Here is a 70,994-nt window from a genome sequence, read left to right as displayed (position 1 = left end):
TTTCGGGATGTGGATTTGCCTCCTGTGTATGTGACACGACTGCAAACGTGAAAGATGTAAGTTTAACATTTTATTTTGATTTAGCCTTCCTTCCTTCCTATCTTTTCAATTAGAGATGTGCCATATCAGACCTTTGGATAATACTGAAGCGATCGCGTAATGTTTGGCCAATATAGAATCCGTGGTGGTTATTTTGCCATGACCGGCAACTCGCCACCTAGTTGACGTAACTTTGTAATGGTAACCGGCTGCTAAGTGGTCTCAACGTGACGGCTTGCATGTTGCGACCGCGCAGTGGCCTAAATGTGCACATTTGTAACCGCTTGTAAATGTCTACAAGCAATCAAGGCAAATCCGAGACATTCACGACAAAACAATGCCCGCAGGAGAGTTGCCGGTTACGGCAAAATAACCATTGCCTAAACAATCACAAACTAACGCTACAACATAGTCTCTGTAGTAACGTTATGCTACTTTTTCTTACGGTAAAACGTTATGCCACTTTTCCACACATGAAAATAGTTCTCAAATGTGTAAAAGACATGTCTGTTTGGCTCAAATTGGTATGGTTGTACCACACTGCTTCTGCACGCCATGGCCGAATCGTTTCCATTCACAAAATTAGCACATGGCTACCAGAGCTAAAATCACAGCCCCTTTTAGAGAGAAGGGTAAGGCCTAGGCGTGGCCTCGTTCCTCTATTTACATAAAAGTGACACGCCCCTAAAACAGGCTGTTTTGAACCGAGCGTTTTTTGGCTGATTTAGGGACAGCAAAAATATTTTTTTGTCAATTTTGACAAACGTATGTCACAGACATTTTTTTTCCGTATGTCTTTTACACATTTGAGAACTATTTTAGTATGTGGAAAAGTTGAATAATATGAGACCTTTAAAGAATTAAACTACCATTGCAGCCTTCCTGTGAATTTTACAGCATGGGTTCTTGAAACTTTTTTTTTGTGGGTTTAATCATGACAGACATGCCTGCCAAATTTCATGAAGCTAAAAGAAATGGGTCGGTCAAGTTTGTCTTTGATGGAACCCATGGAAAGGGCCAAAATGACTACGAAACGTCCGCTTGAAACCAAAATGTCATATTTCCTCTGTCTTTTAGCTTCTTGAAACTTTTTTTGTGGGTCTACTCATGTTAGACATGCCTGCCATATTTTAGGAAGATAAGTGAAACCAGGTAGATCAACCGTGTCTTTGAAGAATCCTTAGAAATGGCCAAAATGACCCTTAAATGGCCGCTTCCAACCGATATGGTGGACTTCCTGACTTTTCAGGCGTGACTTCAGACTTTTTTTGTGGGTCTATTTACGATGGACATGCCTGCCCAAAAAAGCAAACTCTCAATCGATTCAGGAAACATGATGACATCACAAAGTTGTCCGTTTTTGCTGGAGCTGTTAGTTTTATGGCTTTATGCTAACGTTGCCAAGCATAGCTTCCCCACGCAGAGGCGGACAAACGCTCGACTGTACTGGCAGCCATTAGACACACTAACTTGCGTCCGAGCGGTCGCCGATCCCGGCAGGGAGGGGATGACGGACAAAAAGAGGAGATGGCGAGGAAAGAAGAGAAAGAGAAGCTGCGGTGCGTTAAAAGACAAATGCAGTGCATCGCCAAGAACCAAAACACTGAAGGTTCTTGTCTGATGGGTCTCGCCATTCAGGGCACAAAGAGCGGTCTCTGACTGGAAACTAGAGACCACTGGAAGCGTTTGATAGGAAAAGTGCCAAATCTGCACGGATACTTCCTCTCCACCACTCATCACTCATTATCCGAATAGAAAAGCATCTATTGAGCGCTAAGTTCTTGTCACAAATTATAGTCTCCTCCAAAAGTTTTGGAACAACAAGGTCAAAACCTTTGTTTTTGTTGCATTTGGGTTTTCTGTTAAAAAGATGAATATGAGACAAAGTTTCACAATTCTAGCTTTTTTTTCATGGTACTCAGGACAGAGAACCTTTTGTTTGAAGACACACACTTTTCAATGAGCAAAAGTATTGGAGCACGTGACTGATTGGTGCCCGTAGTTGCTCAGGTGTTGCTTCATAGCTTAATTGCTTCAACATTACATACTGCTTGTTTCCTGCTTTGGGGGTTGACATGTGAAAACTCCATTTGCTGTTACGCAAACGTGAAGACCAGAGAGCTGTCTATGGGAGAAAAGCAAACCATTTTGAAAAGGGGAAATCAATCAGCGTTGGGCATAGTCAATACAATGAAGGTGTACTAAGATGAGTGTGACTGATGAAACCAAGCTGAAACTCTAACAAAGTCATGGAAAGGCCAAAGTATGGCGAATCCAAAACATACAAGCTCATCTGTGAAGCACGGTGGCGGTCTTGTCATGGCTTGGCCTTGCACGGCTGCTTCTCTAGTCTTTATTGATGACGTAACTCATGACGGTAGCAGCAGAAAGAATTCTCAAGTCTACAAAACTAGTTTGTCTGTCTGCCATCCAAAGCCTGGTACACACATCAAGACAATCGGGCTGTTTTCGTCCCGATGGTGCCCCTTCCTGACGTCAAACGCCCGACAATCTTGTGTCTTATAAGATTATCTTTATGTGTGAGTTGTATTAAGAGTGGATTTGTCCTGATAATTGGGTCAAAAACCAGTCGGGGCCGACAATCTTAAATAATGAACATGTTCAATATTTACAATGAAAATCTTAGGGGAAGTCGAGGTTCGTGACTGACTGTAACGTGAATGGAAGCTCTCTGACATGACGAACGAGCGCCCGTACATAAAACTAATTAATATCACCTATCTGAAGTTCATCCCTTTTATGAATACCAAGTGGTTACAACAAGGATCAGGCTTTGCGTGATGACTACAGGTATCACTTCTGCCAGAAATCTTTTTCCAAAGCAAGTATTTCCTTGCAGACATGAACACTTTGTACTGCTCCCGTCCCCTCTTCGGAAACATTCTGCAATCATCGGCGCATACCCTGAAGTGCCTGGTCGTCTTTGTGTTTGCGAACTCCACTGATCTGAATATATGACTGGATAGCCGATAGCCCAATGCACACACGTGCAAGCCGTTGAAGCCACAGGGCGGCCATCTTGCTACTCCCACCTCGCGAGCAGACTACTGTATAAACTATATGGTATACGTACAGATTAGACATTCACAGCTCATAGGCAGTAGTGGGTTAAGGGCTGGGGTGGGGGGTTTCTGGCGGGGTGGTCACTATTTTTTAACAAGTAAAATAATAATAATAATAAAAAATTTACAAGTGTCGATATGTGCTGCATTGAAGACCTTTTTTCTTTTATCGCTCAGTTTCTTAGACGCCAATGTTAGATTTGGACGAGGCATCTTTTGTTGAATTACAGTTATAATTCTTTAATTTAAAAATATGCAAGTTTCCCCCTGTAAACATCATTAGGCATATAATTTATACATGGATTTTAAGGCAAGTTGTAAAATGCCTGAAGTCCTCTTGTTTATGTTTAACAAATTTAAAACATCATAAATCAAGCTGTTTCTTATTATTAAGTACTGTCTCAAATGTTCTCCAATTTCGATACTATAAATGTATAGGATCATATGCCGAGAAACGTTTCTTGGGAGGAGCAATATGGCGGTCTAGCGGCTATCCAGTCATATTCAGATCAGTGGTGAAGTCACGTGTGATCATGCGAGAGCTTTCCCTCGGCGGACTGGATTCTTGACCAGTGGTGGAAAATAATCTTTATGTGTGGGGTCTGACAAAAGATTTAAAAAAATATTTTAAAATTTGAAAAATCCCTATGTATGTACCGGGCTTAAATTACTTGAGACCATCTTAATAAGTGAGGAAAAAAAATGATCCAAAGCACACAGTGAAAACGCAACAGCGGAGTTCCTCAGGGGGAAAAAAGTGGAAGAGCTTAGACTGGCCAAGTTAATCAGTGGACCTTAACTCAATAGAGCATGCGTTTTAACTCCAGAAGAGGAGACTGACGGGAGAAACCCCCAGAAACAAACAAGAACTGAAAGAGGCTTCAGTAAAGGCCTGGAAAAAAAATTCTAATGAAGAATGCATCAGTCTGGTCAAGTCAATGAGTCGCAAGCTTGATGCAGCTATTGGAAGTGTGGGTTCGATCACCAGATATTAAACTGAGTTTTTTCACACATCTAGAAGAAATAAAAGCTAGAATTCTCAACTTTTGCCTCATATTTTGATCTGAAACCCAAATGTCTTCCGCATACAACAAAAACAAAGGAATTGACCTTTTTGTTCCAATACATTTGGAAGGGGCTGTATGTGAACGGACAAACGTGTTTACATGAGTTGTGTTATTGTGTGAACGGGCAGACCAATTTATCAACTAGTTGTGTTATTGTGTGAATGGACAGACATTACATTAGTTGTGTGAATGGACAAGGGAGAAAAAAAACAGCTTTGGCCTCTCAAAGGCCGCCCGGCAACTGATGACATAACCGTCTTTCATTACATCACCTTTTTGGGGGGCCGAGACCCTGAAAAGCTTCACACTCACAATGACACTATTCAAGAGTCCGCACACGCACACGCGTCCAATCATATTGGGAGCGACCTCTCGGGCAGGATGGATTCCATCGCCATGGCAACGACGCCACTCGCCGCACTTGCCCGCTTGGCGATGCCGCTCGTCCGACGCCCCAATCCAAACTTTTTTCCTTTTCGGCCCCACCGGAGGACAAAAGTGACATTTCCTCCCTCCTTCGCTCCCTCCCTTCGCATCCATCGCTTTCTCTCACTCCCTTTTTTCTCCTCTTTTCCTCTCTCCCTCCTTTCCTTCTTGTGTCTCCTCTCCTCCATCCTCACAGGAATGCTTTGTTTGGCTCACACATGAAAGACACAAAAGACGCCATTGACAAAAAGCATCCCTGTGTGTGTGCGTGCGTGCGTGCATGTGTGTGCATATGTGTGTGTGTACGTGTGGGCAGGCAATTACACGTGAACTTGTGTGTGTGTGCATGTGAGAGTGTAGGCAAACTTGTGATTTTGTGTTTGTGAGACTGAAAGCAAACTTGTATGTGTGTGAGCATGCGCGCACGCGCATTCGTGCGTGTGTATAAAGAAAACGAGAGTTGCGCGACAAAAGGCCCTCGTTAGTATTCTGCAAGGAGGAGTGACCGACCTCCATCGGCCAGCTGCGCTACAGAAACACGTGTGGTTCACTATAATGTGTGAGAGTGTTCAAGTAGTGTTTTGTGTGAGTTTCATTAGTGTGAGAGAGAAAATAATCAGTAGCACGTGTGAAAGCATTTCAGAAGTGTGCGTGAGAGTGTTTGAGTGGTTGTGGGAGAGCATTTCAGTTGTTTGAGTGTGTCAGTTATGTGTGGGAGAGTGTTATACTTGCACTGTGTGTGGGTTTCAGTGGTATGTGTGAACGTGTTTTAGTTAGAAGTGTTAGGGAAAAAATCTGTAGTAAGAGATCATTTTAGTAGTGTGAGGGAAAAATAGTGTTTCATTATGATATGTGAGTGTATGTATGTAAGAGTTTCATTAGAATGAGAGAAAATATTGAGTGGCAAGTGTGAGAGCATTTCAGTAGCCTGTGTCTGATTGTTTTAGTTGCATGTGTGTGTGCGTTTCAGTGGTATGTGTGAAAATGTTTTCGTAGGGTGTGTGACAGCGCTTTACTTATGTATGAGTTTGTTTCAGTAGTGTACTGTACGTGTGAGTAAAAAATTCTGTGTATATGTGAGCGCGCTTAAGTAGTGTGAGAGGAAAAATATCAATATTGTGGGTATGAGAGCATTCAGTCCATTAAATGAGAGCATTTTAATATTTTTTTAGAGCATTTCAGTAAGTAATCATAAGAGTGTTTCAGTTGAGTGTGTGAGAGCATTTCAAGATTTTTGAGAGCAATTCAGTAATTGTGATTTCAGTTGAGAATGTGAGACAACTTTTTAAAAATTTAAGTTGTGTGTTCCAGGAAATTATATATATATATATATATATATATATATATATATACATATATAAGAGCATTGCAGTATGTGTGAGAACATTTCAGATATGAGAGTAGTTCAGTATGATGTGTGAGAGATTTCAGTAGTATGTTAGCAAACAAAACATTTCAGTAGCATGTGTGAGAGTGTTTCAGTATATGAAATAAGAATTTCAGCTCAATAAATGAGAGAATTTCAGTATGGCGTGTGACAGTATTTCAGTATACAGTGTGTGAGAGCCATCTGTAATGTGTGAGATATATTTTGTAGTGTGTGTGAGAGTAATAATTCATTCAGCCATTTCACTTGCATGAGAGCATTTCAGTAAATTCACTAAAATGCCTCATGTGACATTTCGTCGCATTAAAAAGTCGATGACATCGCAAAATCGCAAGCAGTGCAAATTGTCCCGATGCTCCCTGAACTCACCATATTACATATTGTGGAGAAGTACATTATGGGAACTCGAATTTACAGTGACGTCTCACTGACAACACTTTATCAAAACACAAGTAAATAGCAAAAAATAAACATTATTTAAATATGTATTACTAATTATAAAAATATTATTTATTTAACTATTATACTTAACTTAAGGTCAAATTTTGCATTTCAAACTGTTTTTAGACATTTGATTGATTTGAAAGAAAAATTAGAAACACGAAACAAAAACGATCAAATTAAAAATGTTGAATCAACTGAAATTTGAAGAGAAAATAATAGAAAAATAAATAAACATTTATCTAGTGATGATTTCAGTAAGTTTAGTAAATAAAGTGTTTGATTTTTTTAATAATAACAATATCATCATCATGGGTTTTGAAGTATTGTAATATATTACATTTAAATGTTAACTGATAGTAATTTAAAAAATATACTAAATCACAAATATACTAAAATACTAATATAAAAATAAAAAATAAAATACTACATGACTTGATACAGTAAATAAACAAATAAAAAAATTGATTAACTATCATTATCAATACATATATCAATACTTAAATTATTTTTATTGATTTATTTTTCATTAATTTATTATTTTTTATTATTAATAATAATAATAAACAAAGAATATAAACATTTAACATGTAATTATTATCACTGCTTCTAATGAGTAGTAAGCGATCAGTTAAATATATTTTGAGATGTTTGAGAATAATTGATTTGAATACACAAATGCACTTTTTTGTATTAATAACAATAAATGATACTTCTTTTATGTAGCGCTTTTCTGCCTTACAAGGCCCTCAAAGCGCTTTACATTTTGACTACTCATTTACATACTGATGACTCAGCATCAGGGGCAACTGGGTGTGCAGTTTCTTGTTCAACACGGTCACAATGGCCTGGGCTCGAACCCACAACCCTTTGGTCTTGCGAGATGACCACTCTACCACTTGAGCCATGCCACCCCAATAACATATTATGAGGAATAAATGACCAATAAAGCAATTTAGTCAAATTGGGTACAAATATTTCATTAAATTTTTTCCAAATATTTTATTTATATTATATTATTTAGGGAGAGATCCCCTCAAAATAATGTACAGGTACCACAAAAAACACAGCATAAGTTCTTCTTAAGGTGGACTTACCTTTATAAGGCGGGCCTGTGTTGAAAGGTTGGCTTGCGAGAGGACTTTGTGTGGCATCAGCCGTTGTTGCGCATGGTGCTGGTTCAGTTCGGGACCGTGCGGACGGTCCCTCTGTCCCCTCAAACTCTCGCGGTGGTGACCCCCTCTGGTCCATATAAGAGGCCGCTCTCTCTCCCTCCCGTGCGCCTCGTTGTTTTCCCCCTCCCGGCATTCCTGTCGCGTCCCGCTCACATCCGAGCCGTCACCTCTGGAGCGAGGCCCCGAGTTCTAAACTCTTGCCGCCAAGAAGCGGGAGCGGGGTCGTGCACGTGAAGTGGCAACCGCAAGTGCACGCTGCCCCCGCCCCACAGCTGTCGCCCCCCCCCTCACAGCCGCCCCTGTAAAAAGAAAACAAGACACAAATGCTCTTTTTCTACACCCATTCATGAATGTAACGGAGAGAGTTGGCCGGTACAGAGCGTCCTGTTTGGACTGAAAGGCGACCGATCGTGAGCCGAATGTCAGCCCTTAGTCTCCTCGGGATAAGGTGACCTGGCATGATTTGAGGGCACGCTCTCCCCAGGCCAATCCATCCGTGCGCTGGCCCACTTGACAGCAAAAAAGCGATTGGAAAAGGAGGCCTCAAGCTGGTTAATTCTTAAAAAGTGCCAATTTGTAGAAATCAATTGAACAAGTAGAAATAATCCATAAAGTACAAAAAAAATCAGCACACTCGGTCATAAACTCCTCTCATCAATAATTCATGACAACAACCACATGGCACAATAAAAATAAACTGGACTACTAGAAATAATCCACAAAATAAAAAAGGTTCACGACATACAGTACACATGCAATGTACATATATTGTTAGGTAATAAAATCTGAAGCACACTCAGTCAGACTCCTCTCATCACTTTTTCACGACAACTGGCAACTTGCATAAGAGAGAAAAATGGACAGCTAAAAATAATCCACAAAATAAAAAAAATAAAATAAATCCCACTCTGTCACACATTTTTTGTCACTTTTTCATGTCAACCGCCATCTTGCACGATAGACAAAATTGGACATCTAAAATAATCCGCAAATTAGGCCACAATAAATGCACATGCAGTGCACATAACATCTTGCAAGGTAAGCGGTTCCTCTTGACAGTTATTCAAGACAACCGCCACCATACATGATAGATACCTGGACAACTTGAAATAATCCACAGAACAAAAAAACAAATCCAAAGCACACTCATCACACACTCCTCTCATCACTAATTTATGACAATCATCACCTTGCACTGTGCGAGTTCGTCTTAAGAAGCACCACTTTGTAAAAAATAAAATCAACCAAGCCACTAGAATGAATCCACAAAGTCAAGATGACACGTACAAATTCAATATACATGTCATATTGTAAGGTTGTCCGTTTCAATCGCCTACTATTCATTACAACCTCTACCATGTATTAGAAAAAAACTTGACAACTATAAATAATCCACAAAGTAAAATGGAAAAAATGTCTATGACACATGCACACGCAGTGTGCGTCATATTGTAAGGTCAGTGCTTGCGCTTGCCAGTTATCCATGACAAGAAAAAAAGGAACTTGAAATAATCCACAAAGTTAGAAGAAAAAAAAAGTTCATGGCACATACGCATGCAATGTATCTATTATATTGTTAGGTCGATGGTTCCTCTCACCAATTATTCAAGATGACCGCTACCTTGCGTAATAAAAATAAAATTGAAAACTACAAATAATATCTAGGATAACAGCCACCTTCTATAAGAGAAATCAACACAGCAAACAGCGATAATCCACAAAGTAAAAAAAACAAACTGAAAACACACTGGTTCACACAATGTAGTGTGCGGTAGAGTCTGTGTGTCATATAATTAATGCTATGGTTTCTCTTGCCAGTTAGTCATGATGACAGCCACCTCACACAATACAAATAAACACAACAAGAAATAATCCACATAAAAAAAGAGGCCATGAAACACTGTCACAGAATGTACAGCCTGTTTTGTGTAAGTAATGCAACAGCTACTCACCAGTTATATATTACTAAAACTGCCACATTGCATAATAAAAATAAACTAGACAACTGCAAATAATTCTCAACGTGTGTGTGTGCGTGGGGGGGGGGGGGGGGGTAGTCCAAAGCACACTCGGCCATAAAATGTATGCGTCACATAATTAATTCTTGACAGTTATTCATTGACAGTTATTCATGATAACCGCCACCCTGCATGACAAAAACGAAATAGACCGTAAAAATCAATCTATAAAGTAAAAAAAAGAGTCTACAACACGATTGGTCACAAACAGTGCGCCATACTGGATAATGAATGCAATGGTGCCTCTCTCCAGTTATTCATAGTGTGTATGTGTGCGTCTGTGTGTTGTACTTTTTGTATATTGATCAGCTGAGCCTGTTGCTTTGTCCTCTGCTTCACTTCCACTTTTGCACTCCATCTTCTTCTTCCTCTTCTTCTTCTTCGAACACCGCCGACGAGTTCACGGAGAGTTCGGACACACTCCACAATGACCCTTCTGTGGTGACATCACGCAAATAAAAAAATATTATACAAATGTCAAAGAAAAAGAAAAACCAAACAAACACAAGATATGCCGATTAGTCATCATCTACTGTCTGGTAAATGTTTACATAAACTGTTTACATACTTCAATCAAGCAGCTTCATGCTTCTACAGTGTATATCCGGATATACTGGTGTAGCTCGTCAGGGGTTCCATTTAGTGAGTCAGAAAACAATTAAATCAATGTTTGTAGTTTATTTGTTTATTTAATTCCATTCAGCCCTATCAACTATCTCAAGTGTTGCCTTCAGACGGAAGTCACAGGTTTCCTCATAGCGGAGCCTGCGACCTGTCTATTTATCAATCAATCTGTATACAATCCACAGGTACGATAACTATGCACAGATGAATATACGAACGAGACCAATTTCACCACCAGGTGGCGGCAGTCCTCCACCATTAAAAGAACTGTGCGTTTGCGTTTCAGTGCAGGACACATGCTGTCATTTCTCGTGCAAAAACAAGAAAAGAAGGGGAAAAAAGGTCGCTATGAAACTTTTTTTTTTTGGGGGGGGGGCATTTTCATGAGAAAGCAAAGCTGAAAGCTGCATGCGCTTTCAATTTATTCAAACGTTTAATATTCATTTTTGTTCACGTTGTGTAATGTTGGGTTTGTCTTTGAACGTTTTATATTCTAAGTACAGTGTGTCAATGTTTTGGATTTATTGCCTGCATTAGTTCACATTTATGCAGATTAATCAATATATGGATAATATCAAAACTGATCTTGATATTAATCGATACCAGTGGAATGAAATGGTCACTTTACTTCCAGTTCATCAAACCCAGTTTCCTTTATATTTTCTGAACAAATGTTTAAACTGAAAAAAAAAAGATGAAGTAGTTTTAAATATTTTTAAAACATTTGTTGTAGTATTTTTTTTTAAAATAAGTACAACAAAGAAACATTTTGCTTAATTTTTGCACAATGTTTTGTAATTTCTAAACAAACAAAAAATATATCAATAATTTGTTTTAGTTCTGCATTTACCTATAAACTTTTCCCAAATTTTGTCCTGACTTTAGAAAACCCAGTAAAGTGAGTTCAGATTTTTTTCCCCTAAATATATTAAAAGTTATCGAGTCCGGGCTTCGGCCTTCCTGGGTGGAGTTTGCATGTTCTCCCCGTGCTTGCGTGGGTTTTCACCGGGTACTCCGGTTTCCTCCCACATTCCAAAAACATGCATGGCAGGTTAATTGAACTCTCCAAATTGTCCCTAGGTGTGAATGTGAGTGTGGTTGTTCGTCTCTGTGTGCCCTGCGATTGGCTGGCAACCAGTTCAGGGTGTACCCCGCCTACTGCCCGAAGCCAGCTGGGATAGGCTCCAGCACCCCCGCGACCCTAGTGAGGAAAAGCGGCCAAGAAAATGGATGGATGGATGGATATTAAAAGTTTGAAGATAATTGCCGAAAACGTGCAAAGTTGAAGTTTTCCTGTTTTGGGGGGGCGTGGCTAAAAATGTGCTGCGTGATACATATTGGAGTTAGGCTGAGTTGAGCACCTTTGTTCGCATCAGCGATGAACCGGTGTTAGGGCTGGACGATTATAAAATAATACTAATCACGATTATGTTCAATTACATTGAAATCACGAATAATCAATATGATTATTCATTCATGCTCATATTCAAATCCTGAATGAAAATCTTCCTTCTCTCATTATCATACTTTCGTATTATCGAAGTTACATTTTCATTTTCACAAGTATCGGGCCAACCTGGGACCTCGAGCATTATATTTCGTGGCACATCATGTAAAAATGTGTGTTGGTAAAAAAATCTAAATTACTTGAATCCTTGGAAACTCAACTTCGAATATAACGTGAAAGCACAACCATAAAATAAATTAGTAACAAAGTAAAATTAGAAGATACTAAAATCATGGATTGAATAGCAATAAAAATAAATTTCCTCTTTGCATGTCAACTGGATTTTACATTGACTTAAGGATGTTAAATGCTAATGTTAAACATATCTTTTTAAAATCAAGCATGTCTTTTATTTAAATATACAATATGTTTAATTATTTTTGTTGTGTGCTTAGTTTTACAGTAAACACGAACTGGCGTGTCATTAAACTGCTCAAACCATGCTCAAGGACAGCGGAATCAAATACACGTCATACGCTTGTTATGCTAGTAGCATGGTGCATTCAGGGTACTTTCATAATGTCGGCAACTTGAATCATTTTTCATTTATTGTAGCGTTTTTAAGATCAGCCCAGCTCTAATCGGCACAATTGCCAAGCAGAATTAGCTAGCTAGCTTCTTTGGCTAGCCCGTTTGCTCAGCAACTTAGAGCGTTACATTGTCCGGCTGTGAGTGCACGAACACCACACAGAGACGGAAGAGCGAGGGGGGATTCGTTTTTTGTTTTGTTTTATAAAGTGTGACTTGACAAGGAGCATTTAAACAGGGGCTTTGCACTGCTGTGGCTGCTTTGGAGCGCTTTGTTGTTGCTACGTGGAAAAGCACCGCGACAATCTGGTGGCATACATACTGTGTTCATCCAGAGGTGTGATGAAAATCACTTTGAACATTCATTCAGTTAGCAATTTCATGACACATCCGTCATTTGATTGTTCATCATCATTACGTTTTTTCTTCAAAGTTGCAATATGGAACTTTTTCCCCCAAAAATAACTTTACAGTAAGCTTTTTATTTGACCATTTATGAGTGAAATGCCTTCTAATTAGTAGATTAACACTTTAGCTGTTCACAATGGGTAATCCCTCTGGCCAATAGTTTTCAGACTGGATTCGGGTTAGCATTTCCCACGCCCTGTCTGCGGATGTGACGTCATGTGCGTGGTGTATATGTGAAAAAACGGTATGTGCAATTTTATTTTTTGTCAGCAGGTGGCAGTAGCGATTCGAAATGGAATATTCCACGTTCCAAGTATTTTATCATCAGCAATACCTTCCCGCTACACCCGTAAACTTTGATGCTGCATCTACCTTCATTGTTTATAAATGGTACGCGTTATCTGACCACAAAACACTTTGAAGTCGTGAAAATGCATTTAAATCCAGCAATTTGATGACATGTTTCATTTTTAAATAACATCTCTGATACAAATGACTTGGGATAGTAGCGATATTAAATCCTGCACACCACAAGCTTTCCTCTTTGGCAGCGAGCAAACAAAAGTATGTGGCCCTCCCAACACAGCTGCAACCAATAACACCACCACTACAGTACATGTTTCCTCAGTACAGTAGTAGTAGTAGTATATTTTTCCATAACTTTGTAACATTGTGACAGCATACACACACACACACATGGGGTGAGGGGGGTCAGCCTAATTGTGTTGCAGGGGCACACCTTCAGGGTTTGTGCAAAGCATTCAGGCGAAACCCTTTGTGTGACTACAAAAGAGCACTTATGTAACATTTGGGAAAACCACAACAGAGCTCTGTGGAGAGCAGTCAGAGGGAGCACACACACATCTATAGGTGGTGAAGGCGTAAATAATATTCTTTTGCGTGTTCCAAAAAATTGGAGATGAGACTTCTTTGTGGAAAGGCCCTTGCAAGGATTTATTACAGAGATCTCCGGTCACACAGTTGAATATCACGTAAAGAGTGCCATCCAAGAGTGCGTGCCCCACCCTTGAGAGACAGCTCTTTATTACAATCCGAGGTTGAAACAAAAACGCCTCTTCTCCTCCCTTTTGAATAAGAAAAACAGATTGGTTCTCACAATATGTTATGTTGATCTGCACCTGTTCATTTTTTAGACATAACAGATTCTCAGTGTGCATTTTCTCAAAACAGAATATGTTCTCAGTAAACAGATTGAACTTGACAGTAGTAGTATAGCTCTCTCAGGCAAGACACTGGAAAGGGAATTGAGACCAAAACAAGATAACAGATAGGCCAAGGTCGAGTTATATTGAGTTTAACATTATTTCACCTGCTCTACACATCTATAACTAAATTCAACGTGGTTAAAATATGAAATGAAGAATTTAAAATGTTAATAATGTTACAGTGGTTTATGTGATAATTTGAATCAAACTCAAACCATGGTGTTGCCTTCAGGGAGCCTCTGGCATAGTAACCATATGACTGTTACAAATGTCATTAAGTGCTTAAAATGCCTAGTCTGTCTGTCCATCTCAGCTAATCCAGTTTGGATGTTGCCTTCAGGGACAATCCGAAATCGCAATAATCGTCATCAAACCCTCTTGTTAAAAATGATCTTGAATGAATCCAGTTGGATAATTATCAAAGCAACTGAAAAACAGTTGCAATGTCTTTTTTTTAATCGCCTATCCGTCCAAATCAAACCTAGTTTTGCCTTCAGAGACCGTCTTAAATCTCAGATTTCTTCCTATACAAAAAGGGGATCGTTTCATGAGTAGTACATCATTCGACGTTTCCCCTACTGAAATCCTCTTAATGACGATGGGCTTTGAACGCAGCATCGACATTGGCACCGGTCCCGGCTCGCTTGGGTCATGACGACCCATCAACGGTGGTATGTTTAAAAATCGTTACAAATAGGCTTGAGCTAAATAAATTTACATTTTGAAAACAAAACAAAACAAAACGAAAAATAAAAAAATAAAACCTAAGAAAAATACAGTTACACGTTAAGAAGACAGGCATACCAGTGTTTCCATATGTTTGACTGGTAGCAAATTGCACTCCATCCAATATTCGTGAGTGACTCCAACATTTCCTTTTGAGACTTTTTTAGTCTACCAATAAAACTATATATTAAAGTTCTTAGTAAGTACAGCTGGCAAAGTGTTCACTTGCGCAGAGACAAACGTCTCAGTTGCACTAGTCCATCGTGGCCTTCTTAAAAGCACTCGCAGAGCATCATTATAGGCCACCTGAAGCCTATACACACTAGCTTTTTTATAATTATGCCAAAGGTGAGCTGTATGCAAAGGTGTACAAAATGATTTAAACAGGAACAACTTCACATAATCAGAACATGCTCAGCAAGTTTGGTGTTGCCTTCATTCACAATCAGAAATCGCCATATTCTTACTAAAATAACTCTCTATTATTGTTTAAAATGTCCTCAAATTAATCCAAGATTATTTTCTAAATCAACACGACGTCACTGAAAAAAAATAAGTAGGCTACACCAGAGGATTTGCCCGACATTTTTCCTTCTGACTGATTCAAATTACGAGGGGCCTTTGAACGCAGCGTCCCCGGCGCGCCTGCGTCATGACAACGACCCACCACCAGTGACGTGTTTGGGGGCTGTGGCTGCCCAGTGGAAGTGGGCGAGTGGAGTTGTCTCGGGTTGGCTGCGAGAGCGAAATCCAGAAAGGAGAGGAGGGTTCGCCCCCCTCCAACCAAAAAAAATAAAAAATAAATCCCTCCGCATCATCACAGACGCTCACACCAGGCGAAGCCGATCGACGCATCGGAAAGACCACCATCAGGATCAGCACCTCCCGTATCTGCCTCAACATGGATGACAAATTGTGAGTTCTTCCTTAATCCACGCAGCATCATCCGCCACACGTGTAACCCTCCGCACCCGCTTGTCATTCCAATGTGATAAACCGACGAAGTGGCGTCCCTGAACGCGTCACGCCGCGGACGTCCGGGTTTGATTCTGTCACATCTGAGCCGAATTATCCGTCAGCCAAGTTTGAAATTTGCCTAAAAATCGGTAAAGTACGGTCAAGTTCATCTGCTAAAAACGCGCTTGAGGAGAACATGTGGTCTTCCCTGACGTCATTTGTGGATTTCTGGAAACGGAGAGTCATAAAAGTACCTGAGAAAATGCTGAGACGTTCCATCACCGCTAAGGCTCATTTCTCAGCATCGGGGTTTGAGATGGTTTTTAATTAATGCTGAATAATGATGGATATCATTCATTGTTCTTTTCCAAATGTACTTAACATTTACCGAGACATTTTTGAAGATTAAAGGCATTAAAGAGTAACTAGAAAAATTCCCGCGGAAATTTGAATGGGACTGCTGACTCTTGCAAGGTGGAAACACGCATGTACTGTAATGTATGTAGTACTTGTAGCAATAGTAGTAGTGGTATAGTAGTAGCACTTGTAGCACTTGAAAAAAGCAGTATTTAAATAGCAGTCCATTACATTTAATAGAAAAAAAAATAAAATAAAAAAATAATAATAATGTGTTATTTTTGAAAATGTATTTTAAAAAATGGAAATGATCTTAACAGTTTAAAATTTAAGCGATTGAAATCGGTCAAGAAATGTGGAAGTTAGCCATAATCCACATAAACTAAAAGTATCTTACTGTCCCTTTAAGAAACATGCACATTGACGCACACGCATTAGACTAACACGTTGGAGAGACGTCACGCACCAAGCCTCTCACGACTTAACGGTTCAAGATGCTTAAGGTGAAAATAACGGTACTAAATGACACCTTAGCCAAATAAAAGTTGGTTTGTCTGAAAGAAGACACTCGTGACTACAAAATGTGAGAATTTGATGTCTAGTGAGCAAAGATTGTGGCCATGGTGACGAGTTGAAGTGAAACTTTTGCAAATAGAAGTAGACTTTTCTTTCTTCCCGCCACTCTAAAGTTAATTGGTCAACAGAGTGCGGTAGAAGCCTAATTCACTCACTGTCTTTGAACCCGAACAGGGGGGAGAGCTTTCATTCCTTAAAAAAGATTTAGACACTGAGCTAAAGATGGGAAAAATTCCTACAAAATGAGCTAAAATTCGTATCGGTCGGATAGCGTATGCGTGCGCAGCGTGTCTTGGAAAAAGGTGCTTGATCTGTAATTTGTTCCCCCTTTCTCCATTCATTTCCTATGGGAGTTTTTTGGGAGTTTTTGGGGAATTGCGTCGCTATGGTAACTCCTATAAAATTCCTAGAAAAGTAATGCCGCACCGAGTCAGATCGAGCCGCATCGTTTGATACCTCATTTGTCCCGGTGCGATCTAAGGTACGGGCCGCATTTTTGCGGAAAAATCTTGGCATTTTCTAGGGTGGAGAGTAATATGTGCTGCTCCCATAATGACGTCACAGACACGAAACAAATCTCCAGATTGCTTTCCCCTGTTAAGTTTTTGTTTTGGTTATTATTTTTTTATTTTCTTAATCACCAGCTGGTATTAGGCTAAGAATAGAACATGATATGCTAGGTTAGTTGTTTTAATGTGTTGTGATGTTGTGTTGTAATAAGCATAATAGCAGCACGAAAAGATTAAAGTTAAGATTGTGACATGCTGCTATGCATCCCTGATATATGTAAACAAACATTGGACTCGTTGTTGTGAGGAATAGTGACTGTGTAGTGTAACAGAGTGTAAAAGAAACAAAACGTGTTTAAAGGTGGTCTTTGGTGTCACCGGACAATAAAGTGAAAGTGAAAGCAAAAAGCTTAGTCCAAGATTAATAGTCATGCTTTGATGTCCATGTCACGTAAGCGAGTCTTCAATACAGTGCAGGCATAATATATGCCACTGCTATGTCTCATGAAAGTGGCGTACTTTGATTTTGATGTCATGGAAATGACATTTGCTAGTAAACGTGTATTATATGCTGCTTTCAGCCATGCATGACTAAACTAAAAAACATGACAATATATTGATTCACGAGCTGATATCTCTTCTTAAATGTCACCATCGTATGAGGATGTGATTTTGGAAAAGTGCATCATATGCTGTTGCAATTGCTCTCTGATCTATATAAAAACAAATCATATAAAAAGTGTGGATAGTCATGCAAATATGATATGCTGTTAATATGCCTCACTGAACAATAAAAGACAAAAAAATAAGTTTATGTATGGATAATAACTTTGATGTTGCCATCATGGAAACAAGATTTTTTTTTTTTGTATAGACGGTGCACGATGTGCTGCTTGCAATGCCTCACTTATTAAGAAAATGGTAACACGTTGACCTAGTTGACACTGTGAATGATACTTTCAGGCTGCTGCGATAAGACAATACATTTTTTCATGATAGTGCAGGATATGCTGCTTGAAGCTATGCTAACTACAAGAAACAAAAGACACGTAGGACTGCTGGGAGTGGTGATTGAGAGTTGTTAGATTACCTGTTTTTGTAATCTTTTGCGTGTTGAAATAAATCAGAGTTGAGATCTCGTGAAGAGGGTCCTTGCAAGGTTTTTTAATCAGAAAGTTTCTGATGACACCAAGGAATTTCACCAAGCCGTGTTTTTGTCCAAATGTGTGTCGTCTCTCTCAGACACGGGACTTTTATTAGAAAAAACAATGTTTCCCAGGAAAACGCCTCTCCCCTCCCAGTATGCTTGCTCGTCCTTGAACTTTCAAAAACTGGATTTCTAACGAACAGAAACTAGACTTCTTAGATAAATAAAATAAACTTATTAACTTTCTCATTTCTGGGAAAAGAGAACAGATAACAAAGGGGACAAAAGCATTACTCATCAAGCTATATTAAGTTCCATCCATCCATCCATCCATCCATTTTCTTTACCGCTTGTCCTCACAAGGGTCGCGGGGGTTGCTGGAGCCTATCCCAGCTGGCTTCGGGCAGTAGGCGGGGTACACCCTGAACTGGTTGCCATTCAATTGCAGGGCAGCTATATTAAGTTAACATAGTTATATCTACATCTACACAACTATAACTAAATTCAAAACAGGTAAAATATAAAATGAAATAGTAAAATGTTAACCGAGTCAGATGACACATTGTGGGAGTAAGATTTCATTCAGGCGTTGCATTATTTGCTGCGATTAATTTCCCTTTTTTTTTAATCAGTAGCAAATTACACTTTTTTCCCCCCTGCAGCGACGATGAGTATCAAGCGGCGGCCGACTGGCTGATGTCCAAGACGTCATCCCGGCCCACCGTGGGCATCGTGTGCGGTTCGGGTTTGGGCGGCCTGGGCGAAATGCTGAAGGAGCGCCAGGTGTTTAAGTACGCTGACATCCCCAACTTCCCGCAAAGCACAGGTACGGCGCCACATGCTTGTAAATGCGTGTAGCGTGTGTGTGCAGGTTTGGCTGGCTGACTAATAACACGTGTTGTGTTTCAGTGCATGGGCACGCCAGCCAGCTGGTTTTTGGAACGTTGAAGGGAAAGGCATGCGTTTGCATGCAAGGCAGGTTCCACTTGTATGAGGGATACCCCGTACAGAAGGTCAGATGATGCATGTTACTCATATATTTACACATATATTTTGGGGGATTAAAAACATGGGAGGGGTTATTGAAAAAAAATGTTTTTTGCTTCTTTTTTTTTAGACAAAAAAAAAGTTAATGTTTTTCAAGAAAAAGGCACTGCCCCCAAATAACAAATAAAATCAGGATAATCCCAGATTAAATGTTTTACTATTGAGAGCCCCCCCCCCCATATTTTATTTTTCACCAAAGTAAAAAAGAAGGAAGACTAAAAAAAATGTGTAAATTTCTGGATATCATGAGATGTAATTCTTACCCCACCCTCCTCCCTATGTTTTTTTTTGGTAAATTATATATATATATTTTTCTTAGAAAGTAAAAATTAAGTCAGAAATTCAAATTTTTACTGCATTTTTTTAGATTCAATTAGTATATATATTTTTTTTAGGGGAAATGTATTTTTGTTGAACTTAATGTGCATATTTTCAAGTTTTAAAATGAGGGAAAAAATGTTTTAGAAATAAAGGTAGCATTTGTATTTTATATTAAATGTCTTTTTCCCCAAGAAAAGTTTTATTTAAATGAAGTCGACGTCAAGAAAAAACAATGTATTTATTTTTTTCCAAATAGTATGCATTGAAGAAAAACAAAATACTTTTTCTGAGCATTTTTTTTCTTGCAACTTTTTGAGGCTTTTTTTCAATCTTTGCGTTACAAGCATAATTTTTTTTTCAGTTAAAAAAAAAGCCTTAATATATAAGAATACAGTTGCATGATAAACGTTTCCAATAAGAAAAAAAGTCTTGTTTTGTTGAGGGTAGAAAAAAAAACTGTAAAGTGGAACTATATGATGTGTTTTGGGAGCCAGCATCAATGGCAAGCATACTGTACGTGGCACATCATAGTGACATGAAGCGTCGTACGGCCTCCCCCCTCCTGTAGGTGGCGCTGCCTATGCGGGTCTTCAAGCTGATCGGCGTGGAGATGGTGATCCTGACTAACGCAGCCGGCGGCCTCAACCAGGACTACAAGGTGGGCGACGTCATGATTATCAAAGACCACATCAACATGCCGGGATTCGCCGGAGTCAACCCGTTGGTGGGACCAAACTGCGACAGGTGACACACCACGCAACAGCATCCAGGTGTCCATTTCACAAATCAGGTTCAACAAACTGAGACTAAGTCTGAACTGTGAGTTGACCTACCCTGAGATAGGAAACTCTTCATTTTTGGTTCCAGGACAGCTGATTTGAGACCGTTTGATCAACGCAGAGTAGTTTCACCTGGAGTTAAGCGCGTAAACCACCACCATAAAAAGACGGGTCACCATGGCAACGGCCGCCCTCTATTTTTTGTTTGTTTGTTTTTTACGCCTCTCGAAATGTCCATATTTATTTTTAGTTTTTGAATCTCGTTTTTTTTTTTTTTTAAACATTTATATATATATATATATATCATAAAAAACGCTCTGCTCTCACATTTATTTATTTCATGCTGTAGACGCGCTCTCGGGATGCAATATTATTCAAATAAGGGGGCGGTCCTAAGTGTGTCTTGGGTTGGACTCTGCCGTAGCAAACTGCCTTTCATTGGCCGAGTGAGCGGGTCAACGAACAAGGAAGTCTCGCCGGCTTGCATTGGAGAACTCCAGCAATGGACGACTACCTTAACCACTGTCACCACGATTTAGTCATCCATTGCTGGAGCTCTCCATGCAAGCCGGCGAGACTTCCTTGTTCGCCGACCCGCTGAACACCCAAGCAAACCAGGCAAAGCCAGACGTACCTTGATCGAGTAGCCGAGTGAATGCCGAATGCTCACGTGCGGTAGTGTAGACAAATACTGCTGGAGGTGCTCCGTACATTCGCGAGTGCATTTGGATTTTTCCACGACAATTTTCTTCAACATGGGCCCAAAGAAAGACAACAGTGTCAGAAAAGAAAAACATAGTGTTATGAACCATAGTGGATTTAGGAAGGAGATTATCTCGCTGTTGTAACTACTTCTGTAAATACTGGCACAAGGACCCCTCTTAGCTGTTCAACAATGTGCCTGACGTTAAACAACGCACGCAAGGACCGCTTAGTAGTCTAACAATATGCCCAATGTATAATACACAAACTCAGCACAGAACTAAAGCTAGCATTAACATAGCATTTATCATCCATTGATGCCATCACACAGGTAAGGTAAGGTATTTTTATTGTTTAAATACAATACATGTAAAAAACATAAATAGAAATTAAAACAGGAATTTTCTGTTTTTGGAGCTTGGGAACGGATTAATTGCATTTACATTATTTCCTATGGGGAAAAATGTTTCGGAGGTTGAACAATTTGGACTTTGAACACTTCGCAGGAACGAATTATGTTCAAACTCCGAGGTACCACTATATATATATATATATATATATATATATATATATATATATATAAAATGTTTTATTTCCATTTGTTTATTTTTTTTGTATTTAATTTTTGAATGATATTTTTTATATCCGTTTTTATTGTCCCTTTTATTTATTTATTTATTTTTAATTTTGGCAGTTGTGGTCCTCCATACTTGCTGTCGACTGAAGATGACATCACAGTTGCTCAGGTCTCAGCTAACAACCTATCGCAGCGTGGCTTCAGAAAACAGGTGAGCTTTGATGACGAGACTTGAGCTCTGAGCAACTGTGATGTCATCTACAGTCGACAGCAGGTGGCAAAATGGCCGCTCCCTGAGATGGATAAAAACGGCTGGATTTTGCTTCATAACTCCACAAATGTAATATTAATCAGAATGTCATGTTTAGACTAGTGAGGTCACATATAACATATTATTGTCAAGAACTATTTAAGGTTGACTTCCACTTTAATGTGTTATATACACATATTTATATATATACAGCAGGTTTTCACCTATTGTGTGTGTGTGTGGAACGTATCTCTCTGATAAACGGGGTGACTGCATGTGTCCAGGTTTGGCGTGCGCTTCCCCTGTATGTCTGACGCATACGACCGCGGGCTGCGCAAGCTGGCGCACGAGGTGGCGGCTGAGCTGGACTTTTGTGACTTTGTGCGCGAGGGGGTCTACTGCGTCCTGGGGGGGCCGTCCTTCGAGACCATCGCCGAGTGCCGCATGTTACACCAGCTTGGGGCCGACGCCGTGGGTGAGTCTGGGCCACAGATACTTTGCAAGATGGTTCTATTTTGTAATGTTCAACTGTGAACTTTTTTTAATAAAAAAAAAAGGGACGGTATATTTTTACGTTTGATGTTATAAAATACCTTGTACTGTATTTAAAAAAAATGGCTTGAAACAATCCATTTTTGTTACAATCTTAGATAGAGAGCATGCATTCATTTTAATCTAACACAAAATGCATTAGACGGGAAGTCAATCCCAAAATGTTCGTTACAATATGTTGCATGCAGCCACACTATTTTAATTAATATTGCGTGGAATATGAGTTAGGCAGCAAAATCCACTCACTTTTATCCATCTGAGGGGGGCGGCCATTTTGCCACTTGCTGTCAACTAAAATTGACATCACGAAGCTGAGCTGTGATTGGTTGTCACCTTTGCCCTGATCAACTGTGATGTCATTTTAAAACAGATTTTTTTTTTACGCCCCCTAAAATAGACTTAAAAACAGGTAGATTTTGCTGCTTTATTCATAATCCTGGTTTAAATTCCTCTTTGACAAAATGAGCCACAATACCCAAAATCGGATAATTAAAAATCATATTTGTTCTATTATTACTTAAAAGTAAGAACTAATAACTTAAGTCGTGGCTTTATTGCCACAATTGTGAAATTAAAAATTATTAAAAAGTAACCCTACTAGTCTAAAGTTTCTAAAAAACAAACAAACTACACACTATGAATGACGCAGAAAAAGGAGGCGGCCATTCTGCCACAAATCACATGACCAAACCGAGATAACAGGTGAGCCGTGATTGGTGGTTACCTGCAGTGGTGTCGTCCAGGGTATACGCGGGTACCCTGATGCATACCATTGAGCCATGGCCTACCCTAATTGGCTGGTAGCCCCTGCCTACACTGATTAGATTGGCTAACTTTTGGCATAAGAGGCAGAGTAGGGCGGGTTATGTCAAGGAAAAGCAATCCTTCAAATACTCCCCCAAGCTACAGCGGTGACTCAAAAATTTAGCTCAGGTGAACTGATTTGCCCCCATGCACGGGATACTTGATTGTGATGTGGGTTCGATTCCCGGGGTGGATGCTGCCGGTTACACACTAACGACATGCTCTAGTTAAGTTTTTTATAGTATCTAGGCTGGTACTTGATTTTTAAGTAAGCCTACCGGTAAAGTCTGACTGCACTGTTTTTCACTATTTTTGTTCATTGTTCACTAAATATTGTAATTTGTTGTACTTTGTTTGCTTCATGATAAATACATTTTACATTGAAGGCTGCTTGTATTACCAAACTGTTCTTAACAAGTCATGATCTTTTTATTATTGCGAGCAAGTACAAATGGCGTACTTTTAATTCTTTTTAAGTTTAAGTTTTTCTGGACTACTTCAAAAATAATAATAATAATGGTGAAAATTGAGAGTATACCCACTTCTCCAGGGACCAATACACCACTGTTTACCTGAGCCCTGAGCAACTGTGATGTCATTTTCAGTTGACAAGTGGCAAAATGGCCGCCTCATGACATGCATAAAAACTGGTGTATTTTTCTGCTTAAGTCAAATTCCACAAATGCAATATTAATCAGAATGCCATGTTCAGACTAGTCGGGGCGCATAGAACAAATTATTGTAAAATTTTGACCTGGCTTCCCCTTTAACTTAACAAAATGATCTAATCCAGTTTGGTGTTGCATTCAGGGACAGTCTGAAATCACAACGCTCCTGCACTTGCTCGTGACTTCTATTGACATTGCGATTTTTAACTACATTGTTGCAATATGCCTGCCGGAAAAAGAGCTGAAGAGACTGAGGAGATAAAATCTTCTCTTGCAAAACTCAAAGAAATGGTCACCGAAATACTTGAAATGAAAAAGAGCATCGAGCCACTTCTGCAGGAAATTCAGCAAATGAAGAAAGAGACACAAGAAAAAGATTGACGCATTGTCGCCTTGGAACAAAAAGGGGATGATTTGGAACAGAATCCTCGTATCAACGATGTGACATTTACAGGTATCCGGATTAAACCGGCCTTCCGGCAAGAGCTGCGACCGGCACTAGTGCAGTTGGTTCTGACCAAACTTCAGCAAACGACTTTACGACTGTGGAACAGCAAGTAACAACTCGACTTAGAGATTTGGGATTAATTGTGGATCCAGCACACATTCAGATGTGCTTTTCGCTTCCAACTGGGGGGACACGACCACCGGCAGTTCTGATCAGGTTTGTTGACAGGAAGAAAAAGATTGCTCTTTTGAGAGATAGCTACAAGCTTAAAGGTAAACATGTCTACGTCAACGAAAATCTCACAAAACGAACGACAATTAAGAAAGAATGGATTTATCGAGAACACGTAGACAAAAGACTATCGGATCTTCATCCAAACAAAAGAAGACTCATCTTCTCAGAAGAAAATACGGAAAAGAGTGGAAGAATTGGCGGAGTTTGAGAGACAACAACTGCAATCAGTAACTCACATCATTAATTTGTGGATTATGTCTTACCCAAATGAAATTATTGTAACATAAGACTAATTAACCCAAAACTGGAGCTGTTATGATTTGAATAATGTACATATAGCATTTGATTACTTGCTGGCACTGCCAAGGTTAACTCTTGTTTATACACCTGAATTGATAACATGTATTGCTGTTCCTGTAAGAATGTAAACATTGGGCTCTATTTCTGTTTGGATATGTGATGTAACATGCAAGGCTGTCGTGATAAGGTTTTATTGTGGCTGCAATGTGTCTGCTGTAAATATTTACAATGGGTTGGTAGACATTATTCCGGGATGGAGCCGGCGGGTGGCCTGGGTGGGTGCTAAGAAGTGTCAAGATCAAAGCATCATCGGATGCTGGCAACAGTGGTGGGCCGCTGGCTGAACTGACCAGAATGGAGTGAACATTGGTGCGGCCGCAATGGGCACAATACAAGCCCATCTACTCTTGTGGAAGCCACAACATGCGTGAAAGCTGATCCAAGGTCAGCAAAGACGCTACTTGTGAACGAGCATGCGATCGCCTTGGCCGCTCGCCCGGTTGGGTGGGCCTGTTGGTGGGGTCCGGCCGGGAACCGATTTAGCAATTCCAAATGACTGGTATTAGCTGCAACTTGGACACGGACATTACTGAGCGAGGCGTAAGTCTGGGATTGATAACGATATCAATCAATGACTATCATAATCAATGTATTTGGCCGATGCGTAAAGTAAGAATCAATGGAGACGGGGTTACTAATAAGCCATGGCTTCTACCTGTCAGCCCTTCTTTCGGATGTCAATGTTGCAAATGATATGATGCGATCGATGTAATAATGTGTCCGAAAGGAAAAAATGAATAAAACAAAACAAAAAACCCTAAATTAGTAAAAAATGGTCTCTCTTTTTGCCCATCTCCGAGACTGGTGATGCATTCAGGAACAATCGGAAATTAGTTTTTTTTCTCTAAGCCACTGACTTGTATCCGTTTGTGCATGTTGTTGCAGGTATGAGCACGGCGCACGAGGTGATCACGGCGCGTCACGCCGGCATGCGCTGCCTAGCCATGTCGCTCATCACCAACCGGGCGGTCATGGACTACGAGAGCCAGGCCAAAGCCAACCACGAGGAGGTCCTGGAGACGGGCCGGCAGCGGGCGGCGCAGCTCGAGCGTCTGGTCAGCACGCTGGTCGGCCGACTGGAGCTGTGCCACAACAAGTCGTCGTGAGGATTTTTCCGATACAAAAAAACTAACATGTTTTGCGGATATGTTCATCCTGGCAAATCCTTATTTATATTAAGCGCCCCAAATTGGCTCTGTAGCATAACCTGGGATTCGTCACACCTGCAAACAGTCTGCGATTTTGATTCAAGGCTGCCAATTTGCGACCAAATTTGAACCACGTATAACTAAACAAGTGGAAAAGTAAATTGCAAAAGATTTGCCTTTGTGGGTGGACAGCACGTCGGCAAAGCTTGTTGTTTCTAGTGTAATATTAGCTTGCTAGCTAGCATACAGGGTTAATACATAATCGCACGCTCCTGCTCTTAGTCAGTATTGATGAAACATTCAACACTCCAGAGTCACGCTCTACTTCCTGCTGTGTAATGTTTCACTGGTGGTGGTGTGGGGGGGGGGGGGGGGGTCACTACAATTAAACTTGAAATGCCCTTATACTATTTATGCACTTGTTGACCTAACTCCAGCACCGATACACTCAGAAAAAGGGATTTTTGTTAGAGAAATGTAAAGTGTGACAGAATATTTATCTAAAGTATATTTAACTGGAGTGTTTATATGCTAATATTGCTATATAAAGAAGATATGATGATGAGTAGTGTGTGGATGGACCAAAACTTTGGGAACAAAAAAAAGTCTTATCAATGTCTTATGCAGACTCAGTTGATGTCCCCTGAACTATTTTTTGCCATAAAATGACTTGTTCCATTACAATCTTGAGTGTCCTGTGTCATTTAAGAATAAAGTTTTTATCCCATTTTGGATAAATGATGGATAAAATGATTGGATCATTTTGCCACTTAACTCATTCACTGCCATTGACGCCTAATTTTTAAGTCTTTTGGTTTTTTTATTTGTGAGTTAACGAGTGAAGTCACGTAATTAATTACAATTAATTGTAATTACCTGACGCCCCTAATTTTTAATCTTTTTTTTTTTAAAGATAATTAAAAATTAGGAGCATCAGGCGATTATAATTTGTAATCGTAATTAATTGAATGGTTTCACTAGTTAACTCACGATTAATCACAAATGTTATATCTGTTCTAAATGTACAATAAAAAAATTCTAGGTTTTCATACTCTTGTTAACAAAAGTGGAAGAAAATGTTAAGCTAATAGAAATAGTTCAAATATATTTTTTTACGTTTATAGCCGTCAATGGCAGTGAATGAATTAAAAAGATTTTTTTTTTTAATTTGGGGTATCAGGCGTTTAAAATTTTAATCGTAATTAATCGCATGACTTTAATAGTTAACTCCCAATTAATCACAATTTTTATATCTGTTCTAAATGTACAATAATTTTTTGTTTTTGATACTCTAAACAAAAGTGGAAGAAAATTTTAAACTAATAGAAATAGTTTAAATGAATTTTTGACGTTTATAGCCATCAATGGCAGTTAGTTAATTAAAAGAAATATCAGGCGTTTAAAATTCTAATCGTAATTAATCGCATGACTAATAGTTAACTCACGATTAATCACAAATGTTATATCAGTTCTAAATGTACAATAAAAAAAAATCTAGGTTTTTATGCTCTTGTTAACAAAAGTGGAAAAAAAATGTAAACTAATAGAAATAGTTCAAATGAATTTTTGACATCTATAGCCGTCTATGGCAGTGAATGAGTTAATGTTGACTGAAAATGACATCACAGTTTCTCAGGGCTCGGGTAACGACCAATCGTGGCACAGCTTGTGAATGTCATGTGACAAAAAAAAAAAAAAACAGGTGAGCGGGTTGATTTTGCTGCTAAATTCATATTGCACAAATGTAATATTAATCAGAAGGCCGTGTTTAGATGACTTTGGGTGCTTACAACATACTGTAAAGAAAAAAATTGGGTTGAACTCCTCTTTTAGCTTTAGGATACTAGACGCTATTTCCAGAAGGCTCGTCCTTCATCTTATCTCCCATTGGCCTGTTTTCCCTCTTTTTTTCCCCAACCCAAACAGCTCCTTCCCCCTTCCTCGTCCAACCAGATGGGAAAACTGTTTTTCCGTGACATCAGGCGAAACAGTGGCTGCCCGTACAAGGTCGTGACAAGTTTTATGAGCTCAACGTTTGCCTGGTGGCCACAAAAGAACATTTTTCAGTTTTTTTTTACTACATCTCATTTTATATACTGTACAGCTGGTGTCAGGCCAAAACCTTACAAGTCAAAATTGTGCTCTTTTTTTTTTTTAAGATACAATTGGTGTGGGTCTAATTCTTACGAATTATTGAGTAAATAATTAAAAATGATGCAATGTTAATGGTTGAACAAACATGAGGTTTTTGGGATCTCTTGAAAGGTGGAAATTTGGGAGATGTTGGCCTGATGCCAGGAATAGTCATTTATATATTGAGACCCACCTGTTAATTTTGCATGTTACACTGAACATTTTAAAGAAAAGTCTTCAATGCATTCAAAAACATACTTAAAAACTTGAGTGACATGGATGATTTTTTTTTAAAGTTCTTATACTATATATTTTAAATCATGTATTATAATTTTGTTTAAACTGATCAGTTTTAAAGATAGGGTGTTATTTAAAAAATTTTTTTATCCTTTCTTCTTTTTATAGATCATAATTTCCATCCGTTTTCTATGCGAAATGCAGATTATGGTATATGGATTATTTTTAAGAAAATGAAAACAAACCAAAAAAAAAGTTTTTATTGCCTTACCCTTTCTTTCTAATTTAAAAAATATATAAAAACCTGAAAACTAATTTTGGATTTATTTTTGAAAACAGGATTTTCCATCAATCCAAGAATGCTGGCTTGCATTAATTTAGGGGTTTTCTCACACGTGCGCACCCAAGTATGCAGAGAAAATATGCAGACAGACAGGCCTTGTTAGCAAGAGGAAGTAATTGAAGCGGACTGTGTTGACTGTTGAGCAGCCACGCCAGCATAAAAGTGCCAGACTGTCAGTGAAGGCAACACCAACTACACCGCATCCACATTTACACTAACTATAGGGCACACATATACAACTATGCACTACACGTAAACGTACAGTATATAAACGTTATATTTGTTTGCTACATGCAGTGCAACTGTAAATTATTCACAACGCTTAACCATATGTTCTTCTTAGAGTTCCACACAGTAGCCAATAACGAAAACGTTTTTTCGTTATTATGGGATGTTATGTGTCGAATTTTGATGGGGAAAAAATGAATCAGGATGCACTAGAGGTTACAAAACTGCCTCATGGTTCAGATATTCTGGGTTTGAATGTGGGCTCCTACCTTCCTGTGTGGAGTTTGCATGTTGTATGTCTACTACCTGTTGAAGCTGCGGCAGTCAAACATTAGACTGCCATCTGGTGGCAACTTCTAGAACACACTGAATGTTTCAGAAAACTGTGTACCGTCAAGTTACTGCATTTGTGAAATAGAGCCTTTGTGATGCTTTTTTGTTGTTGTTCACCACTTCCCCCCCCCCAGACTGATAGGAGTATTCACTCTTTGAGGACTCACTGATACTGAGTACCAATACCTGTAGTACTTTTGATAAATGAAATTTCATTTAACACGATGACAAAACATTGTGAACAAAACCTTACTGCCGATGTGTCGAAAGGCCACAGTATAGCGCTACCTATTGCTGAGGAGGACTTGGAAGTCAAAATAAATAAAATAAATAATAAAAATAAGATTGGTATTGGCCTGGTACTCACCCATTCCTATTTGAAACCCTAATCCCTGATTGAACCTTGTAAATAGTAATACTTTTATCACTACTCTAAAAGTATTTTCTAATGATGAGGCATACCCTAAATGCCAGCAAAGCACCATGTTGCCACGACAACACACCAACGTGATCTTTTGAACAAGAATAATTTAATCAAAGGAGACGTCACAGAGGAAATTCCCCATGAACAAGTCAAAACTTGAGTCATGCGGCTTCCTGTAAAGTTGAGCTTCCGGCAACAGCAGACTGATGAGTCATTTACGTTCCTGTCACAACTGTACGCTTACAGGAAAGGCAGTCAAATTCAATTTGAGGGATTTAAAACAGCATTACTTCTTCTTGCATAGTCAAAAACAAAACTGTACAATGTAGCACCAAGCCGGCGAAGTGCGTTAGCCGTACGTGTGGATGACGCGGTGTCGTTTGAGGTGGTGCATGAGGATGAAGGTCTTGCCGCAATCGGCGCAGTTGTACGGCCGCTCGCCGCTGTGCGTGCGCTGGTGCACGCGCAGGCTGCTCTGCTGCGTGAAGCGCTTTCCGCACTGCAGGCAGCCGTACGGCTTCTCGCCGGTGTGAGTGCGGTGGTGGATGCTGAGGTGCGACGAGCACTGGAAGCCTTTCCCGCACACGGCGCACCAGAAGGCCCGCTTGCGCTTGTGGCTCTGCTGGTGCAGCTTGAACTGGTGCAGGCGCGAGAAGGTCTTGCCGCACTGCGCGCAGGTGAAGCCCCGCGGGAAGGGACGGTGGGTAGCAACGAAAGTGACCTGCGAGGCGGTCGCTGCCGGCACGTCCGACGGTTCGCCGACTTGGGGGCGCCTCTGCGGGTAGACCTGCTCCTTGCGCGGGTCCGACTGCGGTCTTGGTGGAAAGGCGTCCGAGTGCGGGTCTTTGAGGTACTCGCCGTCAAAAACGCCGTTACAGGACGCCACCGATTTGCGCGGCTGCTCCGGGAAGGCGTCCGAGTACTCATCCACAACACTGGAAAAGTCCGGGAAAGCAGAGTCGATGTCGTCGCCGTCGATGATGGACGACCACAGCTGGTGGTCCCGCTCGTCCAGAGACAAGTCGGTCAGTTGGTTCTGCTTGACGGCGCCCAGCTGGCAACCGCCCCGACCAAAACCACCCGACGTCGTCTCCTCTTTCTCCGTCTTGACAAGCATGTGGAGGCCGCTTACCTCACTGCCGTGCTCGCCTGACGAGAACGAGTCGCCAAAGTCTGACGCAATCTTCTGCCGGTCGTCCTCGAACCTCTCGGATACGTTCGCGTACTGCAAAGATGAACCTGCCACTGCCCAGTACAGGGGGGAAAAAAAAAGTTAGCATTTAGCATGTTAGCATTTAGCTCGAGTCTCACATCCAAAAGTGTGTTCCGTACTGACCAGGGCCGACGGGATTGCTGATCCAGAGAACCTCATCCGGACCCTCTTCTTTGATGGTGAACGAAGCGTTGGCGTCTTCCACCTCAGGACACTTAACAGGACAAGATGGACCATTACAGTGAACTTCAAAACCCTAACTCTAGGTTGACACCAAACACAAAACACCATGTCGCACCGCGTGTCTCACGTGCTCTTTTTTGTTCAAAGGGGAACTACACGGGGGTTGCTTTGAGAGGAGAAGAGGAGGGGCCCTTTCTCAGATGAGTAGAGAGGGGAGGGATGAGCAGTTACACACGCTCCACAGACGGAGAGATTCAGCCACTGTGCTAACTCCAGCATAGATGCCATTCTGCTATGTTGACACTAGTGTGAATTAACAAGACAGTGTGAAAGGGTTTTGTGTAACTCACTTTCATTTCTCTTGTAGGATGGGCAGCGCTTCCTCCGTCATGTCCTCTGTCTACCAAATTTTCTGGACACAAGAAAAGCAATTTATTTGGCATGTTATGGTAAACATTTTTTTTGTAAATGCTAATATGCTGCCTTAGAAGTAGCAGGCTTCATATGTTGTCTGGCATGTTAACTTATACAGTGCTACGACCTGAATTACTACACAGTCGTAGTTCTTGGTGGCCCTCCGTAGGTTTTCAAAGAACGTCATTTAACGTCTTTGGCAGTAAAAGAGTTAATTAGAGAGACTTTAAAACCCTATCCAAAGTTTGGATTCCAAAACTTGGGTCTGAAAACCCTACTTTGACACTGTAACTTGAAATCATTACCCTGGCTCAAGATTTTTGCTTGAAACGTTAACCCAAATCTCAATTAAAAACGCAAACCTAGACTTCAAACCCTATTTTGAAACCACAATCCAGGTTTAAAAGCCTAATTTGAAACCACGCATAAACCAGGCTTAAAACCTTACTCTGAACCCCAACCCTGCATAATTGATAAAACCAACCCTTGTTTGGAAAACCTAAACTACTCTTGAATCTTTTTTATTATTATTAAATAAGGCTCAAAACTAGTGATGGTACGAACAACACTGGTGCGCCAGCACTGTGCCGAGTGCGCAAGTGTGAAACCCCGTATCGGCGCGTGTATCGCTTTAATAAAAAATCACGTGACCGAAACAGGAAGTGTGTCGTTTGGATGTGCCGCGCCAAATTGTATTTATAGGTAGACAAACTGTATCAACATGTTGCGTGTTTGTTGGATGGAGTTTAACTGTTTGCTGTTGCTGTAAATTTACCTGTACCTGTGCCTGTTGGATTTTTGTTTGCTTCCACTCGTGGATCGTTCTAGAAAATTTTCACAAGTCTGGAATCATTTTGATCAAAGAAAGTATCCACACCTTTATCAACTGGCACTTAAATATTTATGCACGCCAGCTTCCTCTGTTCCCTGTGAACGAGTGTTCTCTAAGGCAGGGGAACTGGTGTCCAGGAGGAGAAATCGCCTTGGAGCAATCACACTTCAAAAACTTTTGTTTTTCAATAAAAATGTATGACAGAATCAGTTTTTAGTGTGTTATTACATATGGTTTAAAACTTTTAACAAAATCCCATAAAGAAGTTAAACATTTGAACTTTTATTATTTATTTTATTTATTATATTAATATTATTTTATGACATACAAATTTGCTATATTTTACAAGCCAACTCATATGAGCATCTAATAAACAACTTAACTCAGCAAGCAAATGGACCAACTGAAATTATACAAAGATGGGATCATATTTTAAGTAAAAGACTAGCAAGTGAATAAATAAAATTTATTTTATAAATATAAATTCATAAGCTAATATTAAGGTTTACAGCATGCACGTTTTGCCATCTTATTTTCATTTTGTTTATCTGCAATGATTTTAGATCTACAGCAGAGGTCACTATTGAGTGACCAACACAGTGTCAATACAGTTTGTGTAATGTGTCAATACACTCCTTGAGGTATCATCCTCCCATCACTACTCAAAACCCTCATTTAAAACCCAAACCCTTGCTTTACAGCCCTGTCTTTAATGCCTTGTTTTGTTTATACAGCAACCCAATCTCGAAACCCCTAATTTGAAAACGTAAACCTGACTTGAAACCCTAACCCCATCTTGAAAACCCCATTTGATACCTTAACCGTGTCTTGTGGTATTCTTGTAGTGCTTCCGTGAATACAATTTCGTTCACATCAAGGAGTCGTCGTCCTCATTCTGGTGCTCCTTACCGAAAACTCGCTGCATCTGCGCGTTTTTATTCTCCACGGCGAGCAGCTTCCTCTTCAACATCTCGTTCTCGCTCTGCTTCCGCGAGATTTCCAAGTGCAGGAAGGCACTATTGTCATCGACCAGCTTGCTGATTTCGGCCACCGCCGCCTTCACCAAAACCTCCATGATGGACGAAAGCTGCGTTTGAAAAGCGACGCACGCCATGTTTCCTTACACGCTACAAGCACACTCACATGAGAAAAAAAAGACAATAAATGTGTGCTTTTAAAGCTAGACGTTGTTTAAATGGCACGAGGATGCTGTGGAAAATGTTCCATCCCGAATAACACGTTCACTTCCGCAAGGGGGAGGGGCTTAGCGTAACCAAGCCACTAAACGCCCATGACGTTTATAAAAACGTAATGACGTTTTTCCTTGTGTGTTACGTAAACAGGAGTTGACGTTTAAAAAGAAGAAATAGTTTATGGTTTTATGTTGACGTAGTGACGAATTTGACCACACATAACAATAAATATTAAAGAGTAAAAGATGAATGGATGGATGGATGGGGAAAATGATCATAAGCGTATTTAAAATGCCTACCATACCAAAGTGCATTATTTAATACATAGGAAGAAAAAAATAAAGTTGAGGACAAGCAGTACAGAAAATAGTTGCTCACATTTAATTTATTATTTTTAAAATACCGTAGAAACATCAATCTTTTGATTCATTTTTAATATCACCCAGTGCACTGGATTGACTTTACTAAGTAGAAGTAGAAAGTAGAAAAGTAAGCAGTTCACAAATCAACTTTCAAACTTAATAGGCTACTCACATCCACTCATTTTCACTAAATTGGTAAATAATCAATTAAAATGTTAACTACTTAAAATATAGGTGATGAAGCATTTTATTATTGTAAATGTGTATCAGCAAAATCCAGAATAAACTTAAATCATATATATTCATAGCTGCTGATTATAATGGCAGTTTAACTTCTTTTTTTTAAATCATAATTTTTGTTTGACTGTTCAGACCACACAATGACACACTTGACCAATCCAATTTGCTTTTAATCATGTACATAAACAAACAAACAAAATCTCATGAGCACACAGTTAAAGGTAATACAATGTGACATCAATAAAACAAAACGTAATCAAAACTCCAGCTTGTGGTTCTCGTATGAAACGGCAGTCATTTGTATGGAAGCGTCAACATTAGCGTTCCCTAACCAACTTAATGGTCATTCAAACTCATTTTTAAGAAAACTGTAAAAACACAAACAGCTTTGGTCTTGAACTCTTCAAACAAACATGAATTAAACAACACAACAATAACATATTTACATGTTTTTTAACACCATTAAGAGCTAAGAAAAAGTCATTACAATCACGTTTAATACTTTTCCTCAAACTATTTGCTTAAAAAAAAACAAATTCTGGCTCAATTACACACAATTAAATGAAATACAACCACTTCTCTATAACATTTTGCACGAATGACCGCAGAAAGGCCACCATTTGAATTGCTTTAAACCTTGTGACGTTTCTCGTAGGGACACATAATTCAACATGTAAAAAGTGCACACAATATAATGTATATATATGTTGAACGCTAAATTCTTGAGGTAGCTCGAAGGTAGCGTGAAAGTAATTTCCGACCGAAGTTTTGTCCTTGTTGGTTTTAACTGCATTCGAGTCAATTTTAAGTGGATTTTTTTCGACTCATTCTGTTGTTTTCTATTGTGCAAGGCTACCATTTGAATAACATCAAAAGCGCACTAGGGCTCGCTCACAACACACTTTTTCTGGGTTTAGGCGACTGATTTCAATTTCAGTCGACAGCAAAGGGCGGTATAAGGCCAAAATGGCAGCCCCCGGAAATCATTGAAAACAGAGGTATAGGTGGTGATGTCTGTATGTTGAGTCATTTTAAATTGGCATTTTATACGAGCTGTACACTGACAACTTTTTGTGTCAGTGTCATTTCTTCAGTGTTGTCCAATGGAAAGAATTAAATATCTGTAATCACTTTTGTGAGATACGGTACATGAGAGGTGCAGGCCTGGTGAGTGACGTGGGCGTCAACAAGTGTTGAGTGACGGGATGCGAGTTGTAGGCCTGGTGAGTGACGTGAGCGTCAACAAGTGTTGAGTGACGGGATGTGAGTTGTAGCGATCGGCAGCTCATTTGCTCCCAAAAACGTATAGATATGTTCTATTTTAAATGTTTTAAGTGTTAAGACGTATTTTTACGTTTTTAAAAACATGTTTTTTCAATGCTAGAGCATACAGAAGGCTTTGATGCAGCCTCTGAACTGCAGAGAAAGGTTGAATAAATGGTAGTAATTACAAAAACGGGCCAGCAGTTGGCAGCAGAGAGATCAACTAGGGCCATGTTGAAAAAAGCTAATTTACCCACAGTTTTAAACAGATTTGTGAATAATGATGAAACTTAGCTACATTCTAATGCTAATTGCTGCAAAATGAAAAAAGATCGTGAGCAAAGGGGGTTGCTTCAGTGAAAATGGCTGCGAGTGAATGAGTTAAGTGTTTGTTCAATGAAGCGATTGAAAGTGCAGCGCCAGTCACGCAACGATTTTCACGGGCAAAATTGAAAGAAATGAGCTCAAAGACGCACAAAAAGTTGGAAAACGTTGATTCTACTGGTGGACTGTCATGTGCAGCTGCAGTTTGTCGGCGTGGTCGAAGCCCCGACCGCAGACGTCGCACTTGAACATCGCTTCCCTTTTGCACTGGTGCCTCTCAAAAAGAACGAACGAATCGAAACTCTGCCCACAGGACGAACAGATGTAGCAGTTCTGAGACGAGTCCGAGGACGGCAGCTGACCGAAGTCCAGGATGGTCCCGTCCTCGTGCGTCGCCATCCCCGCCTGTGAGAACGGATCCAGCATATCCAGCTCACCGTTGGCGGCGTAATCTCGCCACTCGCTGGTGTCTAAATAGGCGTCGCTCTCGCCCACCTCCGCGTATGGGCGACCGCTCAGCGGGTCGGCCAAAGTCGCCGGTCTGAGCGGGGGATCGGTCGCCGGTTCCTGCGGGTGAGTGTCTGGCATGGGGCACATGAGGGGATGTGGCCCCTGTGCTTCCTCGGTCTTGTCTGGAAACAAGAAGAAATGCAACACAATTAAATGAACCATTTTTTTCTCTTTTTGTGGATTATTTCTATTCTGCAAAGTAGCAGTTTGTCAAGAATAACTGACAAAAGGTGATCACATTTGTCATGACATGATTTTTTTGTGTGCTTGCATGTGATGTGGACTTTTTAGGGCCCGACAGATATACACTACATTTTGTTAAGACTGATGCGGAATTTGATATTTGGGAGAATAAAATTGTGATAACGGATTAATTGGCCGATTAATGAAGAAAATAATTATAATAAATAAAATAAAATTTTTGGTCAAACAAATGTTCATACCACTTTTTTTTAGACTGATACCAATACTCAACTCTTGATAGTCACCAATACCAGTTATGATACCATCTGTACATAAAATTCCCCCCCAAAAACATGACATTTCATTTTAAAGACCTATAAATCCCAATATAGTAATGAAATTAATGGCACTTCTATTCCTTTAATTTCTCATTTCTAGTTCCTGATTGTAAAACGGCCACTAGAGTGTCACGACTCGTACCGATACCTTAAAATAAGGCTCGTATTGGCACCGATACAGATACCTGGTATCGGTGCTCGCCCATTCCTAATATTTTTATAATAATACTTTATAATTTCCTAAAATTAAGAAATGTTTGATCAGACTTTTTTTCTAGACCAATACCAGTATGAGTATTTAACTCTTGAGTAGTCACCGATACCACTAGTACAGGGGTGGCCAAGTTCGGTCCTCGAGAGCCACTATCCAGCCTGTTTTCCATGTCTCCCTCCTTCAGCGCAGCTGAATCTAATGATCAGCTCATCAGCAAGCTTTGCAGAATGATAACGATCCTGATCATGAATCAGGTGTGTTAGTGGGGAGAAACATGGAAAACAGGCTGGATAGTGGTTCTCGAGGACCGAACTTGGCCACCCCTGCACTAGTATTTTTGATACATGAATCCCCCCCCCAAAAAAAATTAAACAATGACAGATAATTTTAAATTAACACCTATATATATATATATATATATATATATAATTCAGCATTATTCCTTAAAATTGCATGACATAACAGTTAATGGCAATTTTCTATTATTTTCATTTCTAGTACATGATGATAAAACGGCCACAAGAGGGTGATATTGGTATTGGTCACAAGTATGATACTTTTAAATAAGGCCTGGTATCAGCCCGATGCCGATACCTGGTATCCGTACTTGCCCATCCCTATTTAAAATGTTTGTTTGAATGTCATTATATTTGTCCTATGTTGTAATGTGTTAATGTAAAAAAATAATAATAATAATAATCAGCACAAAAAAAAAAATTTCTTTAGATTTTTTACTGATTTGAAAAGCTACAATATATGCCACTTAAATTGGCCATCTGAATAATTGGTTAGCCGGCTTTTGACTGTGGCTTATGTGTAGTTTTGGAGTTTCCTGATTTTAGCCACTCTTGTTTATTTCTATTGTGCAAGGTATCTGCTTGTGATGAGTCGTACCGTTCCTGTGCGTCTTCATGTGGCACTTGAGGCTGGACTTCTGGTTGAAGCATCGTCCGCAGATGTGGCACCCGTAGGGCTTCTCGCCCGTGTGGATGCGCAAGTGTCGCTCCAGGTGGCCGGCGCGCACAAACATCTTCCCGCAGTATGAGCAGAAGAAGCATTTCTTGGGCCGGGAGCCCTGATAAAAGGAGCCGGTGCCGTTTCGGGGGCGGCCGCACGGCTCCCACAGCGGCCCCCGGGGGCCGACGGCGGCGCGGGGGTACGCCAACTGCAATGACATCATGTTGTTGTTTTCTCCGTAATGCTTTCCGGGGAAGGCGAAGGTGCTGCAAGAGGCTTCGGCGTGAGGCGGGATAAGCTGAGCTCCCGCCGGGACCGCCGCGCCGTTCTGCGGCGACCGATCGTTTGTCCCGTCACGTAAACTGGGCGACTCCTGCTTGTCCGCTGCTTCCCTTTCGGGCTGCGTCACGCTCTCCTCGACGGGCTCAGACTTGACCGTCGGCGTGCGGGATAGTTCGGGACGGTTGGCGGAAAAACGCTCAGTTGCTGCCGTGATGTTGCCCTCTGCTGGAACACGGGTGTCGGTGCTCGGGTGCTCCGCTGGGGGGTGTTGGATGTCGGCTGGTACCGACTGAAGACCTGGAAGGACAGGTCGCTGACTTGAGACTTAAAGGAGAACTCAAGGCAAAAGAATTGACAAGTAAATGAGAAGTAATTAGTAAAGTAACTAAGTTACTTTTCAAGGTAACTGTGGCATCACTGCTTGTGACTTACATCTCTGGTGGATCTTGGTGTGTTCCTTGAGGCTGCATTTCTGGTTGAAGCGTCTCCCGCAAACGTCGCAGCGGAACGGCTTTTCTCCCGTGTGGATCCTCTTGTGCCGCTCCAGGTTCCCGGAATGCTCAAAACATTTCCCGCAGAAGGGGCAGGCGAAACCCCGCTTGAACAGCAGCCGGTTGACCATCCGCCGTCGCATGCTGCTGTACAAGTGGCGGTGGGCCCCACGGCCGGCAGCTCCCGCCTGCCGGTTGTCCGCCGGAACATCAGTCAGGTTTTCACGCGGTCTTTCCGTCGGTGGTCCTGGTTGGTCGCATACCGCCTGTTCCGCGGGTTCGCGCTTCACCGCCACGTCGAGAAAGTCGCTTTGGAGCTTTTCGGGCCTCCTAGCCTCAGCGACACCTGTGGACGGACAAGGAGAAGCCCCTTTCACACAAACATCCTGAAAATGTGCGCCACCGCTCCAAAATATGGGCCGCCGCTTCTTTGAACCAGCAAAAAAAAAAAAAGAAAACTCCTTCAGGCTCCAGGAACCAATTACTTCTTTAACGTTTGCATTCGGACCTCTTTCATATCACAACCAGTGCCCCAAACATACAATTAAAAAAAATACACTCTGTAGAACGTCTAGAAGGGTGTAGAAAAAAAGTATATTTTTGAAAAAATGTAATATAGTAGATAATAAATTAACTTTTTGACTGCCAGACGTTTTCAGAAAAGGGATACCGTGTGTGCCAGCCGATTTAAGCATTTTGACTGATCTTTCAAGGTCCACAGAAAATTTTGTGTTTGGACTATGGAAACACATACTACCAAATGAAAGATTGGTAGTATCTCATCTCATCTTTCATCAGAAAAAAAAGTTTGTTTCTACCTTATTCCGTTTTTCAGTAATCAACAATAGAAAATGGTTAGTTTCACCCAAATGCTCTGTTTTGAAACAAAATACGGAGAAAACAAGCTTTTTGTGAAACGATGTTATTTCATGCACTCTAGTGAATTGTACACTTCTTTTTGTCCATGAATGATGCCACAAACACCTCAACAGTGCTTTACTTCTGTAAAACACTACCACCAACAATGAAAAAGTGTTTTTTGATAGCAAAATACGTTTATTTACATTCAACAGTGTAACAATTTGACAAAACAATTTGGCAAACTATTTACAAATGTGTGCAACTGTGGTACTATTTACAATTGTGTGGATGTTTCAACGACAGTTTTTCTTTTTGTGTAACACTCCCCTGCGTGCAAGTGGACGCAGCAGGATTTGCAAAACAGATTAGTTTCTCTGCAATTGCCCCTTCGCGTGCAGACGCTACACTTTCTTGCCGGCTTTTTTTTCCGGGGAGTAGCAAGTATATACTGCAGTGTGTGTTTGGCCATGTTGCCATCAAGTCTACTCTCAGGATCATGATACGGTGACGTTACGGTGGTGTTACGTCTGGCTTCCTCATGTCCTTCAGTTCCTATACCGGGTGGTAAGAGATGTTCTGATCCATCTTATCCACTCCATTCATGGTGGCATCGTAGTCCATAACCAGTGTCTTCTCCGTGATCAGACTGTACCCACTCCTCCGATGAATATGCATTGGACTCGTCGTCCGATTGAACGTCCGCCTGAGCAGAAGTGCTCGGTTGTGCTCCGCGTTTTCCGGCGTTAGCATCGCTAGCCGGTGAGGCTTTACGACGTGATCATAGCCGCCGCGTCAACACTTCCAACTTCGGCGTCAACCTCGGAGTCACCATCATCATCATCGTCGTCATCAATGTGCTCTTGAGCATTGGTCGATGCTTTTCGTCTTTGAAAAAAATGCTCAAGCGTGAGCTGCTTGCAACCGGTCGCCATTTTCGCTTTCTCAGCCATTCTCCCCTCAACACTCACGTCTTCTACTGACGCCTACCCAATCTTGTCCAAAGAGAGTCATCGCTGCCATCTAGTGCCGCAAAATAGGCATTATACTAACTAGATCTGCTTGATACTTTCAGCATAGCTGGCCAAGGCTTTCCTCCACCCGTTTCCCAAAAACAAACAAAAAAAAAAAACATAGTGAACGTCTTTTAACGTCTTTGGCAGTCCTCAGTAGGATTTTACTAAACGTTATTTAACGTTTTTGGCAGTCAGAGAGTTAATTGCAGAATATTGGGGGGTTAATAGTGGAGATTAATCTGTCCTAGGACGCTTTAACCCCTGGGTTAAAGTGTCGGGAGAGTCAATCTGTCCTGTCATACCATAAAGAAGTCCACTCCCCCTTTGTAATTCTTTGTGTGGCATGGTAGCTGCCACCTTCCTCAAAGTTGCTTAATGCCAGTAAAAGCGATTCAGACCCCGTCAGGTCATGACAAAAGTACCATTCAATTAACTGTAAATCGATGTTAAACCTTTTTGATTAAGAGGAAAACATGTAACACCCATAAAATCCAAAATATTGGGGTGATTGTTTTTGATATTTTTAGAGAGTGATCTGGGCATAAGTAGAGGTGTGCACATAAATTATGGTGGCGATTAGTTGCAGTTTTCTAACATAGGAGGGAAAAGCTTAATACCTATAAAATCCAAAACGCTGTTGCGATTGTTTTGATATTTTCAGAGGTTTTAGTGGGCATAAGTACAGATGTGCATGTACATTTTGGTGGCGAATGGTCATAGTTTTCTAACATTGTGGTTGTTGGGGGATTACATTGAGCGTTTTTAGACTGTCCCGTCTTTGACATCTACCAAAAAGGTTCATGTTTACAAAAACTCGTGTGTACGCTTCATTTGACTGCCATTGGCTAAATATATTCATATTCATTCCTGCCCACATCCATCAAACTGCTTAACAACCGTCATTAACTCAGTGCAATAAGATATATATATATGGTGCAATGTTGTGTACATACCCATGTGTGTGTATATATATATATATATATATATATATATATATATATATATATATATATAAGTGTGTATGTGTGTGTGTATGCAATGTACTTCTCTACACATGTACTGTATACTCCTGTGAAGACTTCTGGGAAGTCTTCTACTTATTGCTGCACTTCTTATTTATTTAATTTCATCTCTTTCTATTCTGTTGTTTTCTCTCACTGTAAACTGCAGCTGGACGGAGTCCAGGAAAAAGTTCCCCACGGGGAAAATAAAAGTATATCGTATCGTATCGTATCGTATCGTATCGTATACAACCATTTGGGAAAAAACAAGTGAAACGTTAAATGGTCTGTGTGGAAAGACGAAGAACAACAACAGCATCATGAAACGAAGCCACGCCGAGTGGGGTGCACTCCAACCCGGGTCCAAGCCTACCACCTCGGGGTTGGGGCTGCTGTTGTTGCTGCTGCGCTTCCCGCAGGCTGTCCGCCGCGCGGTGGGCGGCTCTCAGCTCGGCGTGCAGCACCTCCACGCTGCTCCTCAGCCGCCGAATCTCGTGTTCCCGCTGGGTCACCTCCAGGCGTAGGACCACCACGCCATCCTCCACCACTTTGGTTATCTGCGCCGCGGCGGCGTTGCACAGGGCGGTGATGATGGAGCCGATCTGACTGTGGAGAGCCGCGCCGCTCGACATGATGAAGGCGAAAGGGGCCAGGGAAACAATAGTTGGGGTCTGGGGGGAAGGTTACACTTTGGGTGGGGTGGTTGAGTTAGTTCGGCGTGGGCATTTTGCGTGATCCTGTTTTGTGTTGGCTAACTAGCTATTTGGTTGTAGTGTAAACACAAATGTAACTTGGGCCGGAAATCGTGGTGAACGTAGTACCGTAAAGCAGCTGAAAACGGCGTAACATGGATGCTGAAAATAACTGCGTCGACCGGAAATCATGCAGCGAGTAGTCGGCAACGCGAACTCGTTTTATTCTACTACTACTAGTACTACTACTACTACTACTACTACCACCAATAATAATAATAATAATAATAATAATAGGAAACTTTACTTTACTGTACAATAAAAAAGTAGACTGTAAAACCTCTTAACCTGAGGAAGATGGGGTTTTTTTCATACTAGAATAAAGTTTTAAATTGCACATCCATTACAGTACGTGGTCTCATTTATTGTTTTATTGATGCACGTCAAATCTTTTCTGTTACAGACTTTAAAAAAACTAAGACAGACCCGTTGGTTGTAAGTTGATTTATATTTTTTTGTTTTTATCCATTTCAATAATGATGTGAACTAGACTAAGTGCAACTTCTACAGAAATTGCATGGAAATGCTGAAAGCTGAATGCTAATAGCTGAATGTTAAGATGAATGCTTTTGAAGTAAATTGAAAGATAAATTATGTGAAAATGGCAGCACGGTGGCTGACTGGTTAGCACGTCCGCCTCCCAGTGCAGAGGACGTGAGATCGAGTCCGGGCTTCGGCCTTCCTGGGTGGAGTTTGCATGTTCTCCCCGTGCTTGCGTGGGTTTTCACCGGGTACTCCGGTTTCCTCCCACATTCCAAAGACATGCATGGCAGGTTAATTGAACACTCCAAAATTGTCCCTAGGTGTGATTGTGAGAGTGGTTGTTCGTCTCTGTGTGCCCTGCGATTGGCTGGCAACCAGTTCAGGGTGTACCCCGCCTACTGCCCGAAGCCAGCTGGGATAGGCTCCAGCACCCCCTGCAACCCTTGTGAGGAAAAGCGGCTAAGAAAATGGATGGATGGATGGATTATGTGAAAATGACAAAGTATTAATTGTAGTTGAAAGTTGTATGAATAAAAAGAACACTTGAACCCGGGAGGTGGGAATTTTTGAAGCAAGTTCAAATTTATATGGAAAAGTGTTATCTGAAAGTACCCTCCATTCATTTAGATGAAAAAGTGGAACTTATGATATCCAATTGAAAAATGCAAAAACAAATTCAGTCAATAGGGCCACCTAAGCGTCCAATGATTTAGATGGAAAAGTGGAACTATGATAGTAAGTTGGTTAGCATGTAATCAGTTAGCATCATTTCCACTGATGCATTTGTAATGTATGAAATCCCACCTCTGTGTCAGAGGTGGGATTTGAACCCACAGCCTCCTAGTTACTGGACAATGCATTCTACCCACTGAGCAGTAACAGACAGCTGGTGATGATGATGAGTTATGTATGGAAGTGGCCGTGGAAAGTGGGACTTAGAAAACGTCCAATGTCAGCCCTATTGAAAATGAATGGCGAAAGGTTGATATTCAACGTTAAATTGTGCGTATACTGTAAGTAATGTGGAATCAGACGATAAATACCCCGGAAGGCGTGAATTTTTTAAGGAAATTTAAATTTGAACGGTGTAAATCGGAAATATAATGTGGGTGTTGTTTTTCTGCAAAAACGTGAGGAGAATAAAAATCACAATAACATATGTGGAAATGCTTCCAGTATTGTCTTGCTTGTTTTTACAAACAAGACATCAATATATGTGATTGTTTATTAGTCTCATTGCTTTTGGCCCCTAAAAAATTGGGTGGCAAATTTACCAACTGTTGTCATTCCTACACTGTTCACCTGACTTGGAAGTAAATACCTTCAAATTCCAGCTAAAAAAATCTGCAGTTAAAACACATCTTGCTTTATTTCTAATATTTTATGTGTGGGTAAAAAAAGATTAGAATTGTGTCCATGTCCCAATATTTATGGGCTTGACTGTAGAAGTGTGGGTTTTTTTTCTCTCCAAAAACTGTCAAACTAAACTTTAAATATGACATAACTAAATGATATTTTTTTTAAAGGGGAATAAGTCAATCTAAAACATTTCTTTACAGCAATATGTTCAATGTAGCCCCACTAGTCCAAACACAGTATTCTGATTAATATTGTGTTTGTGGAATGTGAGTGAGTTAAGCAGCAAAATCTATTCATCTCAGGAGGCGGCCATTTTGCCATTTGCTGCTGTAGCCTGTTGACTGAAAATGACATCACAGTTGCTCAGGGCTCAGATAACAAGTGCAACCAATCATGGCTCAGCTTCAGAAAACAGGTGAACCGCGATTGGTCATTATCTTGATCCCGAGCAACTGTGATGTCATTTCCAGTCAACAGCAAGCGACGAAATGGCCGCCCCCTGAGATGGTAGGGTTCTAAATAAACATCCGCCAGCCCACCAAATACAGGTTGGAATTTATTTTCATTCATTCAACAGGCACGAGCATGGTCTGTGTTTAGGAGCTTAACTCATTCACTGCCATTGACGGCTATAGACGTCAAAAATTCATTTGAACTATTTCTATTAGTTTAAAAAAAAACACTTTTTGTTAACAAAAGAATGAAAACCTCGATTTTTTTTTTAGAAATACAGATATACAATGTGTGATTAATTGTGAGTTAACTATTGAAGTCATGCGATTAATAACAATTTTAAAAAAATTGAACCGCCTGACATGATTTAAAGATTATTAAAAATTTGGGGTGTCAGGCGATTAAAATTTGTAATCATAATTAATCGCATGACTTCACTAGTTAACTCACAATTAATCACAAATTGTATATCTGTTCTAAATGTACAATACAAAATATATAGGTTTTGAAAGATTACCTTTATCTTTGTAATCTTGTGCGTGTTCAAATAAATCAAAGATGAGATTCTTGTGAAGAGGGTCCTTGCAAGGTTGATTTATTACAGAGATCTCTGGTCACACAAATGTATATCACCTAAGCAGTGTTATATCAAATGTGTGTGTCTCCCCCCAGGAGACACACACAGCCCTTTTATTACAATCAAGTGTACAAGTTTGTACAGAAAAACGCCTCTTCTCCTCCCATCAAATACGAAAATCAGATTTCATTCTCTCAGTATGCTAGATTGATCTTGAACTTTCACATTTAGACAAAACAGGATCTCAGTATGCTAGATTGAACTTTCACAAACAGGACAAAACAGGGAATTTAGACAAAACAAGATAACAGATAGGTTAAGGTCAAGTTATATTGAGTTTAACATTATTACACCTGCATCTACACATCTATAACTAAATTCAAAATGGTGAAAATATAAAATAAAGAATTAAAAATGTTAACAATGTTAACATTTTTCATACTCTTGTTTACAAAAGTAGAAAAAAAAACTAAATTAATAGAAAACTAATAGAAATAGTTGACGTCTATAGCCGTCAATGGCAGTGAATGAGTTAAGGGCAGACGGGATGAAGGACTTAGGTCTACGTTTTACTTTAGGGCACATTTCTGCCCAAAAGAGTAAGAGAAAATTATTTTTGATAGGACACGGTCTTTTTAAATCATAATTATTTTTACTGTGTTATCTGTAAACAAATTGTGCTCGAGTCCCTCTGGCGAGTTCTAACCATTTTGGAGCACACTTTGACAATGCAGTTTAATTAAGCTGTTTTTGTCTTTTATAAAGATAAAGGAAAATGTTAAAAGGCTTTAAATAAAAGTGTAATTTAACAAAAATTGCGCAAGGTTGTGTCACAGACATTCAAGTAATGAAGTCTCTGTTGACTCCGTTTGACAATCAGCTCAATTTCAGCTTTGAGTTCAAACACATTTTCAAGGTATTTGTAAGATTCAATAACTTCCACCATTTATGATGAATGATGATCCCTCTAATATAAATCAATTGGATATATGCCTTTATTTCACTTAATTTATTTATGTGCTGCAATCTTTTTCAGGTTTCTTTTAAATTTGTGTGTTGTTTAACAAAAGCTCTGTGTGCCTTGAACTGTTAAATAAAGTTGTTGTTTTTAATGAAACAAAAAAGTTGCACATTTCTTTCCAATGAGTGTTACAGAGGCATGTTACACATATATTTTTTTTTAACATGTCCTTGTAAAAGCCTGACATGAATCAACTCCTGAAATGCCGTCTGTCAGGTTGTTGTCAATTCTCGCAAACTGCGCTCAGCATCCAAAAATATTCCTTTAACGGACTTGATTTAGCTCACCGCACGCTCGTGACGTGCAGAGCGAGCTTTACTGCACAATAACTCTTTGTGCGTTAGGATCAAGTTTTTCTTGTTGCCCCAAACTATGTACTGTATTAAGTTTCACATACTGAACTCACACTGGAGGCCAACATGCTCATCTTTAATCACATGGGGTACATTTTTGGTTTTTGCTTTTGACAAAGGCGTACGTACGTTGGGTCCGTAAAGAAAATTGACTTTGTTGTTCACAGAAACATACGTTAGGTTCACTGACGTCTTTTGTGCTAACAAAACACATATTTTAGGTTTATTGAAGACTGAAGTTTTTTATCTTTAAACACGCTAAATTGAAATTGATGTTTAAAAAAACACGTTAGACTCAAAAACTGTCTTTGATGTCCACAGAAATGTACCTTTTAATAATCCAGGTAAGGCATGCATATGATAGGTCCGTTAAAACATCGAAATGGTCTTTGATAGTTACAGATATGCATATATTAGGTCCATTACATCATCCAATTTGTCTTTTATGTTTACAGAACTTAGGTTAACTGAGGACTGATCTCGTTCTTTGATGTTCTTTCATTGAGGACTCAAAATCATCTTTGATGTTTAATTTGGATTGAAAATTGAATTGTCATTGATTTTAACAGAAACGCAAGTCAGGTCTGTTAAATCATCTAAATTGCCGTGTCTTTGAGACTTGTTAGGTTCAACACTAACTCCAAATGGTCTTTGATGTAAAAAAAAACATACTCAACTCATTGAAAACTGTCTTTGATGATTACCAACACATGCATTTGGTGTAGTGAAGATGGGTGATAAAAATTATATAGTTGTCTTTGATGTTAATAAAAAAAAAGTCTGTGTGGTTAATTAAAGACAAATGACTTAGGTCCCTGAAATCATCTAAATTGCCGCGTGTTTGAGAATTGTTAGGTTCAACACTGACTCCAGATCGCCTTTGATGTTTATAAAAACATGCACAGTATATTCAGTCAAGATTGAACATGGTCTTTGATGTAAAAAAAAACATACTCAGCTCATTGAAAACTGTCTTTGATGATTACAACACATACATTTGGTTCCCTGAAGACGGGTGATTTAAAAAAGAAAGAAAGAAAGTTGTCTTTCATGTTAATAAAAAATAAAAGGTTTGCATGGTTAATTGAAGACTAATGAGTCTTTGATGTTTACAAAATGTGTACGTTTGGTTCTCTATAGACTGTACATGTTGGTCGATGTAAACAACGTACGCTAGGTTTATTGAAGACGGAACTGTCTTTGATCACTGAAAAATAAATTATCTTTGATTTTTAGATAATGGCCGTGTGTCTTTGATGTTTGTAAAAATGTACGTTCGAATCTCTAAATCAGAGGTGTCCACACGGTGGGCCATTCTCCTGCTTGATTTAGATGTTTTCCTCCTCCAACACACCTGATTCAAAGGATCAGCTCATCAGCAAGCTCTACAGAAGCCAGAAGACAATCCTGATAATTTGGCTCAGGGGTGTGTGCTTAGGTTCATTGAGAGCAAAAACTTGTCTGATGATCAAAAACGCGCACACTTGAAGGCAAATTGCTCTTGCTGTACTTGTGAGTGTGCAAGCTTGTCTTCTCTATGCCAGTTCTATGATTGACAGGCCCTGAGTCCAGGGTCTCCCGCCTCTCACCGTCAGCTGATCTGACCTGTTTTGATTTTTGCCGGCTTAGCTCACATTTTATTCCATGGCTCAATTTGTGACACATGATACAAGAATTAGTTTAGAGTTTGGAAGACATGATCAAAACAAGCATTTTGTAAATAACGCGTCCGACCGACGCTACTCGCTCATCAACTTCCTTTTCGGTTGACGTAAGATGAGATGACTTGGCCACACAAGAGTTGGCATTGTTGAGTTCTTTTTTACGTGTGAGTCACCCAACCCTGCCATTTAAGCTTTTGGTATGCCATTTGCTGATTGACAGCTGGTATGTTTCGCTTGGCAACATCAACTGCATTGATGGTGTAAACTACAATATACTGGTAACATCAATGCCACAAAAAGTCAGTAACTCGTGACAGTTGTTGCTTCCGCTTTGCCGGTAATAGCAAGATCCCACGTCTTAGCCAGGAAATCATTATGATCACGTCACTTAGGGTTACCTCAACTTAAGGTACCGAAGATAGTCTGTTGCCCTAAAAACTTCTAGCTGCTCTGAAGTATTGGACATGATTTAAACTAACCATTTGAAAGCATCTCAGATGGATTTCTGTAATTCCCTTTATTTTGGAGTCAGCCAGCCGCCCCTCAAACATCACCTCAAAAATGCTCTCATTTGCCTGGAGCACGGAAGAGGGAGCACATAACTTCTTGCTGAGTTCATTGTAAGATTCTATCTAATGGTCTCACCCCGACTTACCTCACTGAACGGCTCCATTTCTCCACGCCTGCTGGGTGCCTCAGGTCAGCTGACCAGCTTCTGCTAGAGGGTTCAAAGTTTAAGCTGGATCTTAGAGGGGATAGAGCCTTTTCTATTGTTGGTCTCAAACGACGGCACAGCGTCCAGATGCACGTCAAACAAGCATACGATCCGATACGATACGTTATACTTTTATTTTCCCCGTGGGGAACTTTTTCCTGGACTCCGTCCAGCTGCAGTTTACAGTAAAGAAAAAAACAACAGAATAGAAAGAGGTAAAATTAAAATTAAATAAGAAGTGCAGCAATAAGTAGAAGACTTCTCAAAAGTCTTCACAGAAGTATACATGTGTAAAGAAGTACATACATGAGGACTGCTCCTCCACACACATCCTCACTATTCATTTCCAAAACCCATTTTTCTTCCTTGGCTTTTAACACAGCTTAACATCCAGCAATTGCTTTAGCGTCTCATTTATTTGCATTCTTTTAACTTTTTCGTTGTTTCGAAATTATGTTCAATTCTCTTAAGTTCAATTTGGATTCATCTACAGTAAAGTATCGTGGTCCCACTATTATATTATATTTTGTTATGCCACTCTTTATTTGGGGTGTAATTCCACGGCTGGCCACTGTGTAAATTTGAAAGAAGAAGAAGAGAGAAAACAGGAAGTAGGCCTATTTCAAGCTCTGCCTAGTTTTTGCTGATGATTATTTAATGTTAAATCTTCAATGCTGATTTTTACGCCTACAAAAAGCGATGGCTGTAGATTTATTTTATAATGTGCATCTTTGGGCATGATTATTTAAGTATATTTTGAGATTAAAAGTTAAGTTTGTTAGTTTGTAAAAATAAAATAATAATAATAATAATAATAACATAATTTGTTTACTGTACATTATTGTAATACAGTACATACTGTAGATAGGATATACATTTATACAGTAATATAGAATATATTTTTGTCTCATCTGTTGCCCTTGCTCTCTCTCTCAGTGCATTAAATGTTTTTTTCCATCTCAGGGGGCGGCCATTTTGCCTTATACTGCCACCTGCTGTTGACTAAAAATGACGTCACAGTGCCTAAGGACTCAGCTTGCAAATACCACAACCAAACCGCCAAAACAGTTGATTCGTGATATAAAATTGAGTTGGGGATTCATTTGAAGATTTAGTTTAGGGTTAAGGATTGTTTTCATTTTCACTCAGGTGCCACCATACATACGTTCCTAACACTTCACCTACTTTGATGTAATTGAGGTTTAGTTTTACAAGCGATAATTATCTAATGATAGTATTTTTTAAAAAGCTGGATAGGATAATGGTAATTATATGACTAAGTAGAGAAATCACCTATGGATACTAATGAGTTAATCCTGCTTCCCTCAACTGTGAAGTCAATTTGTGAGTGTTTTTGATACTTTCTTCATATTGCTGCATGCACACATGAACACTTGAAAAGTAAGCGTGACTGCATGGGGGGGAAACCCCCCACCCTCCCCCAAAAATCCTATGTCATTTCACAAGGGCTCTTTTGCATTTTTGCATGATGAGGAAATGAAAAAGCACCTTGCAGGCAGGCGTGTTCCTTCCAGCCGCCACGCCTTAGCGCAGCATCATGGGTGGTGTGTGAGCATATTTAAGGAGTGCACCTGCTTTCCAAACGTATTCGCTCACTCCGAGGAAAAGGAAAAAGGACGCATCTAAGGCCACTTTATTTAAAACTTCAAAAACTCAGGTAAGACTCTCCAAATGGACTTTTAGACCACATTGTGTTTTTTAAGTAGGGAAATTTTGTTTTTTTTAAACAAATACTCACATTCTGGAAATACATTTTGACTGCAGACGTACAAAACTAAGTAAGTTAAAATTGTATGAATTGCTTACTTTTATTTGAAATACAAACAGAGTTGGTCTAAAGTGCGTACAATTCTGGGAATTTATAAAATTTCAACTCTAAACATGGTTAAAGGTATTTTATGCGAATGACAAGAAAGATATTGTGGCAATCCAAAAGAAATAATATTTACGAAATTTATAAATTGTGTATTTTTATCCAAAATACAAAGAAGTCCTCCTCGGGTTGCTAAAAGTTGGTGGTTTATTTTTAATTTTATTGTTTCAGATTGTGAACTTTAGATCATGATTAAGAAAAATCTTCAAGAACATACTGCCACTGCCCAAAGGAAATCTCAAAATTTTGTGACTTTGAAATACAAAGAAACCTGACAAGAGTTGCAAAATTCTGAGTTTGTTTAAAATTGTGAACTTTACATCTTCATTAATTAGTTTTAAAAGAATTACCAGAGATAGTTTGTCATCGCCTAATAGAAATAACATTTTGAAATTTTATGAAATGTGAACCCTAGCTAATATGCCTCAAGTTGCAAAATTCAATATATTTTTTTAAAACTATGAACTTTACATCTAAGAGGAATCACGAGGAATATATTGTCACCGACTAATAGAAATGGTCACATTTTGTGAATCTGAAATACTATCACAGTCTGCCAGTGGTTGCTAAATTTGGGAGAATTTTTTTTTAAGTTGTAAACTAGACATCATAATTAAGGGAAATTTACGAGAATCACTAGGAATATATTTGGCGCTGCCCAAAAGAAATCTCTAAAATGTATTAATCTAAAATACACAGAAGCCCTCTGTATGTAAACATCTAGGTTTTATTTGACTTTATTGGGAATTTAACAACATGATTAAGGGGAGCGCATGCGAATCACCAGAAATATTTTCTCGTAACAGAAACCACATTACATTTTATGAATTTTACTTTTGTCCGAAATGCGACAAAATAGAACCCTACTCCTCTTTGAATGTAAATTTTCGACTAGGTTATAAATTTCTGAGATAAATATTATTCATGTACTGTATTAATCATTTAGTTGTTGTTTTTTTAAAGCAAATATTGACATGCTGGAAATATATATTTGAAGTGAGTAATTGCGTCCTTTTTCTCATTTGTCATTTTAGAATGGATCGAGGGCTCATCCTGGTGGTGGCCATGTTGGCTGTTTTGGCGGCACTTCCGGCCGTGCGAGGAACACAACATTTGACTTTCGACAACACCGTGATGGTTTGCTCCCTTCTTCTCATTGACTCAAAACTGACTTTCATGTTTACAAAAAACAACAACAACAACAACGTATATTGAGGGTCACTGAAGATTTTTCTCGGATTTTTACCAACAACACGTAACAAGTAACGTGGAAGACAAATTTTCCATAAGGCCTCCAAAAGGAGTTTTTTTGGTTTGGCTTGATACCACCAAAAAACGCAAAATGGCTCAATTGAAGGCTTAATTGTGTTTGATACACAAATTGGCTTCACTAAAGATTGTCTTTGATGATAAATGTTTTTTAATGTTTCCAAAAACACCTGTGTGAGGTCCGTTCAAGACTTGTCTTTGACGTTACCAAAAATACAGATGGAAATCTGATGACTCAAATGGTCTTTGATGCTCACCTAAACGGAGAAGTTCTCGCTTTGTTGAAGATGGTCTTTGATGCTTACAAAACATAGCTGAGATTGATTAGACTTGAACGTCTTTGATGCTACTAAAAACGCGTGTTCACTGAAGACTAAATTTCCATTGACGTTTACAAAACCACGCTAGTTAGACTCACTAAAGACTACATACGTGATGTTTTCAGAGCAACAAAGTCCAAGACTCCAAATCATCTTTGGCACTTCCTGTTTTTTTGTTTTGCAAAACTGTCCGACTTCCTTTCAGCAAATAATTAAAGGCAAATCTTTGCATGGTCTTCTCAGGCAAACGTCACCCGAGAAGGCTGCGGCGTAACCAATCTGTGTCTGGAGTTGCCAAACGACTGCGACCCTGCGAACAACAACACCGGATGTTTGTTTGTGTCCTTGAACGCGGACGCGCCCATGTCCTCCGACAGCTTCAACCTGACCGTCAGGCTCAGCGGAAACTCCTCGGATTTAATTGCCTTTGGACTCACGCAGAATTTCGTTACGGTGAGAGGAACATGAAACCATATCAGAGAGCCAGCCAAAAGAAATTGGCAAGAATATTTTGATGGTGCCCAGTAGAAATCACGTAACTCCAAATTTCCGTTCGCCTTGAGATGTCAATAACTACTTGACCTTCTAACAACATTGACGGCAACTAAAGGAAATTAACAAGAGTATATTGGTAGCGCGCAATAGAAATGAATCTGAAATACAATGAAGTTTGCCTAATGTTGCCAAATTACAGGATGATGTTTGCGTCATCATTAAAGGAAATGTATGAGTCAATTAGAAATCACTGCATTCCGTGAATCCAAAATACAAAGACGCCCACAGAGGGTAGCCAAATTGTGTCTTTGGATTTCACATTTGTAACTTTCCATCATCATGAGGAGAATATTGTACCGCTCAATAGAAATTAGTCATCTAATCATTTTGCAAACTTTTTTTTTTGTTTGTTAACCCAACACCCCCACCACCGGGAGGTCCAAAAATGTCAGGAATTTTGTTTAATAGTGAAATGAATATCATGATGACAAGGAATTTATGGGAATAACACAATAGAAATCTCTGATTGAAACATTTGGGACTTGTGTAGTCTTATTGGCAACAAAAAAGCCAGCGTAGTGTTGGCAGATTCCACATATTTTCAAAATGACAAACTTTTCACCATCTTTAGAATGGTTGATTGTCTTAAATCCCGTTTTTGTGATCATGAATGAACTCATCAGTCTTTGTCATCACACAGGACACCACCCAGCTGTTTGTCTGCGGAACCAACGGCACGGAATTTTTCTTCGAAACCCTGCTGAGAAGCTCGAACGGTAGTCTGATGCCAAACGAGAGGGTAAGCCATCCATTCTTCCTTCTTTCCTGCCTGGCATCATTCCGAAACCATCCTGTCCTAAAATGTCTTGTGAGCAAACATTGTTGTTGAGCTCATGTGACGGCTTCGCATGCAATTAGTCAGTCAAAACCTGTTCCTGTGTCAACTCCAGAAAAAAAGTGACGGCAGATCGAGAATGTTCTCAGCAAAGTCAAAACCAAACGGCCTGAATAATTCTTATGGGAGTCGTTTGCAGGGAAATAGTTTAGACCGCTTTCATTTAGATTTTTGTAAATACATTCTTTTTCCACCAAAAAGCAAATTTTTGTTGATGCTGGTATTTTATAGAAGAAAAGGGATGTTTGAGGCGTCACTATAAAGAAAAAATTATTAGCATAAAAGTCACTGTTATCACAGAATACATCTTTTTACCCCAAAAAATTGTTTTCTGCATTCTGGGGTCCAAAATGGGTGGTTTGGGTGAAACAAACCCATGTTCTACTGATTACTAAAAAGAAGAAAAAATTTAAATTTTGTGGTGAAAAAAGATAGTCCAATCTTTCGTCTGGTAGTTTCTGCATGTACATAAAACACAATATTTAACACGTATGATGAGACAGAATTCTCTAAATTGGTTGGCTGTCTCAATAGGTTTTCTTTTTTTTTTGTTTTTCAAAGGATGGCACTGAAAGAGTTGTTTAAAAAAAGTTTTAATTGTAATCTTTTCATTCAAAATTTTTTGACATTTTTTCATTTCAGTTGGCAATACAGAAATGCACTGTAGCAAATGGTTTTAAGTGTTTTCAAAGTAAAAAGAAATGTTTTAAAATGGCATATTTTGGGGTGGGGGGCAAAGCTAATCCATTCAGGTTTCTTGGAGGACAATATCTTTTTATTTCAAGGATTTGTACATCTTTAAATTAAACAAGGTATCTAATTATCAATACATTTAGCAATTAATTTGTTTAGTTGCTGATTAATTGATGAACTGCTGCACCTCTAACAAACACGCCAAAATAGAGCTGATTCCATAATGTCCTATTTGACATGCTTAAACCAAACTGCACGATTTTGATTATAATCAAGAAAAAACATGAGCGATTAGAAGCTATTTTTGTTGTTATGGTTGTCAACAAATGCAGTTTAAGATGCATATGCCATTAACAATGGGCAAAACATTGAAGAAGCAAGGATGGTCTAATCTAATGATTTTTTTCCCCGTGCAGTTGAGCGTGCCCTTGTAAACAAAAATATTTTTTATTTTTTCGTGTACCCTCAAATGCCATATATAGGGTTAATTTTTATAGCCAAGATTTTTTTTTTTAAAGATCTACTTTGTCAGGATAAAGTTGTAGTTTTACAGGAATGTTTTTTTCCAAAGTTGTCAAAGAAACAAAACTCAAATAGTTTTATTGTCATTGTAATATAGTCCAATTTTTTAACAGCATGTGTGAAAATGCAAAAGATTTTTATGTATGACATCATACACCGGCAACTTCATCCAAGTTACTTTGCAATGGAGGCCTCAAGGCTGTTTGTTCTGTGCACATGAATAACAAACAGAAGTTGTTGGGTTCCCCCCCCGTTCACATCACGCCTCATGTGAGCCTCACCCTTCCTAACTTCTTTCCTTACCACGCCCTCAGAACACGAGCCAGATCCGCAACAGACTGAACGGGACCCTCATCCAATGTGAATTTATCATTCCAAATCTGAACACAAGGATGATGGGCGAGATGTTGGACGGCACCACGGCCGTTGTCATTGTGGGAAATGGAACGGTGAACGCTACCACCGGTAAGTGGCGTGTCTTGTTTTGGGGTCTTTTTAAGTGGCTGCTTTCACACCTGGAGTTTGACAAACGGGTTCATAAACAATGCCGTGCTAGAGCTCGGACCACGCCTCGCAGCAGGTCTTAGACCGGTTGATTTGGTTTGGACCTGGGAGGTTTCATCATTATTAAGAAAACGGTAGGAGAATTACAGGGAATATATCAATGCCGCCCAATAGAAATCATCTAGTTCCACGTTTGGTAATCTTAAAATCAAAGAAACATGTTCTATGGTAGCAACATTTTTATGATTTCCGACATTCCGTCATTATTGAGGAGGATTTTACTTATGGAAACTTGAGAAGTACAAGGGAAAAATGATGATCACTTAATGGAAATCATGTTACACATTTTATGAAGGAAAGAACCGAATCTTAAGGTTGCCAAATTCCATGGGTTTCCAAAACAGAGAACTTTATGACACCATTCAGGGGAATTTATGGGAATTACAAAAAATATGCCAGTGCCTAATAGAAATCAGGGATCTTAATATTGTGATTTTTTGTAAAAAATAAAATAAAATTAAAAGACAGCCCCATGTATGGTTGACAAATTCTGTGAATTTTTCGAAATTGAGAATGTTGCATCATCACTGAAGGGAGTTTGTGATAACCCAGAATGTATCTGCACGTCCCAATAGAAATCATGCATCACCAAATTTTACGAGTTGTATATTTGAAACACAAAAAAAAGGTCTCCAAATTTGGACAATTTTCCAAATTGTGAACATTACACAATCGTGAAGTGAAGTTACGGCAATTACCAAGAATTTGCTATTGCCACCCAATAGAAATCTCCAGATTCTGTGAATCCGAGTGTGAGTGCAAGAGTGAAAGCTTTTTACAGTACATACGTGAAGGGATTCATGTCTGGAAGTGGATGCATGGAAATGTTCTAAAGCACTCGTTGTTCTGACTTCTTCAGGACGGACCCAGAATTTCATGAGTCTTCTGTTCACCGCACAACCAGTCAACCTCACCAACGCTAATGGCAACGTCATCGAACCCACCCTTACTCTGAACATTAATCGGGACGGCTGCGGAAACAACAAATTGTGCGTTGAGACACCGGCCGACTGCAACCCTCAGAACGACCCCGCGTGTTTGTTCACGTCGTTGGACACCATCGATGCCACGATGGAAACCTTCAACATCTTGGTGGAGCTCGCCGGACAGTCCGCCGGATACGTCGCCATGGGACTCACACCAACTCTGTCAGAGGTGAGATACAACCGGGATTGCCGACTGTTCGGAATCAAATACGATGATGAGATTTGGTGATTTTTTCCCAAAAATTATTTAAGATTTATCTACGGGAATTACAAGGATTTTGGTGTCCAATAGAAATCTGACTATTTTATTTATACAAAATACAAAAAAAAAAGACCACCTAGTGTTGCAGAAATCTGCCCAGTTGAAAGAACAATTGTGAACTATCCGTTATTAGGGAAATGTATGTAAATAACCAGGAAAATTGTGTTGTTGCCCAATTGAAATTCTCAATTTTTTTTAAAAATACTTCAGGGGTATTCATGGGAATTGCCAGGAATATTTTGTTTCCGCCCAAGAGAAATCTCAAAATTGTATGTAGTGCATATCGGTGGTTTTCTCCGAAATACAACGGAGCCTATCTAGAAGCAAAAATGTGGGATTTTTTTTATTTATTTAATTGTGAACTTTAAATGATTATTCAGCTAAATTTCCGGGAATTACCTGGAAGGTTTTGTTCCCACCCAACAGGAAACTGGTCACATTACGAAATATGATGGATTGCGTAGCTTCAAATGAACAAAGGAGTTTACTTACATGCAAAACCATGTGTTTTTTTTTTGTTTTTTTTACATTTATTTATTGTGAACTGTCCAGGAAACTCTTGTTTCCCAAAACATAAATCTCTAAGTTGTGGTGACTTTTTTTTTCTTAATTCAAAAGATTTTTATTTTGAAACTGTGAACTTTACATCAAGACTAAAGGGAAAATGTCTTCGCCCGATAGAAATCTCCAAGCCCATCTAGGGTTGCACAACTCTGGGATTTGTGTGTGTGCTTTCAGTCATGAGTAGAATTTCATCCATCTTTCTATTTGTGTCTCCTCAGGGTGTCACCAATCTTTACATCTGCGGCAGAAACAGCAGCGACGACAACTCGTTTGTATTCCTCACAGTGGACCAAAACAACACCAACAATGCATTCACTTTAGTGGACAGGGTGAGGCTTCCAATTTAATTCCACATAAATGCTATCTATCAGATGCTGGGGTGCGAGCAGGTCCCAAGTTGAAAATCGAGCAAGTTGAGTCCTTACTAAATATACATTTTTTAAATCAAGTCGTTAAAAGTCCTAAAATTGCCAACTTAAGTCTGACTCAAGTCAAGTCACATGACTGTGGTGACTCAAGTCTCTGGTGTCAACAGCTCCTTGATCCACATTTTCTCTTAATTACACGCCATTTTGTCTAAATGTACACCATGTCTGCTGTTTCTCTGTCTTCACAGCAAGTGGCCGATCTCCGTTACGCCGTCAATGGGACGTCCATCCAATGTACCTTCACCATCGTCGGCATAAATTCCACTTCCATGAGCAGACAGGATATCACAGGAACCAGCAACAGCGTGGTGTTGGGAACTGGAGCATCCATACAAGATAGTAAGTGAGACACTCGAACCTGTTGGCCATGACGATGAAGACATTCCTCACCCCTGCTTCCTTCCTCCAGATGAAATTAGTGAGTTTGACCTCAGAGAAAGCACCCCAGTCTTGGACATCTCGGACGCCGGCGCCAACATCGTCATACCGGTGGTTTTGTCACCTTTGAACATCACTCGGGAAGGCTGCGGCACCACCAATCTGTGTCTGGAGACGCCAGTCGCCTGCGACCCCGTGATGGACCTCATGTGTCAGTTCGTATCAAGCAATTTCTCCGTGTCCAGTAACAACGCTTTCAACTTGACCGTCAGACTAAGCGGATATTCCATGGGTTACTTTGCACTCGGACTGTCTCAGAGTCAGAATTTAACGGAGGTGAGGCAAACTGTCTGATCAGATGGTGTAGAACCAGAGGGAGGTGGTAGAAAACTGACGCCAGGATTTTTCTCTCCATTTTATTCACAGGGCACAAGCACAGTTTTCGCCTGTGGAAACGACACTGAGACTGGCCAATTATTCCTCCGAATTTTTACCAGAAACAACATGGATGGCACTTTTACTTCAGTTAACAGGGTGAGGTTTCCACTTGGCACTTGCCCATTGCTATCTCCTCATAAAGCTACACTTGGGCATTTTCCCCCTCTCAAATATGAGCAGAACCAGTAAATTAAAGGTCCCAGAGCAGTGGTTCTTAACCTTGAAAATAAAGTCAAATATATTCAAGATATAGATAGAGTTTACTGGTGAGCAAAATGAACAGGGAAAGTAGCCGTTAAAACAACCACCGCTGCTTTCATAAGATGGGACCCAGGGGCAGCAGCAGACACAATGAAAACCGCAGAGGCCCCAGATTGGAACCCTGTGGAACACCATGCATTCCGTTATACATGTGAATTCATATCGCACATATTCATCCGACCAAAATCTTTTTTTGCTCAACATAGTTAGTACGAAGGGGTTACAACAAAGACATCACACGATGTACCATGATCACGAGAGTCGACTGAGTGCACCAAATTTCCCCGCAGAACAATTAGGCCAAGCAATGTAGCGTGGTCGTCTTCAGCCAATGTTGGCCACACAGGGCGGATCATCACCAATCATATGAGTCGGGTGTGTGTCTTGACCTCTGGCGAACCTCTGAGACTGACTTACAAGACAACTAGGTAAAAGTTTCAAGGGCAAGCTTCTTGAACCTGGAGATGATTAACCCACTAGCTGGGTTGGTCAATTACTAAATAAATTAGTCCTCCAAAAGTCCACAAGGTACAGCTTCTAAACCACTTAAGAGTATTAGTACCCAACAGGATTAGTAACTTCGTTACTGTGGTCCGAACACTGAATTGGTGCTCTAAAAGGGCCCAGCATAGCATTTCTAAAACAGAACTAAAATCAGACGACAGTTTCAACAGCCCAGAAATTAAATCGGTCCTCCAAAAGTGCTAAGTGTAAGGATCCTGAACTTTTCAAGTAGAGCACCCACTCACAAGGTCAGAAACTTACCCCAGAAATAAAGCCAGGTTGTTTACTGCTCACTGCTATAAAAAAAAAAACAATACGTTGTCTAAGGCATGTACTCAACAACCTTCCCAACACGACCTTCTCTCCACAGGACGTTGACAATGCCATCATCGAGGTGGAAAACAGGTCCATCGATTGCCAGTTTACCATCCCTAATTTAAACTCAGCGGAACTCAGGGAGACCAACGGGACCATCGCACAGGTCTTCCTAGCAAACGGAACGTTGACTCAAAGTAAGTCCAAAAACGCTCAACCAAAAGTAAGCATGGAGGTGTTTTGGAGGGTTTCACCTCTCTTTGCCATCACTCTACAGGTGGTCTCAACCCTTTGATTGTCCTTGTGGAGGATCGGTTGAACCTTACCTCAGCCACTGGTCAGATCACCGAAAGCGCCGTTGATAATGGCGCCCGGGCTGAAAGGAGCAGTGGCGGTAAGCCAAAATTTTATTTTAAATAGCTCTTGGGCTGGGGGTTTGGGCTGGGAGGTGGGGGGTTAATCGGGTCAAAAATGCCCCCATCCAAATTTTGTAGTTATTTAATGCAGAAAGGGTCTTATTAAATTAGTAACCCACAAAACAACCCAATCTTTTGGGTTGTTTGTGGGTTATTCATTCGAACCAACTTTTTGGGTTAATTGAATAACCCAATTGAATTGAGTAAAAAATTAACTGACCCAAACTTTTTGAGTCATTTAAATGTGCTCATGTCAATTTGTTAGGTTGCTTTGTTAGTTATGTATGCATTGTAAAAACAGTTGGGTTAAAAATAACCCAACTATGGGTAAAAAACTGACCAATCCTCTACTTGGGTCAATTTGACCCAACTTTCTGGGGGGCGGTTTATACAAAATGACCCAATTTTTTTGACCTAAGTAAAGGATCTGGACAATATTTCAGTTTTACACTGAAAGAACCATTTCTTGACTCAAAGTTGGTTCAAATTGACCCAAGTAGAGGATTGGTAAAAAAAAATTACCCAGTTTTTACCCTACATTGTTTTATACAAAATTACCCTTTTTTTTAACCTAAGTAAAGGATCTAACCAATATTTATGAGTTGTTTTACACTGAATGAACCATTTGTTGACTCAAAGTTGGGTCAAATTGACCCATAAAGTGGATCGGTTCATTTTTGATCCATGATTGGGTTACTTTTGACCCAAATGTTTTTAGAGTGTTGGTTATTCATTAGACCCAAATTTTGGGGTTAATTTAATAACCCAATTGAATTGGTTAAAAAATGAACCAACCCCGCTTTTGCGATTATTTAACCCAAAAAGGGTCCAATTAAATTAATAACACACAATGTTACCATTTTAGGGGGATTGTTTTGCGAGTTATTCATTCGACCCAACTTTTTGGGTTAAGTGAATGACCCAAAAAGTTGGGTTGGTCCCTTTTCGACACCAATTTTGGGGTATTTTTTACCCAACTGATTTTTGAGTGTATGCAAATGCGTCTTGCGTTGTTCCTGAAAGGATTAGGCCGCATCGTTTGGAATCAATGCAACTACAGAGATATCAAATCGACGCCTCCTTAAAATAATCGTCTATGGTTTTTTTCCCCCCAGATTTTTCAAGATACACAAAAAATTGAACCATTTGCATCATGAGGAGATGATTTAGGCAAAAATGACTTTGTCAATTATTTTAAGAGGGTGACACACCGCCAACGTCAAAATACAAGCACGGACAATAATGATGTATTCATCAATGCTTTGTTAAGCTTTTTTTTGGGAAGTTGGCCACTGCATCTGCCGAGTGTTGAAAGCACACCTCACAACTTAACAAAAGTTCTCGCAGTCAGAATACCAAATTGCTCCTCCAAAAGTTCCAAGGGTTAGTTAGGTTTCTGAACCTTTCTCGAGAGGAGCACTACCCACAAACATTAGACAAGGGTTCTTGCAGTCTGAACTTTTGGAGGACCAATTAAGAATTGGTCCTCCAAAAGTTCCTTGCCTGAACATTTGGGACAACCCTCCCATCAGGCTTAGTAAACTTACCCCAAAAAGTCAAGTTAAGGCAAGAGTCTTGGCGGCAAAAAGAAATGCATTTGTCAATTGTCAGGTTCAAGACATGGTGGAAAGTTACTCAAAAATGTGTCAATTCTCTTCCCCTCCCAGCCATGCTGATCCTGCTGAGCCTCGTCACACTGCTGGCTGCGTTCCGAGGCTAAGAAGAGTCAGAAACAAGACGAGTACCGCCAACCGTTTCGCTGACGATAGTTACAGTGCTCGCTGCACGCCTGTAAAAACACATCGTGTGTTCTGACACATTTTTTGTTTGTTTTTGTCTGTTTGCATGTATTCCTTTTGACTACTTAGCAGTGTAAAAAGCCATTAGTGGGATTTGCGTTGAGCTGCGACGTCTCGTATGACGGGTGCAGCTTTCATGAAAACAGCTCATTAGACTCTCTTAGTCGTGTCTAGTCTGACGAGTTTGAACTGTTTGAGTTAGAAACCCAGCCCTCATCACAATTATTTGTTATCCGTGTTCATTTGTTATCTGCCAGCGATGTAAAGTATTTATGGATGGCTAAACAGCATGAATAAAGTTGAAGCTATGAGTAAACTTGAAGATTGTTCAGATGTGATTGTGACACATACAAAATCCAAAATGTCCTCTGCAAAACAGTCAACAAAGAACGGGAACTTTTTCCCTTCAGAAGAAATTCTGTTTTTATTCTTAAGACTTATTTAGCAGTGAACCGCTTAAAATCCTAGCCTGGTTTCCTTTTTCCATAGTTCCATAGCCATAAAAAAAAAGTTTCAAGAAGCTAAATTAAACACAAGTCTGCTTTTTTTGGGGGGTTTGAAGCAGCCATTTTTGGCTCATTTGATCCATTTCCATGAGTTCTTCAAAAAGAGACTGGTAAAGATTTCGTTTAACAATATTTCAACCATGCGTACAGTACTAGACAGACAGGCACACATAAATTTGAGTTTGCATTATTGCCTATAGGAGTGCCTCGACAGCAAACTTTCATAACTCACTATGAACCACAAAGCTCTAATTAAACAATGCTTGAGTCATTATACTACAATTATGTTCAATCGGTAAGTTGCTGATTCAACGGCGAGGTGCTGTCGCCTCGCCTCGCAGTGGAACGACAAATCTTCAACATTAAAGGTGAACGGCACGTAATCAGCCCATGCGAGGAGAGAATATTTTCATTGCCATTTGTTGCTGGGATTATGCAAAAAGAAACGCTGGCAGTTCCCATAACTATTGGTAGGAGGGGCAGAGCGTCAAGAAGGGCGTGTGAAACCTCAGACCTTCATTTCCTCCTTGAGTATGCCAAAGTGTACAAGAGATGTTTGCTATTACAAATTATACACGTTTGGCCTTGGCTGAGGTCGACTGACTTTCAAGCTCACTTCTTGCAACGTATATGCAGGTTGCTAAATTTTTTGGGCCATTTGGATAAAATCTTAGCCGCAAAATGTGAGCAATAGGACTGGGCAACATGGGCTCAATCCAATCATCACTATTTAATAATCATAAGTTTGACATACTTTTTATAGACTGAATGAAATGTTTGCATACCTACAAGCTTCCGAGCTACTTACAAGTTTAAGACTAAGGCCAATCTAAGGCCACGTAAGACCCCGAATTGACAAAATGTGCCCATTACGAGTGAGCGATAAAGGCTCAATCCAGTCACAAACATTTCATTTAATTCAGTCATTTGGCCACACTTTCGAAATTCGATATGAAATGTTAGAAAGGAAAGGAAAGTATAAAGGAGCATAATTTAAGACTTTTTAAGACCGATGTAAGTCACTGATAAACTCAACGACCTCACCTCAGCAAAATTGGGACCCTGGGGAGATATGGTTGGATGATTATGGAAAAATCATCATGATTATTTTTGATTGAGATTGAAATCAAGATTATGAAAAATGATTATGGATTGATTTCCCAAATAAGTGTTTATGCAGCTACTAAAACTCAACTACTCAAAACTATCACCACAGCCTCATTCCCCTTCATCCCTGAATGTCGAACACTATTCATTACTATTTTTTTGGGTGTCAAATACGAACCAACCTTGTAAATATTGTGAGATTCAAGCCTCTTGCATGCCTCGCACGCATTGAAGCCGTAATAAGCATCTTGTTATTGTTCTCTCTTTATTTTCAAAAGTCATTGGACTTCCAGTGCTAAGCTAGGACTTCAGCTATCATGTTTTGTGCCATATGATGAAATGTGTGTTGGTATGACCCCAAAAAATAAAAAAAATAATAATCCATGGCCCTTTGGATCCTTGAATTTTGAGGAAAAGAAAATTCCGTGAATCCTTGAAAACTCAACATTATATACAACTTGAAAGGATGACAACAAAAATGACTAAGAAAGTAAAATAGGAATATACTAAAATAAGAGCAATTTAAAAAACAAAAAGCGTCTGTTCCTGAGCGTGATGCCGTGAATCCGTGGAGTACGCACAATGAGCTAAGAAAGATTGAGCTTGATTAATATAACTCGTTTTCCAAAGATTGGGGGGAAATGTGTGTCTTTGAGTATTATGTTACTTGTATGTAAACCACAGTCGATGCTCATTTCTTGTTGGCATGTTATGCAAGCAACATGGTAAATTCGGTTACTCTCACATCAGCAACATGTCGATTCGATTATAAGAAAAGATCAAAGGATGTCAAAATCGCAATCATGATTAAATTTAGTATTTAAGAAATTTCCCTTTTTTTTTTTTAATACTGATATCTTTATTGACAGACTCAAGTCCATTAAAACAAACAATACAACAAAACACAACAAACCAACACATTAGAATAAGCACACAAAAAATTAACCCTTGGTTTAAAAAACATACAGTTCATGTAACTAGTATTTCCAGAACATTGAAGTGTGCCTAAAATCACTTACAGTAGCACTTAGGAACTTTTCAACCTTAATAAAATATTTTCATAACTCTTCTGATGAAACATCGACTTCAAACTAGTTGAATGGTACCTTTGCCATGGCCTGAGGGGGTCGGTATCATTTTTCCTGGCACCAAGCAACTTTGAGGAGGATGGTAGGAACACTGCCACACAAAAAAACTACAAATGTGCCGACTGCTTTATGGCATACATCACTTCCTCCTTTCCCCATTTGTTACAAAGATGGAAGTCAATTTGTATGTCGAAGCTCAATGGCATGAGCTAAAAAAAAAAAAAAAGACGACGTAATGCGCTTGTCCTCATGGGAAATGAGGTTTTCCTTCAGGCATATTTTGTTCATATGGCGGCGCTATATTCAACATTAACTGAAAGTTCCTTAGTGTTGCTTTAAAGAGGGATCAGTTATCGACTTTTTAATTCTGTTATCAGATCTGTTAATTCTGCGCATAAATTAATATATAAAATTCCTTAACTAACAGCGCATGAAATGTTGGAACATTTGAGGAAACAAACAAGAAACTTGCACTCTCCCAGCTCGGATATTTGAACAGGATTCGGAGTGCATCATTATATGCAACCATAATCTTATACATTTTCCTTTTGCTATAGTTGCGCCATAGATGTGGTGAATAGAACGAAGTAGGCTCTCAAGAGTTCAATTTTGACATCATCATCATCATCACTTAAATCATCCCTCAAAACATGGCCCAGATAATTAACCTTTGATACAATAATAAGTTCTTGTTTGGACAATTAAAAAGATGTAAACATTTGCTTTTGATCCGCCTTAGAGTTAATTATCATTACCAGTTTTCCTGGGGTTATATTGGATGTCATATTGCACCCCATACTTTTAGTTGCTGTAGCACTATAAAGGTGTCATTAATACCAAGTCACCTGCATACATGAAATGATTAATGAGCCCATCACCCAACATACATTTCTTTGACAGTTCGTCCATGCGCAAATTGAACAGGACCGGTGACAATATCCCTCCCCCCCGTCTTACCCCATTGGTGACAAGAAAACTTGTTGATACTGTCGTCCCCTATCTTACTTGCATGTTTTTTTTTTTAGTATGCCAGTAGTGCATAATACGTAGTAAGTATGAAGGAACCCCTCGCTCTTGCAGTTTGATAAAGAGTGTGCCATGGTTGATGCAATCAAAAGCCTCAGATGCATCCAAGAAGCACAAAAACACAGTTGAGTTGTTGTGCCCATTATATTTGGACACCACTTCTTTTTAATATGTAAACACATAAGTCTGTGCCATGTTCATTTTTAAAACCAAATTGATATTCAGAACTCTATGTATTCCTGGAGTCCGTCTAATAAAACTTGCTCTAAGACTTTTGATTAAAAAAGAAGACTTTAGATAGATGTTTTTCCTGTAAAAGGAAAAAACTATGATCCTTTTATGAACACAACACACAACTAATTATCCATCCATCCATTTTCTTAACCGCTTGTCCTGACAAGGGTCGCGGGTGACAAAACTAATTAAATTCAATTCATTCACTTAGGTTTCCAAATAATATAGAATAATGCAGTGAATGACATCTGCGACATTTTTAATACTTTTGAATATTAACTCATTCACTGCCATTGACGGCTATAGACGTCAAAAATTCATTTGAACTATTTCTATTCAAGATTTTTTTCCCCCACTTTTGTTAAGAGTATGAAAACCTTGATTTTTTTTTAAAATGTATTAGAACAGATATAAAATAAGTGATTGATCTTGATTTAACTAGTGAAATCATGCGATTAATTTACGATAAAAAAATAATCGCCTGGCGCCCATCATTTTTAATGATCTTTTCTAAAATAAAAAAAATAAAAAGATTATTAAAAATTAAACAAAAAATGTTTTCTTTGTTTAAAAGAAAATATTATAAAAAAAATTTGGGGGGCATCAGGCGATTAAAATAGTTAACTCACGATTAATCACAAATCTGTTCTAAATGTAGAAAAAAATGCTAGGTTTTAATACTCTTGCTAACAAAAATGAGAAAAAATGTTTAACTAATAGAAATAGTTAAAAGTTTTTTGTTAAGTCTATAGCTGTCAATGGCAGTGAATGAGTTAAACTTAAGGCAAATTTATGAGTTTGGGCAGAAAAAAATAATCCCTTTCCTTTACTTTCTAGAAAGAAATAAAATTATATATTTGACGTTCCAATTTGTAATAGTGTGCAGTCTTCCAAACACATTGTGCAAATGCTACCATCCCCACTAAAATCCAAAACAAAGCGCTCCATGTCATTTTAATATTTTATTGCAATTTATTCCTTTACAGTAAAACAGAAGGTGAAGAGTATAAAAAAATGGACACACGAGGCGTCAAAGCAACTGACAGACAGACGACGAAGGAAGCGAGCGAACATTTCTACGAGAGCTAAAAGAAATACAACACGAGCGCGTGTGTGCGCGCACGTGTTGCTTGCCGGTTGGGACGCGCTAAAAAGAGGCTACACAGCAAATCACAGCAGCCACAAATGAATACACTAACTGTGTGTGTGTGTGTGTGTGTGTGTGTGTGTGCGTGTCTATGCGCCATGCTCGTTTCCGTGCACTTCTGCTTTTGTTCTTTTGTTTTTTTAATGGTTGTTGTCAAATCCACATTTGAGTGATAAAACGGAAGTCCGATTTCCTACTAGTAGCGTTACACCGCGATGAGCTGAAGTGCGGTCAGTCGGTCGGGGGCCTAAGAGTCGTTTTCGCCGTTGATGCTGTCGCCGTCGTCATCCCCTTCCACGTGCTCACCTTCCTCCTCCTCCTCCTCCTCTTCCTCCTCCTGCTCTTGGCTCTTCAGCTGTAGCAAAAAAAAAAAAAAAGCGCTCACATTAGAAATGGAGCACAGCAACATTTAGGAAGGCTTAAAATTCAATTAGATCCAAGCGAAACAAGAAAAAAATGATTTAGATAGCATGTTGGACTCCCACTATTAAATATTTTTAGAGTCAATTATTCGCTAGATTAAATTGAATATTTGTTTTCCTGATTGTCATTAACTGATGATTGTTGTTTAAATTGAAATCCCACAAGAGGGAGCGACGTACTCGCCAACGTTTTGAAAAATGTGAAATGCTCAAGATTGACTTCTGAGGCTACTTCAGGTTTAAATACATGTCAATGTTTTTCATAATACGACTACCAGCAACAATTATTTTGTAATAGATTAAACGGACTATATATTTTTTTCATGAACTGATTATAATTCAGTTACTGGTTTGGTCTGTAACATGTCAGAAAATTGACAAAATGTTTTCAAAAGTAAAAGGAGATGTTTGCAAAGGTCTTATTTGGAGAAAATGTGAGATCATCAGAAATATGACAATATTTACAACTAACTGAGAGGCTAAAATCAGGGGATTTTGGCTGTCTTAAGTTTAACAGTGCCTCTAAATCAGGAGACACCAACTCCGGTCCTCGAGGGCCCCTATCCACCTACAGTGCCTGCTGATGAGCTGATCAATGAACCAGGTGTGTTGGAGGAGGGAAGCCAGGATAAGCAAGACAGGGGCCTTGAAGACCGGAGTTCGTTACCCCTGCGATTAATCGATTACTTTTGACACCTCTAGTCAGAAAATTTTTGGGGGGTGTCAGTCGTACCTCCTCCTCTTCCTCCAGCAGGTCTCCCTCCTCTTCTTCGTCATCATCTTCCTCCTCCTCCTCCTCCTCCTCTTCCTCCTCCTCAGTGTCGTTCAGCTCCTGGCTGTCCCGCTTGAGGGCCTCATCCTTCTTGTTGCTAGGATGAGGCGGGGAGGTCACTTCGCCAGGCTCGGGCTTAACGGCTTTGGACTCTGCCAGAACATAAACAGGATCGATTTCGAGCAATCATTAAATGGCATTTGATCAATCTTGTGGAGCTGCCTTGTGGAGTTTTATGGAAATTCATGGTAGCAAAGCATGGCCAACCTACACGCAACAAAATAGAAGCGATTTCTTAATCTCATCCAGAGTATGACTCAGATTCAACTTGTAGGACCCCTTACTCTGGCCAAAATAACCCTAAACTGGCCCATTCAAATCAAAATAAACATCTTACCTATTCTACAGCGCGGCTTCTTGTGGGTCTACGACACCTAACAAGTTAAATACTCCCAAGGGAAACTGTTACTGGGGATATGCCCCACCCACAAGCATTGTCAAAAACTCAAAATTCCTTGCAGTTTACTATGACCCATCTGTCCGTTACAGGTGCTTTAAATTGCAAAAGAATGGGACAAAATATCAGAAAGTGCATCCGGAAATGTGCAAAATGAGGCTAAAATGGCGGTCCATCTCCCCAACCATTAACTGGCGTACCCGACTTCTTGCTGTGGTCCTTCTCCATACGCTCGAGGCTGTCCAGGAGGTCGTCCACTTTGCTCTTAATTTGAGTCAACTCGCGCTTGATGGTCTGCAGCTCGTCGAATTTCACTAAGAAGAAAAAAGGGACATCAGACTGGATGACAACACCACATTTATGGAGTTAAATAAATGTAAACGGTTTTTGAACATATTTGCAACCTTCAGTGTTGGGAAAGTTCATTTCCTATGCAAAGTTGAGCACACAAATTTTAAAATTAACTGCTTCCCACTCCCCTTTTTGAGTAGCACATGCTTTTTGCCATGATTATTTTCTGACTGTTTGCTATAATGTATTGCTATGTTTGGCTTTTGGAACATGACATATTTGTTCAATCTACTCAAAAACAAAACAAATCAAATCAACTTCCGTTCATAGTTCATAACAAACATTTTTCAAACTAAATTTATCGTTCCAAAAGAGAACTAGTTCATAGTTCATAATTCAAAGCTTTTGCATCCACCCGCCCCGTCATTTTCAGTCTTGGGACTTCGTGGACTAAGCTGGGATCTGAGTAGGGGTGTTAGAAAAAAAATCGATTCGGCAATATATCGCGATATTACAGCACGCAATTCTCGAATCGATTTGATATGCAGCCGAATAGATTTTTAAACATTTTTTATGGAAATATTCAACAAAACGTCTTACTTGGGGTTAGGATTTACACATTAAGCATGGAAGAATGTTATATTAATGGAACATTAAGCCATAATATTTTATTTCAGTGCTGTTCAAACATGAAACAGACTGCAACCTGTTTGTTAAATGCAGTGGCTCAGTTATAAGCCTGAATTTTCAGATAAATAAATACATTTTCATGCATGTACAAGTTTAATGATTTGTATTTTCTAAATTTTAGTAAAAAATAAATAAAATGAAAAATAAATTGCAATAATCAATTTATAGATTTGTATCGGGATTAATCGGTATCAAATCATGATTAATGAATTGTGATACGAATCGAATTGGCAGGTACTAGGCAATTCCCTTTTTTTTTAAAATATATATATATACACATATACACACACATATATATACATATATATATATATATATATATATATATATATATTATTTTTTTTTGTATGTGGGTGAGCATGTGCGTGCGTGCGTGTGTGTAAAAAAAAATCCCATACTAATAATATAATATAATAATAAATTGCCAAATGCAGAAACATCAATGTAAGTTATCACGATGTAGTGGCTCTCGCTAACAGACAGAATGAAGTAACCGGAATTAGGTTAAAAAAATTCTATACTAGGCAATTCCCAGGGGATTGTAATTTGTGCCATACCATGTGGAAATATGCGCTAGTATATTTGGATATTTGTATACTTCAATTTTGAGGAAAGGAAAATTCCTTGAATCCTTGAAAATTAAAACTGTAAATATAAATTAAAAGAACAAGGAGAAATTTAATAGAGTAAGAAATGCATGCATGGAGTACACACAAAGAGACAGAAGAAAGTTACATTTATTAACTAATTTTTCACAGATTGGTAAAAAAAAATGTGCCCATGAGTAGTGTTATCTTACCTGTGTGTATGTGTTGCCACCGCGTTTTGCGGGTGAATATTTGTTACTTGAAGGAATAGCACTCCCAAAGTCGATGCTAATTTCCCGGTAGCATATAAATGGGTAGCGATGTTTTATAAATGAAGCAAATTGTATATAAATATACAATGTGTGTAATTCTTCGTTGAGTGTTTAGTTTTACAGTTAACTCCAACTGGGGTGTCATTACACAGCTTAAAGTAACACTATGGAATTTTTAGTTTATGTTGATTATGGCGGCGCCAAATAGGACAAAAGCAGTATTGTTATGTCTGAAGGAAGACCAGATTTCCTATGACTACAAGCGCATTGCGTAGTTTTTTTTTTTTAGCTCACTCTAGCAAGTGAAATCTGGGCCAATGTTGATCCTTGACTGTCTTTTCATCCAGGGTAG

At 39.5% G+C, this 70,994-nt stretch overlaps 6 protein-coding genes across 10 annotated transcripts in view; 2 read left to right on the top strand and 4 right to left on the bottom strand.

Annotated features, from left to right (window-relative positions):
- Nucleotides 1–7,851, bottom strand: part of LOC144044286 (ATP-sensitive inward rectifier potassium channel 10-like) — a 22,104-nt gene extending 14,253 nt beyond the window's left edge. The window contains exon 1 of the mRNA XM_077558617.1: nucleotides 7,541–7,851. Coding sequence (XP_077414743.1) covers nucleotides 7,541–7,597 — 57 coding nt within the window. The 5' untranslated portion in view covers nucleotides 7,598–7,851. The remainder of the gene's footprint in view (nucleotides 1–7,540) is intronic.
- A 7,475-nt stretch (nucleotides 7,852–15,326) lies between these two features.
- Nucleotides 15,327–26,775, top strand: LOC144044244 (purine nucleoside phosphorylase-like). Of its 2 annotated transcripts, none has more exons than XM_077558527.1 (6): nucleotides 15,327–15,570; nucleotides 18,864–19,027; nucleotides 19,111–19,214; nucleotides 20,138–20,313; nucleotides 22,162–22,352; nucleotides 25,829–26,775. In XM_077558527.1, the coding sequence occupies exons 1-6, from the start codon at nucleotides 15,557–15,559 to the stop codon at nucleotides 26,047–26,049; spliced, it is 870 nt and encodes a 289-aa protein (XP_077414653.1). In that variant the 5' UTR covers nucleotides 15,327–15,556; the 3' UTR covers nucleotides 26,050–26,775. The 2 variants fall into 2 exon arrangements, with proteins under 2 accessions (XP_077414653.1, XP_077414654.1); XM_077558528.1 differs by lacking the exon at nucleotides 15,327–15,570 and adding an exon at nucleotides 15,743–15,761.
- Nucleotides 26,776–29,875: 3,100 nt separating this feature from the next.
- LOC144043827 (uncharacterized) lies at nucleotides 29,876–33,686 on the bottom strand. 2 transcript variants are annotated; one of them, XM_077557827.1, is made up of 4 exons: nucleotides 33,341–33,686; nucleotides 31,536–31,597; nucleotides 31,126–31,216; nucleotides 29,876–31,034 (listed from the first exon to the last, which is right to left on the bottom strand). In XM_077557827.1, exons 1-4 carry the CDS (start codon nucleotides 33,543–33,545, stop codon nucleotides 30,139–30,141), a joined length of 1,254 nt encoding a protein of 417 aa, XP_077413953.1. In that variant the 5' UTR covers nucleotides 33,546–33,686; the 3' UTR covers nucleotides 29,876–30,138. The 2 variants fall into 2 exon arrangements, with proteins under 2 accessions (XP_077413953.1, XP_077413954.1); XM_077557828.1 differs by having other exon boundaries at nucleotides 33,248–33,492.
- A 689-nt stretch (nucleotides 33,687–34,375) lies between these two features.
- LOC144044733 (uncharacterized) lies at nucleotides 34,376–42,498 on the bottom strand. The gene is made up of 4 exons (XM_077559319.1): nucleotides 42,040–42,498; nucleotides 38,730–39,134; nucleotides 37,953–38,594; nucleotides 34,376–36,445 (listed from the first exon to the last, which is right to left on the bottom strand). The coding sequence occupies exons 1-4, from the start codon at nucleotides 42,293–42,295 to the stop codon at nucleotides 35,988–35,990; spliced, it is 1,761 nt and encodes a 586-aa protein (XP_077415445.1). The 5' UTR covers nucleotides 42,296–42,498; the 3' UTR covers nucleotides 34,376–35,987.
- An 8,153-nt stretch (nucleotides 42,499–50,651) lies between these two features.
- On the top strand, nucleotides 50,652–62,365 carry LOC144042662 (uncharacterized). Its single transcript, XM_077555532.1, has 13 exons — nucleotides 50,652–50,718; nucleotides 51,969–52,071; nucleotides 52,767–52,976; nucleotides 53,719–53,817; nucleotides 55,443–55,593; nucleotides 56,552–56,847; nucleotides 57,723–57,833; nucleotides 58,121–58,271; nucleotides 58,342–58,646; nucleotides 58,737–58,844; nucleotides 59,884–60,025; nucleotides 60,106–60,222; nucleotides 61,912–62,365. Exons 2-13 carry the CDS (start codon nucleotides 51,970–51,972, stop codon nucleotides 61,962–61,964), a joined length of 1,845 nt encoding a protein of 614 aa, XP_077411658.1. The 5' UTR covers nucleotides 50,652–50,718; nucleotide 51,969; the 3' UTR covers nucleotides 61,965–62,365.
- Nucleotides 62,366–66,951: 4,586 nt separating this feature from the next.
- hnrnpc (heterogeneous nuclear ribonucleoprotein C) overlaps nucleotides 66,952–70,994 on the bottom strand; it is a 17,272-nt gene continuing 13,229 nt past the window's right edge. For all 3 annotated transcript variants that reach the window (XM_077556277.1, XM_077556279.1, XM_077556276.1), the window contains 3 exons: nucleotides 69,003–69,116; nucleotides 68,307–68,497; nucleotides 66,952–67,506 (listed from right to left, as the gene is read on the bottom strand). In XM_077556277.1, the coding sequence (XP_077412403.1) occupies nucleotides 67,399–67,506; nucleotides 68,307–68,497; nucleotides 69,003–69,116 (413 nt within the window). In that variant the 3' untranslated portion in view covers nucleotides 66,952–67,398. The remainder of the gene's footprint in view (nucleotides 67,507–68,306; nucleotides 68,498–69,002; nucleotides 69,117–70,994) is intronic.

The sequence above is a fragment of the Vanacampus margaritifer genome, chromosome 2, assembly GCF_051991255.1.
Source record: "Vanacampus margaritifer isolate UIUO_Vmar chromosome 2, RoL_Vmar_1.0, whole genome shotgun sequence".
Classification (NCBI taxonomy): Eukaryota; Metazoa; Chordata; class Actinopteri; order Syngnathiformes; family Syngnathidae; genus Vanacampus; species Vanacampus margaritifer.
Note: the sequence above shows the minus strand (reverse complement) of the source record. Positions and strands in the feature narration are given on the sequence as shown.

Bases quoted from the DNA above. Each gene is read 5' to 3' on its own strand.
- LOC144044244 (XM_077558527.1), top strand. The intron at 19,215-20,137 runs GTCAGATGATGC...CCCCTCCTGTAG, and splicing joins AGGGATACCCCGTACAGAAG to GTGGCGCTGCCTATGCGGGT. The intron at 20,314-22,161 runs GTGACACACCAC...GCATGTGTCCAG, and splicing joins GTGGGACCAAACTGCGACAG to GTTTGGCGTGCGCTTCCCCT.
- LOC144043827 (XM_077557827.1), bottom strand. From the start codon at position 33,545: ATGGCGTGCGTCGCTTTTCAAACGCAGCTTTCGTCCATCATGGAGGTT. The intron at 31,598-33,340 runs GTAAGGAGCACC...TCTTGTGTCCAG, and splicing joins GCAGATGCAGCGAGTTTTCG to AAAATTTGGTAGACAGAGGA. The intron at 31,217-31,535 runs GTGAGTTACACA...TGTCCTGTTAAG, and splicing joins ATCCTACAAGAGAAATGAAA to TGTCCTGAGGTGGAAGACGC.
- LOC144044733 (XM_077559319.1), bottom strand. From the start codon at position 42,295: ATGTCGAGCGGCGCGGCTCTCCACAGTCAGATCGGCTCCATCATCACC. The intron at 39,135-42,039 runs GTGGTAGGCTTG...GTCCGTCCACAG, and splicing joins ACAGCAGCCCCAACCCCGAG to GTGTCGCTGAGGCTAGGAGG. The intron at 38,595-38,729 runs GTAAGTCACAAG...CTGTCCTTCCAG, and splicing joins CACCAAGATCCACCAGAGAT to GTCTTCAGTCGGTACCAGCC.
- LOC144042662 (XM_077555532.1), top strand. From the start codon at position 51,970: ATGGATCGAGGGCTCATCCTGGTGGTGGCCATGTTGGCTGTTTTGGCG. The intron at 56,848-57,722 runs GTGAGATACAAC...GTGTCTCCTCAG, and splicing joins TCACACCAACTCTGTCAGAG to GGTGTCACCAATCTTTACAT. The intron at 60,026-60,105 runs GTAAGTCCAAAA...ATCACTCTACAG, and splicing joins AAACGGAACGTTGACTCAAA to GTGGTCTCAACCCTTTGATT.